The sequence below is a fragment of the Nicotiana tabacum genome, chromosome 2 (genome assembly GCF_000715075.1).
Source record: "Nicotiana tabacum cultivar K326 chromosome 2, ASM71507v2, whole genome shotgun sequence".
NCBI classification, from domain to species: Eukaryota; Viridiplantae; Streptophyta; class Magnoliopsida; order Solanales; family Solanaceae; genus Nicotiana; species Nicotiana tabacum.
In genome coordinates this window covers 22,170,105-22,242,193 of record NC_134081.1, presented here as the reverse complement: position 1 = coordinate 22,242,193, position 72,089 = coordinate 22,170,105, and the positions used below count along the sequence as shown (strand labels likewise).

General features: G+C 39.0%; 5 protein-coding genes across 5 annotated transcripts; 2 read left to right on the top strand and 3 right to left on the bottom strand.

Annotated features, from left to right (window-relative positions):
- The first annotated feature begins 13,674 nt into the window (after positions 1–13,674).
- LOC107779707 (putative glutathione S-transferase) lies at positions 13,675–15,072 on the top strand. Its single transcript, XM_016600182.2, has 2 exons — positions 13,675–14,070; positions 14,427–15,072. Exons 1-2 carry the CDS (start codon positions 13,762–13,764, stop codon positions 14,775–14,777), a joined length of 660 nt encoding a protein of 219 aa, XP_016455668.1. The 5' UTR covers positions 13,675–13,761; the 3' UTR covers positions 14,778–15,072.
- A 29,618-nt stretch (positions 15,073–44,690) lies between these two features.
- LOC107779711 (putative glutathione S-transferase) lies at positions 44,691–45,922 on the bottom strand. Its single transcript, XM_016600185.2, has 2 exons — positions 45,513–45,922; positions 44,691–45,208 (listed from the first exon to the last, which is right to left on the bottom strand). Exons 1-2 carry the CDS (start codon positions 45,819–45,821, stop codon positions 44,849–44,851), a joined length of 669 nt encoding a protein of 222 aa, XP_016455671.1. The 5' UTR covers positions 45,822–45,922; the 3' UTR covers positions 44,691–44,848.
- A 3,142-nt stretch (positions 45,923–49,064) lies between these two features.
- LOC107779708 (putative glutathione S-transferase) lies at positions 49,065–50,358 on the bottom strand. Its single transcript, XM_016600183.2, has 2 exons — positions 49,946–50,358; positions 49,065–49,486 (listed from the first exon to the last, which is right to left on the bottom strand). The coding sequence occupies exons 1-2, from the start codon at positions 50,252–50,254 to the stop codon at positions 49,130–49,132; spliced, it is 666 nt and encodes a 221-aa protein (XP_016455669.2). The 5' UTR covers positions 50,255–50,358; the 3' UTR covers positions 49,065–49,129.
- A 2,188-nt stretch (positions 50,359–52,546) lies between these two features.
- LOC107779709 (uncharacterized) lies at positions 52,547–53,286 on the bottom strand. Its single transcript, XM_016600184.1, has 2 exons — positions 52,869–53,286; positions 52,547–52,638 (listed from the first exon to the last, which is right to left on the bottom strand). Exons 1-2 carry the CDS (start codon positions 53,284–53,286, stop codon positions 52,547–52,549), a joined length of 510 nt encoding a protein of 169 aa, XP_016455670.1.
- A 1,891-nt stretch (positions 53,287–55,177) lies between these two features.
- Positions 55,178–57,021, top strand: LOC107779712 (putative glutathione S-transferase). Its single transcript, XM_016600186.2, has 2 exons — positions 55,178–55,575; positions 56,581–57,021. Exons 1-2 carry the CDS (start codon positions 55,267–55,269, stop codon positions 56,908–56,910), a joined length of 639 nt encoding a protein of 212 aa, XP_016455672.1. The 5' UTR covers positions 55,178–55,266; the 3' UTR covers positions 56,911–57,021.
- The last annotated feature ends 15,068 nt before the right edge of the window (positions 57,022–72,089 follow it).

Below are 72,089 nucleotides of genomic sequence, written 5' to 3'. Positions count from 1 at the left end.
CCCTACTTTGTTTTAAGGCATCTTGAGGGTTCGATGTTACCGGAACCTTTTCCCTAAGTAGGTAGCCGAGATTGTAGTTTTTCGAGGGTAGCCTCTAGAACCAATTGTGAAAACTTTTCTTTTTCGAAGGCCTAGTTTTTGTTACGGGTTTCGGACATCTCTAAGCCATATTAATTTGGCTGTAGCTTTTTAGTTTGGGAGCTGCCAATTGGACTTGTTTTCCCGAGCTATCCGGGCTTACCCAAGATAACAGTCTCCCAGTAGGGTAACCGTGGCTTTTAAAAATCAAGGAATTGCCTAATAGGTCTTATTCCCCCTAGGCCTAGTGACTTGGCCATGTTCGAGTTTTTCGGACGACAGTCCCCGAGTGAGGGAGTGGTCGTTCGTGTTCCGGTTATAGACTGCCCTTGGGCTCGTTATTTTCAGGAGATCGGAAGTACAAAACTCTTTAAGGGATGTAAAGAGGAAATATTTTTAAAACGTAAGATGATTGCAAGGAAAGTACTTCTCTTTATTCTTGTGCAAAGCAGCCATACATGTGTACATATTTTATGCCAGGGCTCGAGTAATCTATGTGGGCACGGTTCGTTCGACCGTTTGCCCTTACAATAAATCCTACCTATCGAGATCCTTCCTTTTCGAAGTAATTTCCTCTCTAAAGTTAATATCCGAAGGTAATGTATATCCGAGGGTAATATCCCCCCTCCCTAGTATTCGAGGTTGATTGTAGAGGGACCTCGGATATTGTTGAATTGATCTTCGATACCGATTCATGATCAGACTTGATTCTAAGTTAGCATGATCCATTGCTGCCTCATTAAAAACCTTGCCGAAAAACCCATTTGGGACAAAACCAGTCTAAGGAAAAAAGAGTGCAACGTGTGCTTTTAGACCTAAACAATTCATGCCGCTTCTTGTTGATCACCTGCAAGTGTTAGTCCAAAATAAAAAAGAAATGAAATGGGGTCGTACCTTAGCAATAATATCATTTTAGGTGGTATATATTCCAATTGATTGGTAGTTGTCTCCGTTCATCATTCCGAGCTTATAGGATCCTTTCCCGGTGACCTCGAGAATCTGGTACGGTCCTTCTGAGTTGTGACCCAATTTCCCTTCGTTTGAATTCTGGGTGTTTAGGGTGACTTTCCTTAGCACTAAGTCCCCGACATTAAAGTATTGAAGGTTGGCCCTTCGATTGTAGTACCTCTCGATTCGTTGTTTTTGGGCAGCCAATCGAACAAGGGCGGCCTCACTCCTTTCATCCAATAGTTCCAAGCTCGTATTCATGGCCTCGTCATTTGAATCCTTTGTTGCATATCGGTATCTAATACTTGGTTCCCCAACTTTGACCGGTATTAAAGCTTCAACTCCATAAACCAATGAAAACGGAGTAGCCTCGGTACTGGATTTCGCAATTATGTGGTATGCTTAAAGGACTTCGGGTAGGGTCTCCTTCAATTTTCCTTTGGCGTCAGTTAACCTCTTCTTAAGGTTTTGGATTATGGTATTGTTGGTCGATTCGGCTTGCCCGTTCAAGCTAGGGTGATAAGGTGTCGATAAGATTCTTTTGATCTTATGATCTTCGAGAAACTTGGTCACTTTGCTGCCGATAAACTATTTTCCATTGTCACACATAATTTCGGATGGCATCCCGAACCGACATATGATGTGGTCCCAAATGAAGTCGATGACTTCCTTCTCCCTAATCTTCTCGTATGCCTGTGCTTCAACCCACTTAGAAAAATAGTCAGTCATAAATAAGATAAATTGAGCCTTACTTGGTGACCATGGAAGAGGGCCAACGATGTCCATTCCCCACTTCATGAATGGCCATGGTGACAAGACTGAATGCAGCAGTTCCCCGAGTTGGTGAATTATTGGACCATAACTTTGGCATTTGTCACATTTTCGAACAAACTCCTTCGCATCTTTTTCCATGTCGATCCAGTAATATCCGGCTCTGATTACCTTTTGAACCAATTATTCGGCGCCTGAATATCATGAACTTCCCTCAAAACATACTCGGTATCTCTCGGTCCCAGACATATTGCTAGTGGGCCATCGAACATTCTTCTGAATAAGGTTCCGTCTTCAGACAAGGTGAATCGGACTGCCTTTGTGCGCATGGCCCTCGATTCTTTTGGATCTGAAGGAAGTTTCCCGGCTTTCAAATATTCTACGTATTTATTTCTCCAATCCCAGGTTAAGCTTGTGGAATTTATCTCGGCGTGACCTTCTTCGACCACTGACCTCGTGAGTAGCACAACAGCCCCTAAGTTGAGCTCGTCGTCCTCGACCGACGACCCTAAGTTTGCGAGGGCATCGACCTCGCTATTTTGATCTTGAGGCACGTGCTGCAAAGTCCATTCTCTAAACTGATGTAATGTTACTTGTAACTTATCTAGGTACCTTTGCATTTATTTTTCTCTGACTTCGAACGTTCCGTTAACCTGATTCACCACAAGGAGGGAGTCGCACTTAGCTTCGATCACCTCCGCCCCCAATATTTTGGCTAGCTCAAGACCTGCAATCATGGCCTCATATTCGGCCTCGTTGTTAGTCAACTTCACAGTTCGAATGGATTGTCTAACCAAATTTCCTGTGGGTGGCTTCAGTACGATGCCAAGTCCGGACCCCTTTGCGTTTGATGTACTGTCCGTAAAGAGGGTCTAGATTCCCGAGGACGCTCCCGAGTTTACGAACAACTCTCTTTCAACCTCGGGTATTAGGGTCGGCATGAAGTCAGCCACGAAATTTACTAAGATTTTAGACTTAATGGTTGTTCAGGGTCGATATTTGATATCGTACCCGCTGATTTCCACGACCCATTTGGCCAATCGTCCCCGAGAGTTCGGGTTTATGTATTATATTTCGTAATGGGTAAGTTGTCACAACACATATAAGGTGGCATTGAAAGTACGGTTTCAGTTTCCTATAGGCGCTTAACAAAGAGAGCGCCAACTTTTCTAGGTCGGGGTATCTAGTTTCGGCCTCACCCAAGGTCCGGCTAACATAATAAATCGGAAATTTCATACCTTGTTCTTCCCGAACTAGGACTCTACTTATAGCTATCTCCGATACTGCCAAATATAAGTATAATTGTTCATCTGCCATCAGCGTGCGAAGCAGTGGCAGGCTCGACAAGTATCACTTAAGTTCTTCCAGGGCCCGTTGGTATTCCGATGTCCACGTGAAGTTATTTTTCTTCTTCGGCAATAAGAAAAATCGATGACTCTTATCGGAGGACCTCGAGATGAATCACCCAGGGCGGTTATGCGCCCGGTTAGCCTCTGCACGGCCTTCACGTTGTCCACTACCGTAATATCCTCGATAGTTTTGATCTTGGCGGGGTTGATCTCGATTCCTCTGTTGGATACCATGAATCAGAGAAATTTACCTGACCCGACTCTGAACGCGCATTTTTCTGGATTCAATTTCATGTTGTACTTCCTCAATATACTGAAGGTTTCCTGCAAATGCTTCAAATGGTCCTCTACTCGCAGGGACTTAACTAACATGTCATCAATGTAAACTTCCATAGATTTCCCTATTTGTTCTTCGAACATCCGGTTTACTAGGCGTTGGTAAGTGGCACCGACATTTTTTAATCCAAATGGTAGTAGTATGTGCCATACTTAGTGATGAAGGAGGTCTTTTCCTGATCATCCGGGTTCATTTGTATTTGGTTGTACTCCGAATAGGCATCACGAAAACTGAGGATCTCGTGGCCGGCCGTGGCATCGATCATGTGATCGATGCTAGGCAAAGAAAAAGAGTCCTTGGGGCATGCCTTATTTAAATCTTTGTAATCCACACACATTCTTAGTTTGTTCCCTTTCTTAGGGACTACTACTACATTTTCTAGCCATTCGGGTTATTTGACTTCCCATATGGACCCTATTTTAAGGAGCTTAGTTACCTCGTCTTTGATGAAGGCATGTTTGATCTCGTACTGGGATCTCCTTTTCTACTTCACCGGATGGAATTTCGGGTCCAAGCTTAATTTATGAGTGGTGACCTCTGGTGGGATTCCTGTCATGTCGAGATGGGACCAAGAAAAACAATCCATGTTAGTTATAAGAAATTGAATGAATTTTTCCCTGAGTTTGGGAGTTAACCTCGTGCCCAGCCCAGGTATACCTTTCGATTGGGAAGATGTTCGATCAGTATGACCTGCTCCAGCTCTTCGACCGTTGATTTGGTAGTGTCGGAATCATCAGGGACTATAAAGGATCGAGGAACCCCATAATCATCGTCTTCGTCAGTCCTATGCTTATCCAGTTGGGTCGAGGCCGGCATTTGTGATTGATATTAGGCTTTCTGTTTTGCTTTCGAATCTGACTCCTTTGTCAATGAGAGTGTCGATATTGAAATCACTTCATCGACGGCAAACATTTCCTTCGCGGCGGGCAGCTCCTCGTAGATTGTTTTAATCCCTTCTGGTGTAGGGAATTTTAGCACCTGGTGAAGGGTCGAGGGCACAACCCTCATGTTGTGGATCCACGGTCTCCCGAACAGGGCTTTATATCTCATGTCCCCTTCAATCACATAAAACTTGGTCTCCTGGATGGTCCCGGCTGCGTTCAGTGGTAATGTTATTTCTCCCTTAGGAGTTTCACAAGCCATGTTGAATCCGTTTAGCACTCGAGCCGCGGGCACGATTTTGTCCTGTAGGCCGAGTTGTTCTATGACCCTTGATCAAATGATGTTGGCCGAACTACCTGGATCAATTAACACACGTTTAACTCGAGTTTTATTCATCAGTACAAATATTACCAGTGCATCATTATGGGACTGTATGATTCCTTCTGCATCATCGTCATTGAAAGATAAGGTTCCTTCTGGTATGTAGTCCCGAGTTTGTTTCTCCCTCGTGATTGACACCTTGATGCATTTTAACATCGGACCTTGGGGAACATCGACAACTCCGATAATCATAAGAATGACGTTTTGAGGTTCTTCTTGCTCATTTTGTTTATTGGAATCTCTGTTTCTGAAATAATTCTTAGCTCGATCACTCAGAAACTCCTGAAGGTGCCCGTCATTGAATAACTTGGCTACTTCTTCTCTCAATTGTCGACAATCTTCCATTCTGTGTCCATGAGTGCCATGATATTTGGACATTTGGTTAGGATTTCTCGGGGCAGGATCAGTTTGCAAAGGTCGAGGCCATTTGGTATCTTTGATGCGTTCGATAGCCGATACGATGGCGGCTTCGTCAACATTAAAGGTATATTCTAATAATCGTGGTGCCTCTTTAGGTCCGATAGGCCTATCGAAGCTATTCTTACTCATAAGCCCTCGAGAGCCCTGGCCTCGATCACTCCTCCTTTTATTTCATATAGGATTTCACCCAGATCCGCTGCTCCTACGATCTCCATTATATGACTGGTACCGATCTCCGTTCAACCTCAGTTCTCGATGAATGTCCCTTTTGATTCTATCAATGGGCCTGATAGGATAAACGAACCCGGAAGGAGCCCCAAGCTGGTCGTCTTCTACCCTGATCTTTGATTGATACCGATTCTGCACATCGGCCCAAGTAATAGCCGGGTATTCTATCAAATTATGCTTCAACTTCTGCGAAGCCACTGAACTTCGAACATTGAGTCCTTGGGTGAAATCTTGAACAACCCAATCATCGACGACCGGTGGAAGATCCATTCGTTCCATTTGGAATCGACATACGAATTCTCTGAGCATTTCGTTGTCCTTCTGCCTTACCTTGAAAAGGTCCGACTTCCTGGTTTCGACCTTGATGGCCCCAGCGTCTGCCTTTACAAAAGAATCTGCAAGCATAGCAAATAAATCAATAGAGTTAGGTGGTAAATTGTGGTACCATATCATAGCTTCCTTTGATAGGGCTTCCCCAAATTTCTTTAGCAAGATAGATTAGATCTCGTCATCCTCTAGATCATTCCCTTTGATAACACATGTGTAAGAGGTAACATGCTCATTTGGGTCGGTCGTTCCATTGTATTTAGGAATCTCGGGCATGTAGAACTTCTTGGGAATCAGTTTGGGAGCCACACTCGGGGGGAAGGGTTTTTGCACAAACTTTTTGGAATCCAGACCCTTCAATATTGGTGGTGCCCCTAGGATTTGATTGATCCTGGAGTTGTAAGTTTCCATCTTCTTGTCGTTTGCCTCGATCTTCTTTTCCCTCGACTTAACTCGTTTTGTCAGTTCTTCGAGCATTTTCATAATTGCAGGATCGGCCCCCGATTCCTTCTTGTTCGATTTCCTTGAAACCGATTCGACATTGTGGACGACTTCCTGGGACGGCCCGGGCTCGATCTTGCTCGGTGGGTGATTCTGGTTTTGGAGCTGGGCTATCGCTGCTTGTTGAGCCTGCAACATTTCGAAGATCACCCGCAGGCTGATCCCGCCCTCTTCGCCGCCACGTGTGCTTTGAGCGGCTGATCAAACGACTCTACGGATGCTGCTCTCGAGATCGACGACCAAATTTGCATTGATGGCTACATGCGAGCTGACATCGATTGAATCTACAGCCGGAACTCCGTCGAGGCCAACTGGAGGTACATCGTTCCCTGGTGCTATGTTATCATTTTTGTCGTGGTGACTGAAACCATTATCCACGTGTAGGGGTGTCGACTGGGAGTTCGACATTTTGATCCTGGAATCAAAGATACTCCAAAGAACAAGTATAAAATAGTGTGTGTTATGAAAGTTTATACCAGGTAATCACTATTATCCTTAGCCTCCACGGTGGGCGCCAAACTGTTTACCTTAAAAATCGAATAACAATTAAATTTATACACGATTTTAAGGATAGGTGATATAACTTGATACAAATTAAGTAAACATATTAGAATTGAAATTGACGATAAAAGAATAAATACAAATCACACAAGCCTTACGTCAAACTGTTTACCAAATCGAAGAGCCTTGGCCCTCTAGTTCGATCACCCTTGAACCAAGAGATGTCTCCACTGATGCATGAATAGAATAACAAGATGAATAAAAGCTAGAAAATGACAGTATATTGCTTTATGTTGCGTAATCTGTTCTATTACAAATGATCAGACCCCCTTTATATAGTAGGGGATCTTGATACAATTCTACACAAGGTAAAAAATCTCATGATTTTCTAATCAATCGGCCTATCCTTGATACGTGCCGAGATTTCCGCCGTGATCTACAACCGATCACAGATATTTCGTCCTTTTGTTATTCGGCTCGGCAAATTTCTCTCGATCTCGTCTGATCTCGAACTTTAACCTACCATATTTCAGTCCTGATTAGTCACACAAGAGGCGAACCCGATTTCGACCGTATATACATATATTATGATTATGCGAAATACATGTCTTGCATTTTATTAATTTGGACTAGATATCGATTACAAATGAACTTTTTAATTCCGAATTCTATTCTGTAAAAAGGCAATTCCAAAAAGATTTCACATATACTGAACATAGAGTTTGAGTAATTAAGAAGGGGAGGATGCCTATTTCCAAGATAAATAAATAAATAAATAAATACATAATTAAATAACCCAATTTGCCTGGTCTATTCATCATTGACTAGAACTATATATTCAAAGTAACTGAAGCTATTTGAAGTAAACCAAACTTTTGATAGCAACTAATAAGGGAATTTGATTCAACAATTGAAAGGAAATTACAAACTTGAAGGAAATTGAAAAGCTGCAACAGAAGGGTAAGAGGTGAGAAGGGATTATATCAAGAAAGTGGGGAAGAGATAGAGAAAGAGATGCAACATTACACATTAACCATACCACAACTGATACTAGACATGTCTATTATAACAATATAATATCCCCCTATAACCAACCAGCTATTGACACTTGCCTCATCCAGCTTGCCATATAAAATCCCCCAAAAGCCTATTGGGCTGTTTCAATCTTCTGCTCCTACGCAGTTGATCCCCAGGCCCAAGTTCTTCTCCTATTTGGTTTTTCAGCCCAATTACATCATTATCCAACATTGGGTCCAATGACGGGTTCATAACACTATTGGATGTAATGGCTTACGCCAAATATCCTACTGTAATTTGTTCATCTGGCTGCCCCCTACAGCGCTTGAGTAAGGAAATGTGGAACACTGAATGAATCCTAGCTTTTTCAGGTAATTGAAGCTTGTATGCCACAGAGCCAATCCGCTTCAATACCTTGTAAGGTCCAAAGTACTTCCTACTTAGCTTGTGTTGGTGAGCGCTCCTCAAAGACTGTTGCTTATATGGCTGCAATTTCACGAACACCCAGTCACCTTCCTCAAAATGATCATCAGTTCGCCCCTTATCAGCATCTTTTTTCATGCGGGATTGTGACTTGGACAGATTAAACTTCAGGATCCCCAGTACTTCATCTCGCCGTAGCATGTACTGCTCAATCAAATCATCGGAACCACTGCCCAACACATAGCGAGCGATAGTGGGAGGCTCTCTGCCATATAATGCTTGGAAGGGTGTCATCCCCGCTAAAGTTTGAAAAGCTGTATTATACCAAAACTCGGCCCATGGTAACGTGGGTACCCATTCATGCGAGCTGTCATCCACAAAATACCTTAAATATTGCTCCACACACTTATTTAATGCCTCAGATTGCCCGTCGATTTGGGGATGGTAAGCAGTACTCATGGCTAGAACAGTCCCCTGTAAATGATGAAGCTCTTGCCAAAATGAATGTAGGAAGCGAGGGTCTCGATCCGTCACAATTGTTCGAGGAGGACCATGCAACTTAATGATATGGACTACAAAAGCTTCAGCCACGGACTGGGCAGTGAAAGTTGCCGGTAAAGGAATAAAGTGCCCGTACTTAGAAAGTCTATCAATCACGGTCATAATGGTGGCTTTTTCCTTAGAGCTCAGCAAGCAAGTGATGAAATCCATAGCTATCTCCTCAAAAACCATTTCGGGAACGGTTAACGGTTGTAAAAGACCTGCAGGTAGCTTATTGATGTCCTTGGATCGTTGGCAAATTTGGCAAGAGGCAATGTAAACCTTAACATCATTACGCATTGCTGGCCAGTAAAAGTTTGAGGAAAGTACGAGCAACACCAGCATGTCTGCCTATCTTTGAATCATGAAATTCATGAAGCAAAAGTTGCTTTAAGGAAGAATCGTGTGGTATGACCAGACGACCTTTGTAAAAGAGCAACCCTTTGCGAAAAGAGTAGGCTGCATAATCCGTATGTTTATTTTCCATGCCCTGCTGGATGGCCAACAACTCAGGATGAATTTTGTTTGCCTCTATCAACTCAGCGAGCCACTCAAATGAACGCTCAGAAATAGCATAAAATGTGCCAGCCTCAGGTGGTCTAGACATGGCATCCGTAGCCTTATTCTGTTTCCCGGTCGATAATTAATGGTGAAATCATACCCAACTATTTTTCCTAGCCACTTTTGTTGTTCTAGGGTCTAAATTATCTGAGTTGTGAGGTTTTTGAGGGACGGTTGGTCAGTGATTATTGTGAAACGTCGCCCTAAGAGATATTGCCTCCATTTTGCCACAACTTGTGTGATGGCATACATCTCTCGGTGGTAAGTTGAGGCTTTTTGCATCCTAGGACATAAGTTTTGACTATAAAAGGCAATGGGGTGCCCTTCCTGTGACAGGATTGCCCCAATCCCTACGCCAGAGGCATCAGTCTCCAGAGTAAAATCATCATCGAAGTTGGGCAGGGCCAGAACTGGAGTAGAGCTAAGCCTAGACTTCAGGTCCTCAAAGGCTTGTTGAGATTGCTCATTCCAAACAAAGGCGTCTTTCCGGAGTAAATCAGACAATGGACTGGCCACAGTAGCAAAGTGACGAATAAAGCGCCTATAATAACCCGCAATACCCAAGAAACTACGGACCTCTTTAACTGACTTAGGTGTGGACCATTGTTGTACAATAGAAATTTTTGAGGGGTCGACGGCAAGTCCATCTGAAGATATAACATGGCCCAAATAATCCACATTGGTCTGCCCAAACTGACATTTGTTGCGCTTTGCAACCAATTGGTGTCGTTGGAGCAATTTGAGAACTAACTCCAAATGCTCCAAATGCAACGACCAGGATGAACTATAGATGAGAATATCATCAAAGAATACGAGTACCAATTTGCGAAGATGAGGCCGAAAAATGTCATTCATGGTTGCTTGAAAGGTCGATGGGCCACTGGATAAACCGAACGGCATAATCAAAAATTCGTAATGGTCATCAAGTGTCCGGAATGCCATTTTAGGAACATCAACAGGGCGAACACGGATCTGATGATAACCATACAAGAGATCCAACTTTGAGAAACATTTAGCCCCATATAATTCATCAAACAACTCGTCAACTGAGGGAATTGGAAATCTGTCATGCACGGTAATGGCATTAAGGGCCCTATAGTTAACACAGAAGCGCCATGATCCATCCTTCTTTCGCACCAACAAGACTAGTGATGAGAACGAACTTGTACTAGGTTGTATTACTCCGTCCCTTAACATATCAGATACGAGTTATTCCATCATTTGCTTCTAAAAATAAGGGTATCGATAGGGCTTGACATTGACTGGACGAGCCTCGGGGGCAAGATGAATGGAATGATCAGTTGTTCGCACTGGTGGAATTCCGTGTGGTTTGGTGAAGACAACAGCATGTGAATCCAGTAATGCCCCTAACTCTGAAGGTATATCCTGTGGTGCCCCAGAATCCTCATGCACTAGTAACAGGAAAAAACAAGTAGCAATGGCATCAGTGGCATGATATCGGCGTAATGTTTGTAATTGAGCCGGTTGCAGATCATCCGGGGGGTCACCCACCCACTTAACTTGTTGGCCTTCCAAATAAAACTCCATTTGGCGAGTGGAATGGTTGGTCAGTACCGGACCTAGAGTGGCTAGTCAAGCGCCGCCCAGAACAATATCCGCGCCATAAAAACCCAAGAGATATAAGTCCATTATGAGGTCTGTTCCCTGGAGAGTAAACGAAAAAGCATGAATTACTCCTTCACAACGCAAACGCTGGCCATTTCCCACAACCACCGAAAAATTAGTGGTGGGTTCAACTGTAAGATTCAGGAATTTGGCTGCTCGTGTCTGAATAAAATTATGTGTACTCCCACCATCAACCAAGACAGCAACAGGGGAACCATGGGCATGACCCTTGAAGCGAAGAATTGTTGGAGAATGACCACCAGCTAAGACGTAATAAGACATTGTCGATTGGGCCTGTAACTCCAAGCACTAAAGTTCCTCTGCCAATATTTCATCCGACGTGATTTGTGCGGATTCGGCAATGAGTGGTTCGGAATCGTCTTCAAGCAGAAGGATTTGGGGTAGGGATTTGCATTTGTGATTTGTCACGTATTTCTCATCATAATAATAACACAACCCCTTATCGCGACGTTGCTGCATCTCCGCCGGCGTTAGCCGTTTGACGGGCACTCGAGGGCCCGATGTGGAGGCATTGCGTGCTAGCACTATAACTTTGGACGGAGGAGTAGGCAGTAAGGGTTGGGTTCTAGAAAAAGCAGGTTGCATGGGCCCTCTTTCTATCTGCAAACGCTGCTCATGAGCTTGGGCCAAAGAAATGGCCTCATCAAGTGTTTTGGGCCTGTGAACCAAAACTGACGTTTTAATATCCGAATGGAGCCCAGACACAAATAACTTGAGCATCAAGGATTCAGAAACATCTTCCGTTTCATTAGCTATTGCTTCGAACCGAGCGTGGTAGTCGGCAATGGTGGAAAACTGATGGAGCTTGGCCAAGCGACCTTCAGGTTCTTCCAGCTCTTTTTTTAAAATCGAATTACCAACTTAGTCGCAAAATGAGGCCAGTCAACCAGTTGTTTGTTACGGAAGAGCCAACGATGCCATTCGAGAGCCTCCCCGTCTAAGTAAAACGAAGCAATCGTCAGCCTCTGTTCTAGAAGAATTTTGTAGAACGAAAAATACCTGTCAACCTGAAAAACCCAAGCATCTGGGTGATCGCCGGAGAACCGACTCAACTCCACAGAAGCAGGTTTGTGCCGGAGCACGACAAAGTTACCACCACTATCGTTTGTGGACAGAACCAGCTCAGTCGTCTTCGAACGAGACGTCTCTACTACGGACCCGTTCAACTGAGATCCAATGGAAGCCATCTGAGAAAGAACCTCTTGCATCAATTTATGTTGACCATCAAATGCTATGCGGAGTTCCGACATCTCCCGGGCCATGCCCATTTGCGCGTCTTCCAGTTGCTTGAGTCGAGTATCCACCATTTGGCAGATAACAATAAAAGCACCAATGAAGTAAATCAAACTTTTGATAGCAACTAATAGGGGAATTTGATTCAACAACTGAAAGGAAATTACAAACTTGAAGGAAATTGAAAAGCTGCAACAGAAGGGTAAGAGGTGAGAAGGGATTACATCAAGAAAGTGGGGAAGAGATAGAGAAAGAGATGCAACATTACACGTTAACCATACCACTATTGATACTAGACATGTCTATTATAACAATATAATATTCCCCTATAACCAACCAGCTATTGACACTTGCCTCATCCAGCTTGCCATATAAAATCCCCCAAAAGCCTATTGGGCTGTTTCAATCTTCTGCTCCTACGCAGTTGATCCCCAGGCTCAAGTTCTTCTCCCATTTGGTATTTCAGCCCAACTACATCATTATCCAACACTGGTCCAATGACAGGTTCATAACACTATTGGATGTAATGGCTTACGCCAAAGCTCCTACTGTATATGTTACCTTATGAGTACCAAATTAAATATTATCTTATATTCGGTATAGGTTGCAAAAAATTAATGACCAAACCAATGCCCGAAACTAATCTGAAAACAAGGTAGTCTGCCTCGAAAATGTTTAGTTCACTCGATTTAACAATTTTGAAATTTAAATTACTTTATTAAAATATTTACTATATATTTTATTGTCACCGGTGAACAATTTAGAGAAAACTTTACTTTTTAGGCAAAACAATTAAGTATTAATATAATATAATTTATCATTTATCGGCGGTATCCCGTCGATGGCGTGGTTGATAACTGCGTTGAAATTTCCGGTATTCTTACCAGTGTATATGCTTGTACTACTTATCTTTAAGCTAGCGTTTGGTCATAGATTTCTAAATTTATTCTGAAAAATCTGATTCAGATGAAGTTTGGTTTGAAGATGAAAATGTGTTTGGACATCTGTTTTGGGTGAAGTTTGGTTTGGAAAAATATGAAAGATGACTTATACCCACAAGTTTTAAAAAGTATCACAAATAGCCAACAGTACTATTATTAATAACATTCATTATATTATCGCAAACCATAGTCCTGAACATAAATAAATTTGATACAAAATTATCATTTTTGTAATGAGCTACATGATACACTATCAGATGACCGAGAAGACGAAGCAACATCGTTACAAAATAATAAATGGTGGGCTCTTTTATAAAATACCAAAGTTTGGGGCAGTTTTTAAAAAATATTATAGTGATATTTTGGCCCGCTGGTTTTGGGATTTGAAATTTGACCAAAATATAGGCAAAATCTATGGCCAAATATGTATTTGCCAAATAAAAGCCAAGTTTATTTTGACAAAATCTATGTCAAAATAACTCTTCGGTCAATATGAAGCAGTAAAGTAAGAAGATTGAATTAGTCAAAGCATTTGCTAATTGGCTGTCAAGACATTTCCTTGGTTTTTCCTCTATAAAAGAAGCAACTCAAGAGAGAACCATTAACCACCACATAAGAATTAAGATTCCTAAACATAGTAAAGCAAAGACACTTAGAACCAAAGTAGTGATATCATATGGCAGGAGTGAAGTTGCTTGGTCTTTGGTATAGCCCTTTTAGTCACAGAGTTGAGTGGGCTCTTAAGATTAAGGGCGTGGAATATGAATTTATAAAAGAAGATCTACAAAATAAAAGCCCTCTACTTCTACAATCAAACCCTGTTCACAAGAAAATTCCAGTGCTAATTCATAATGGAAAGCCCATTTCTGAGTCTATGGTAATTCTTGAATACATTGACGAGACTTTTGAAGGCCCTTCCATCTTGCCTAAAGACCCTTATGACCGTGCTATAGCTCGTTTCTGGGCTAAGTTCCTCGAGGATAAGGTAAAATCCGTCTTCATGCTTTGTATTTCTCTTTGCAGAATTTAGTAAAAACTTTATTGAAACTTAAAAGTTTTTGACTGTTTTATTTTTCATATGATTGGTCATGTCCTGTGTCGATTTTAGATGCTGTGTGATCATCATGGTGAATAAATGTGTTAAAAGGGCAAGGTAATATTAAAATCACATCAAAAGAAGTTAGAAAAAAAACCGAGAATTTCTTGGATTTATGCATATTTAGATGAGTTTAAATTAAAGGAAACAATATTGTTAGTCAAAATTCATATATCGGACTTCGATGTGGTTAGGGTTGAGACATTATATATTGTCATTGTTGTTAAGTTTTGAATTTATTGCAGGTGCCACCAGTGGGAAAAACTTTCTTTCTCAAAGGAGAGGAGCAAGAGAAAGGTAAAGAGGAAGCTTATGAGATGCTGAAAATTCTTGACAATGAGCTCAAGGATAAGAAGTTCTTTGTCGGTGACAAAATTGGGTTGGCTGATATTGCTGCAAATTTTGTGGGAATTTGGCTGGGAGTGTTTGAAGAAGCCTCTGGAATTGTTCTGGTTACAAGAGAAAAATTTCCAAATTTTTGTGCGTGGAGAGATGAGTACATTAACTGCAGCCAAAACAAGGAATATCTACCCCCTAGAGATGAATTGCTTGCCCATTTCAAAGCTCGCTTTCAAGCTGCAGCCGTTCCCAAATGAACACCTCCAGTGAAATTTCAAGATTTTGTGTGGCAACTTCAAAATAAAAATCTTCATATGTCTGAACTTGGGCTTTAACAATTTCAGACCCGAATATCTGAAGTCTATGAAACTCTAGACTTGCAAACTTCAAGGTACATTTTGTGTGGCTACAAAAATATTTGTCGAAAGGCTAGTTTAGCAAGATATTCACATGCTTTTCGTGTTACTGTTTTGTTTGGTTGATCAGAGATTGTAGAATAATTAATAAATATTATGACTTCTCTCATCAAATTGATTAAGGCAAAGAAAGAAATGTTGACTCATAGTGTGAAAGCATTTTATATTTCTAAGAAAGCAGAAAATATTACAAGGAAATATCTCGTGTTACAGTTTTGTTGGTTAGTCGGTGATTATACAATAATTATTCATATCTTTTTTCCTCATCGAATTGAAAAAAGAAAGGATTGGTGACTCGAGTGTGAAATCAGTTTTATATTTCTAGGAAGCACAAAAAATTAATTAGCATGTTATGACATTTGACGAAAATGTTGGTGTCATGAGCACATATATAAGTCATCGGTATTATTTTGTACCTAAAAAAAGTAATAGTATTATTGTTAATCTTCTCACCATCGTTGAGTTCTAAGAAAAGGAAAGCCTTTTATTAAGATTGTCACAGTCCAAAAAACTCGTTCTATAAAAAGTATTATTGTTAATAGTATTATTGTTAATCTTCTCACCATCGTTGAGTTCTAAGAAAAGGAAAGCCTTTTATTAAGATTGTCACAGTCCAAAAAACTCGTTCTATAAAAAGGATACAATAACAACAACTCAGTATAATCCCACTAGTGAGGTCTGGGGAGGGTAGGCTATTTTCAAATGACCCTCGGCATCCTTCCCTCCAAGAACTCCCCACCTTGCTCTTGGGGTGATTCGAACTCACAACCTCTTGATTGGAAGTGAATGGTGCTTACCATCAGAGCAACCTACCTTGTCAAGGATAGAAGCAAGAAAAAAAGTAAGAGTTCTTTACTTTCTAGTCGGAATACACAGATTACATATTGAGTTTTACACGGTTATACACATATTTTACATATGTTATACACTTATCGACTATTTTAATTTAAGTGATTGATCAACGACTATTTTAATTTAAGTGATTGATCAACGACTATTTTAAGTTAAATTCTCACCTTCTCTCCGCGCTAAGCGACGACTTTAAGCAATTATACGAGGCGGAGGATGGCCCAGTTTCAAGGGAAGAGAGAGTGCTGATAGTTATGATGTTAGCCCAATTGTCTGTTTTGCTTCGAAAAATATTTGTAAAAATAAATAAATGTTGTAAATTAGTTAATTCTTAAGGTTCTTTCTTTCTCTCTACATTTTTTATTTATTTTCTTGTTAAAATATTATTACTTGAGCTAAATTTGTCAACAATAAATAGATATTTTTTAAACTTGGCTGCAGTTAATGTAATTATCTCTCCAAGGGAAAAATTACCAATACAATAGCGGAGGCTTCTTCAATAATTCCAAGCCAAAATGGCACTACATTTGCAGCAATATCAGCAAACTCAAATTTGTCACCTACAAAGAACTTTCAGCGTCTCATAAGTTTTCCCTTTACCTTTCTTTTGCTCCTCTTTTGAGAAAGAAAAATTTCGTCACTGCTGGATGGTACCGGCAAAACACTCAAAATTAAAATGAATTTTTTCCTAGATTTAGCATAAATGAATACGCAACAAAAATAATTACGTTTCAATCTCAAATAAGTTGAATTTTCGCTTCATTTAAGTTCATCTCAGACCAATATTATATAAAAATAAAATAAAAATCAATAAAAGTTCTTCATATTTTCTATTGGTCGCTATTTTGCAGTCATGGTTGAATGCATTTCGGCCGTCAATGTTGATTCTTTTGAACTTCCTTTTTATTTTTATTTTTCTGTATAGTAGTTGGAATATTTATAATATTTCACAACACAACGAAGTGAAAAGTAACAACCTTACACATATTAGCAGGGAGAGCAATAACAAGGATGACTTATGTGCTTATGTCACTCACTTTTTCGTCAAATCTCGTGGCTTGCTTTGTCATTATATTTTTTAGCCTCCTTAATTAGAATTTAGAAATAGAAGACTGTTGTTTAACATTATGAGTCACCAACTTTATCTTTCTTTTTCAGTTCAATAGGAAAACTGATATGATTAATTATTGTTCAATCACTGACCAACCAATAATATAGTAATACGAGACACATACGTAAATAGCCAGCTAAGCTTACTCTCTCGGACAAGTAGTTTTATCAAGATTTAGCATCAGTGGGTTGTGAATTAGTTTGATTTTATAACATGCATACATTTTAAATATCTTTAAGGTGTGAATGAAAATGAAGGGATGCTGCCCGCGTGGAAGAAAGAAAAGAAATTTGTTGGATTTATATAAAAAATGTTATAAAATAAAACTGTAAAGTAAATAAACCGAAGACAAGTATAGAGATTGATATATTATTCAACTTCAAACTCATGTACATAATGAACTGAATTCTCCTCTATTTATAGAAGAAAGGAAGTTGTTGTGTAAGCTACTACTGCAAGCTGCTTGTAAGCTGCTATTATAAGCTGCTGTGTAAGTTGCTATGTAAGCTGCTACTGTACCAGATATAGATAATCTTCTACCAGAGGTAATATTTATCCATAACGGAGTACCGAAAGGATAAGCTTTTTCAAGAGGCTTATTTCCAATAGAGTACTAAATAGATAAACATATTTACGGTGGAGTCCCATATGGATAAGATTCTTCAGGAAGCTTATTTACAATAGAGTACTAAATGAACATCCATAATATAATATATTCATAACACTCCCTTTTGGATGTTCATTAAAAGATATTGTGCCTCGTTAAAACCGTACTAGTAAAAACCCAGTGGAAAAAATCCTAGTGAAGGAAAAGAGTACACATATTTAGTAATACGCAATTCTAGCTGGCTCATTAAAAACCTTATAAGAAAAACCCCATGGGAAAAACCTTAGTAAGGAAAAAAGAATACAACGCGTATTTCACTCCCCCTGATGAAAACCTTGTTCCAAATATTTGAGTCTCCGCATTCCAATCTTGTATACCATCTTCTCAAAAGTTGAAGTTGGCAAAGTGAACAAATATGCCGGATTGTCACTTGAACGGATTTATTGTACATCGATGTCACCATTTTTCTGAAGATCATGTATAGAATATTTTTAGTGAAATGTGCTTCGTTCTATCTCATTTTATAAATCATCCTTTAATTGGGTTATGCATGTTGCATTGTCTTCATATAATATTGTGGGGGGTTTTTATCACATTCCAACCCACATTTTTCTCGAATAAAATGAATCACTGATCTCAACCATACGCATTCCCTACTTGCTTCATGAATAGCTATTATCTCAGCATGATTTAAGAAGTAGCAGTAATAGATTGCTTTTTGAAGCGTCATGATATGACAGTACCTCCACATGTAAACACATACCCGATTTGAGATCTAGCTTTATGGGGATCGGATAAATAACCTACATCTGTACAACCAATATGATCTGCACCACCTTTGTTAGCATTAGCAAGATATATAAGTGCACCAATTACACTGAGATAGAGTATTTCAGAACCAAGGAGTTCCCCATCCTCTTTTAGAGGTCGAAACGGATCCTTATTCACTTCATGTGATCGAACACCCATTTGGTGTACTTAATAGGTGTATTTTATCCATATAAAAGCGTTTTAAGACCTTTTCTGTATAGACAGATTGATGGATAAAGATCACATCTGCTAAATATTCAATTTGCAGATTAAGACAAAGTTTTTCCCTTTGGAGCTCCTATGGAGTTCCTATGATATTTATGCCATTAACATAAACAACAAATATAACAAACTATGATGTTGTTTTCTTTGTAAAAGTATGGACAAATGCCATCATTTACATAACCTTCATTCATCAATTCAGTGAGGCGATTATATCACATGCGCCCAGATTGATTTAAACCGTACAAAGAACTTTGTAATCTGATTGAATACATTTCACGATGCTTTGAACTATATGCTTCAGGCATTTTAAATCCTTCAGGGATCTTCACATAGACTTAATCAAATGAGTCATATAGGTTATGGCTTGCATTTAAATGGCATGACATCTTCAGGTGTCTGGACTACAGGTCCGATCCTCATAATCTTTTACAATATTGTGAACTATATTGTATCAAATATATCGTCGACGATCGTTTTGTATCGGTTCCTAAGCGACATAACTTGTTGAGATCTCATCACTTTCCTTATTTTCAGGTACCTGAACTTCTTCTGGAGCTTCATGAAATGTTATGTCGTGGGCTCTTCTAGAGCTCATTCCCTCCTCATTATGATCATTTTGATCATTTGCTCCTATCATTTTTCAAGGATTGTTACCTTTGGAACCGATCGGTTTACTACACTTCATGCGTGCAGTAAACTTTATCCTTCAGGGACTTTAATTTTAATAGGAGCATTTGCACCTGTAATATCATATTTAATTTTGGATCAGCAAATGCTTCTGGCATTTGACTTGAGTTATCTTCTAAGTGAGGATCATATTAATGATAATTCGATTCATATAACATATTTTTCAGCTGTTTGTTCCATCCCCAAATGTTAGAAAAACTAACACATATCCCCAATCTTCTTTGAAAAACCTATATTTATGCATTGTGGTTGAGAAATTAATTATATACCACACATCAAAAGTTATTAAATAGTAAAAATATTTGGTTCCTGATCCTAAACCAATTGTGAGGGGAGGACTTATCATATATTATTGGTCTGATGCATACAAGTGTTGTTGTATGCAATTTAAAAAAATCTTAGACCAATATATGAGGCTTTGCTCTCATAAGCAATAGTTTAGCCATTAATAGGAGGTATTCAATGCTAAACTAGCTTGGATATAAACCAGCATCATCAAGATGAACTATCTTGATTTCATAATCTGAAAATTATGCTCTTAATTGAGAAAGGCAATTTCAAATGCCAAACTGCAAGTTGACAATAAACACACATATAACCATCTCATATATGCATCTATAAGTGGTTCACACGATAGTTGAATGGGCTCATATTCATCTTTTATATATTTCAGAATTCAGGGATTTTAGTCTCAACTTTAGCTAGTATAATCAATTTATTATGAGAATAAGCAACACAAGAGAATTCTTGAAGAATCTTCTAGTTCTTTAGTATATGCTTATCTAAATTCTCAAATAGCTCATTTAAAAATGGCAAATGAAAATTTCAAATTTATCATGGCATGTGCTATATCTAAGTAAACTTCTGGTTTACTATGACATAAACTTTTCTATCAGTAAATTTTTGATTGTAAATTTCTGATTTACTGTGGCTACTTTTATATCAGTAAATTTCTGGTTTACAGTAGCTATTTTTACCTCAGTAAAACTTCTGATTTACTGTGACTTCTTTTGCATTAGTAAGCTTCTGATTTACTGTGATACATGATATAGTACGAATTAAAGAATAAGGCGGGTCACTTCTCACATACATATTATTTTACCCCCTATGATTATGGAAACATAAAGATTTTCAATCTTTCAGTCATTTGTAGTCTCAATATGATAGTCATTTATTAGTAAACTTCAAGTTTACTATAACATATATTTTGACCATAATCATATAATATGAATGACATATTTGTATATAAGCTCTTCGAGAGTCTTCATTTATTATCCACAATCTAATATTTATCCGACACTACTTGTGTCATGTATCTTCTAGACAAACAGTTAGATCTTCAGGAGCTTTTGATAAATTTTGTACTACCAAATATTGTTCAGACACTTCTGGTGTCATGAGAGAACATCATAATCAAATGAACAATATAAAGACAATTCTAAATTTATAAATGACGAAAATTAAGAATTTTAATTTTTTTTTACCACTACATAATATTTTCCTGCTTCAGGAGGAAATTTTAATTATTTACTACTTTAGGAGAAATTTAAAATATGAAATATTCAGAATATATTTTCTCAATCGTATTACCTCTTCTGGAGGTGAATCGTAATATATTTACATCAAGAGCGCATTCATATTTAATATTGTCACATTCACTTCAGAAAATGAATTAATATTATCAAAAGTTCTCTTCCTTCAGGAGATAGAACATAATTATCTGAACGTGCATAATCACATCAAACTGTGATGCTTCGAACCTCTTTTAAGATATTTGCTACTTCAGAAACAAATCGAGGTATGAATATAATATAGAGAATTTTTTCTAACTTATCTTCATTGTAACCATAGCAAGCCTAAATTATCACTTTTTGTGGTCATAGCCTCTTCTGGTGGCCGTACTCTGCTAGAGTTCAAGTGAACCATGAAGTTAAGTCATAACGAGACTTCAGAAATATTACCACTGTTGGTAATTATATATTTCTCATAAACTCTGCTGGAGCTTAGATGGATCTGACATTGTTATTCACTTTGTAATCTTTTATGGAGATGACAACATGATGAAAAGAAGTATATAAAAAAATAGTTGTTATATGCTAATACGTATACAGAGCACGTAACATAGCAAGTTGATTGAATATCCATTGTCTTCTTAGCCTTCAAATTTGTATTTCAAATCACAATATACCTGCAAGTCCTGCATCACTAGTTGCTTAGAATTAGCACGTGATGGACATAGATAATAAGCATAATTTTTCAAGATCATGAAGGAAATCAAATTAACATTATAAATTAATAAGCCTTATCTTTGAGAAATGACATCAGAAGGATTTCATCTCTTCATAGAGTTGGAAATTAACAAAACCAACGTGTTGTTCACCACTCCAAGGCTGTATTTTCCTCAAAATGCTCTGAATGAACTCGGTTTGACCATGCACAAGGGCAGTATGTTGCCTCACAGTCAGGTAGTAATGGTGAAATTAGAGACTCGTGTTGATAACGTGTTATAAAATAAAACTGTAAAGTAAATAAACCGAAGACAAGTATAGAGAGAGATTGATATATTATTCAACTTCAAACTCATGTATATAATGAACTGCATTCTCCTCTATTTATAGAAGAAAGGAGGTTGTTGTGTAAGCTGCTACTGGAACCTGCTGTGTAAGCTGCTTGTAAGCTGCTACTGCAAGCTGTTGTGTAAGCTGCTACTCTAAGCTGTTGTGTAAGCTACTACTGTACCAGATATAGATAATCTTCTACCAGAGATAATATTTATCCATAACGGAGTAGCGAAAGGATAAGCTTCTTCAGTAGGCTTATTTCCAATAGAGTACAAAATAGATAAACATATTTACGATGGAGTTCTATATGGATAAGCTTCTTCAGGAAGCTTATTTACAATGGAGTACTAAATGAACATCCATAATATAATATATTTATAACAGAAATTATATTTTTACACTAATTTAAAGGGTTTGAAAGAAGGCAAGCCCTCATGTCATTATTGTCGGCTTGTATTAAGATTGATTAATTTTGTGGACGATAAATTTGTATCTTTAATCTCATGAAATTTTCGTAAAGACACCTGGTTATTTCCGAAAAGGCAACAACTTTGGTCCTCTTACCCATTTAAATAAATAGAGGCCTTGCCTCAAATTTCATTATCGAATTTTTAAACTTCTCCCATTATTTTTCAAACACATAACAGAAGCTGAGTGTAATTTGTTCTAGTCTTTGAGTTCGAAACTTGTTGGGAAATTTGAAGTACCGTTATCACAATAAAGGTAAATGCATTCTATTTCGGGAGGGAATAATCCAACACCTTGACTACTGTTTACTCTAAAAAATAGATAACAATTAAATTTGTAAGTGGTTTAAGGATACATGATTAATTCGATATGAACGATAAATTGCGTTAAATTAAACAAATAAAGATATAGTAAATTCAAACCACGCGAGAAGGATGATTCCAGCTTTGATGAAATATTCACCCTCAATCCGGATTCACAATGGCTAGAACATACAAACGAGAATAAGAGCTATGAATAATGGTAAAAATAATAGTATATTACTTAGGGATGCGTGTTAAAATGTCCCCAATGAATAATCACACTCCCCTTTATATAGTAGGGGATTTTACCCTAAGTACAATTCTATAAAAGGTAAAAATCTCCCGTTTACCTGATTATTAGATTCCCGTCGGTACGTGACGAGATCTGCACCGTGATACCCAGTTGATCGCGAATATCATGACCTTCCGTTAATCGTGTTTGATCGCCAATAATGCTCTCCGAAGTCTCTTGAGATTTGGATCGATCCGGGGTCATGGCCTCGTTATACTCGAGGGCGGGCATCGTGCCCCAGATGCCTGACTTAGTGAGTCCCTTACCTCGATTCTGGTTCCTTGTCATCACGTTCCTTACTCAATTTATTTTATTGGGAATCAAGCCAACTTATGGGTCCGGTTTCACCCATATACAGATAGTCCCCTCATTTCTCGGAGAGTAAGTTTTATGAAAACGACGAGGAATGACATGAGTTCTTCGATCTTTTCTTCAACACGCTGCGACACAAAACGTCGAAGAAATCGAAATGTCCCATCAGTCGCGTCATAATGACCTCAAATGTGTGTCAGTCATCGGTTGGCTGCCCCTAGATGCGAAACGTCGTGGAAACCCTATAAATATCTCCTAATTCGTTCATTTTCCACTTTACGTCCAAACTTCTACCCTCAATCCTTTAAGATATTACAATATTCTTTTATCCCTCAATATTCTTACCTTCGTTACTCAAGATTTCTCAGTACGTTGCAAAATTTTTACTCATCCTCCACTCAAGACAACACATCTGAGCTTTCAACTTTCACCCTTTCTCTATCTTTTTCAAGTTTTTGCAGCTAACAATGGCCAAAACCTCCAAATCTATTCCCCAAAAGGTCGCCTCTATCTCCCAACCGACTGCTGAAATTAACGAAACTGCTCTCGATGTAGTCGACCTCGGGAGGTCCGTCGCTAACGTTGCTACCGATGAACTGGCTCCTGAACCTCCCTTGAAGATGTTCATTCCCGGAGGTTGTTTGGTTGTGGACGACATCAAGGTTGAGAAGCCTTCTTCGGTGCATGGTCGGCGTGAAGAGGCATCGAGATACATTTGCTCAATCACCGAAGATGACCTCCCCACAGTCCGAAAGGACTGCAACTGGGTCGACAAGGACATAGTGGACCCGGTTATTATAAACTTCTATAAGAGATACGAGGTATTCCTCGGTCAGATCTACCTATCGCTGTGGAGGATCATAATCCTCCTTCGGTTTTTTATGAACAAGATTGACTCTTGTTGGCTCACCGTGGATCATCTACTCTACCTGTATAGTCCCCGAATCTTTCAAGGGGGACTGATAAAGCTCGTGCGCTGGGCTAGTAAAGCCCCATTCTCAAGCATCTATGAAGATCAGGATCGAGGCTGGCAGGGACGCTTTGAGGAACTCAGACTTGATTCCGACCAAATTTAGGCCATTCCTCGAGAAGTGGAATGCATCACGTAAGTACAACTTTCCTTTGAATGTTGATTTCATGTTCATCTCCCTTTTCCTTATTGGTATTCAAGGCAGTGCAGTTGTTTCTCGAGTCCCAAATGATATCCCTCGGTTAAAGGAGTAGATCAAAGTCATTGTTTCACAGATTCCCTACTCTGAGCGCTCGTGGTGCAAACTCTCAAAGGGCCGTTGGGAGGCCCGTTCCCATGGTAAGATCTCTTTCCCGAATAAGTCGCGTTAGGATTCTTCTCCTAGCATCACATTCTTATTTCTTTTATTTCCTTTTTGTAGGTTTGCCTAACACCGTCGAGCTTAGGCCTCCGGTTGGGGACGAGGACTTGGCCGCTGATTCTTCTGCTTCGGAGCAGCCCGGAGCTACAACACGAGAGAAGAAAAGGAAGAGGGCACCGAGTTGCCCGAGCTCGGAGAAAAAGAAACCAGGGAGAAGGTTGGCTCGTAAGTCAAAGGAAAGCTCCACCTCCCGAGTGCCTCACTCTGACTCACTTCACCGGCTCAGGGACTAGCCCGGGGAGGACAAATATTTTGTTGCCCACGAGTCGTCTTTCCCTGAGGAGCAGGTGGCAACCGAGGGGGAAGCGATAGAGGAAAATCGTCCTCAAGAGCACGAGGCTGGCGCAGGGGCGAGGGTCGAGACTCCTCAAGACGCTGGCTCTGCCTCACCCGGTGTCATAGAAATTTTAGGACCACCCTCGTTCACGGAGTCTATTTTTGACGAAGCCCGAGCGACGAAGGGGAGATCCAACAAAGGGGTCCATGGAGTGGACGACCCCCTTCGATGCTTCTTTGATGGTGTGGACTCAATGATAAGTTGGAATTTTGACTACTTATTAGCGCCTTTTAGCTTTCGTTTTAGTCCAAAAATGTCTAATTGTATTCCCGAAAACTGATGAAATATGTTTACCTGCAGGATTATTGGAAAATGAGCCATTACGATGTAATCCAACTCAAGGAGGAGTGATCTGAACAAGGACAAAAATCATACACAGAAGCTCAAGTGCGGACCGCAGATTACTATCTGCGGCCGCAGAATGTGAAGAAAAATCAACAGAACCCTAGTGCAAAGTGCAGAGCGCACAATTATTGTGAGGCCGCAGAAGCTACGTAAGAGCCAAAGTTCAGAGAGTTTCATTTCAGGCTCAAGAAGAAATGCGGACCGCACAATAATTGTGCGGCTACAGAAATAGCTATGCGACCGCAGTCAGGAAATGTGCGGTCCGCAGAAAAGCCTAGTGTGGCCGCACCCAGAATTGCGCAGACCGCAGAACATTAGAGATGCGGCCGCAATCCAGAATTGTACGGCCGCAGAGTCAACACCTGTCAATAGCTGAAGAGAAGTGCGGACCGCACATATAATTGTGCGGCTGCAGAACCTCTGAAAGGGCAATTTTGTCCAAAAATTTTAACTTTGTATAAATAGACTACTTTCATGAAATTAGGTCAAGTTTTGAATATTGAAAGTACTGTAACCATTTTTCTTTACCCAATTAGACAATTTAAGCTTATTTTGGCGATTTAACATTGAATTTTTATCTTTTAGTCTTGCAATATGAGTTTTATCATCTTTTGTTCTCTATTTTCCTCTATACCCATTATGAGTAGCTAGATTTCTAACTAGGGTTGTGACCCAACCCTAGTGTGTGAACATAATGGTGTTTGATTTATGGCTTGTTTATAGTTGGGTGTTTATTATTTATCCTTGTTCTTGCTTTTGATTGTAGAATTAATGGTTGCAAATATTAGTTTATGCCTATTTGACTTGGTCTCTTCTCGAGAAAGAGAGACTTAGTCTAGGAAAACATGGCTAACAAGAATTTAGGATAAAATCAAGAGATTGATAGTCCCAGTTAAAGGGTTGAACCTAGAGATAGTAAAACCCGACTCGAACATTTTATCAATTATTTTGTTCAATACCCATTTGGACTTGAGAAAGCCAAATTGGGCAAAATCACTCTCTAACCGAGAGGTATTGAATGATTATTTGAGTGTTGATTGCTATACTACACCCCGACCAACGAAACAAGCTTTAAAGTTTACAACCAGTTAAGAAAACACCTATGTGAAGGTCATAACCCTAGGACTTTTTATATATTTGAAAACCATCCAAAAATAATATTCTCTAGTTTTATATCTTTAGAATTGTAATCCTTAACGTAATTTTAGAAGTAAAAACAATACCATATTTGTGGAAGTGCAACCAAGATACTTCACGTGCTTTATCCATATATATACCATTAATCCCATCTCAGCTCCCTGTGGATTCGATCCCGACTCCTTGTTGGGTATTATTATTGCAATCAACCATTTCACAACCCCGAATAGAGGTGTGACTTGGACAAGATTAATTTTTGGCGCCATCACCGAGGAGCATAAAAATGGATTCAGCTATATATTTGGTATTGTGTGTGAATTGTCTTCTTTTCCTTCTGAGTTACTAATCTTTTTGGTGAAACAATTGTAGGAGAAACAATGGCTCTCAACAACAATGATCTTCTCGAAAACATGCCTTTGGGGGATGTGTACGTGGAAGATGACCAAGTTGAAGAGGTTCCTACTGAACCTCAGGCAAATAGACGAGGCCGACCGCCTCAAGACAATGTTCCCGTTCCACCCCCACCTCCACCAAGAGAGACTCCACACCGGGTGTTGTCGAATGAAGGGTATGCAAGTGCCATAGTCCCTCCCCACATTAGGGTGGGCAACTTTTAAATCACAAATGGTATGCTCACAATGCTAGAGCAACGAGGATTCTTCATCGGGGCTCCGAATCAAAATGCGTACAAACACTTGAAAGAGTTTGTGGACACTTGCTAGGAGAGTAAACAGATAAACGTCTCCGGGGATGCTTTAAGGTTGAGGCTATTTCCTTTCTCTCTACGGGGGAAAACCTTGGATTGGTTAGAAAGGTTGCCAAACCATTCCATCCATACATGGGATGAATTGGCGGAGAAATTTATTTCCAAGTTCTTTTCTCCCGAGCATATGGCTACTCTTAGAAACGAGATTCTAGCATTCAAACAAGAAACCAATGAGCCATTACATGAAATATGGGAGAGGTACCGAACTATGGTAAAAGAGTTCCCAAACAATGACATGACAGAGGCTATGATTCAACAAACTTTCTACAGGGGGATCAATACTACCAATCAATGCGTGGTCAACCAACTTGCCGGTGGAAATTTGATGACAACGCCATATGCGGAAGCTTGTGAGATCTTAGATGAAATGGCGGATACTTCATCTGCATGGCAAAGTAGAGCAAATGTTCCTCAAGGTGATCCAAACGTGATTCACCTACATAAAGAATTGCATGATCATGGGCAAGCAATTGCCGAGTTGACCACCACAATGAATCAATTAGCCAAGGCTCAACTTCAACAAATGCAAGGTCCTAAGCAAGTCAATGCAATGGAGGGAGTTAATATGATGGTAAACAAGAGAAGGCAAAAGGGTCCTCAAGTGCAAAACCGTGCGGAACATTATGTGCAAGAAGATAGTGGGTTTGATCAAGATGAATCTTACAATGAACAAGATGAGGAAGTACAAATATGTGAACAACTTCCAAGGGCAAAGATACAACTCTCAAGGCCCGAATCAACAACAATGGTTACCTCATGGTAATCAAGGGAATTGGAATTCTAGCAACCAAGATAATTGGAATAGTGGTAACAACCAAAGGAATTGGAACAATCAAAATAATCAAGGAAATTGGAATGGTCAAAATAACCAAGGCAATTGGAGTGGCAATAGTCAAGGATATTGGGGAGGCAACAACCAAGGAGGATGGAACAATAACTAAGAAAATTGGGGGTTGGGCTTTCAAAGGCCCCCGATGTATCAACAACCAAGCAACCCGCCTCCTTATCCTTCCAATAGTCCAAGCTCTTCCAACAATGAGATGGGATGAATTGAGAACATGTTCAAATAAATGATGGAGAAGAATGCCGACTCTGATGCTAAACTAGCTTCTCACAACACTTCAATTCGTAATTTGGAAGTTCAATTGGGGCAAATCTCGCAAGCTTTAAACACTCATCCTAAGGGGGCACTACCAAGTGACACAGTGGTGAACCCAAAGGGTGGGAACAACACGGGACATTTCATGTACGTGACTACAAGGAGTGGAAAAAGGTAGGGATGTACCCACCTCAAGTCAAAGGAAAATCATGGATGATGAGATCCCGAACAATGTGGTGCAAGCAAATGATGAAGTAAGAATTAATATTGATGACAATGTGAAGGAAACTCAAGAGGAAGTGAACCCGTCTAGGGATCATGTGATTGACATACCGGAAACGATAGTGCAAAAAGCTATGGCACCATTGCCTAAGCCACCTCCTCCCTATCCTCAAAGGCTTGCCAAGAAAAATGGCGAGAATAAATTCAAGAAGTTCATTGATATGATGAAAGGTCTCTCTATAAATGTGCCATTACTTGAGGCTTTGGAGCAAATGCCCGGTTATGCAAAGTTCATGAAGGACTTGGTGACAAAGAAGCGGTCGATGAATTGTGAAACTATAAAGATGACTCATCAAGTGAGTGCAATTATGCACTCAATGGCTCCTAAATTAGAAGATCCCGACGCTTTCACAATCCCTTGTACCATTGGAAGTGTCGACTTTGCTAAAGCTCTTTGTGATCTTGGGGAAAGTATTAATTTGATGCCCTATTAGGTTTTCAAGACTTTGGGAATTGGGCAACCAAGACCCACATCTATGAGATTACAAATGGCGGATCGTACCATGAAGAGACCGTTGGGTATAATTGATGATGTGTTGGTTCGTGTTGATAAATTCATTCTCCCAGCAGATTTTGTGATTCTTGATTGTGAAGTAGACTATAAGGTGCCGATTATTATCGGTAAACCTTTTCTTTCTACGGGAAAGGCTCTTATTGATGTAGAAGCCGGTGAATTCACTTTCCGGGTGGGTGATGAAAAGGTAGTTTTCCATGTGTGCAAATCTATGAGGCAACCGAATAGTAATGAAGTGTGTTCGTTTGTGCACTTGGTGACCGATGTGATTATTGATGATACTAGTACCGCGATAAATGTAGATGATACTTTGGAGGTCGTTTTGCTTAACCTTGATGATGACGATACAAGTGGCTATGTGGAATGCGTGAACTCATTGCAAGGAATAGGGTCGTATCCTTATTAACACCGCAAATTGTCCTTGGATCTTGAAAATCGGAAGACTCTTCCAACAAAGCCCTCAATCGAGGAGCCTCCCACTTTGGAGTTAAAGCCATTGCCTCCGCATCTCAGGTATAAATTCCTTGGCCCTTGTTCTACTTTACCGGTTATGCTTTCCTCTTGTTTGACTAACGTGCAGGTAGATTCTACATTGGCAGTGCTACAAAAGAGGAAGAAAGCTATCAGATGGACATTGGCGGATATTCGGGGAATAAGCCTCGCATTATGCATCCAAACCCTCCATTGAATATCAAAGGAGCCTAAATGAAGCAATGCAAGAGGTGGTCAAAAAGGAGATCTTCAAGTGGTTAGATGCAGGGGTTGTTTACCCCATTTCCGATAGTTCATGGACCTCTCCAGTGCAATGTGTCCCAAAGAAAGAGGGGCATGATGGTGGTTACCAATGACAAGAACGGTGTGATTCCTACAAGAATGGTGACCGGGTGGAGAGTGTGTATGGACTATCACAAGCTCAACAAAGTCACAAGGAAGGATCATTTCCTACTTCCCTTCCTAGATCAAATGCTTGATAGGTTGGTCGGCCGTGCTTTCTATTGTTTCCTTGATGGGTATTCTGGCTAAAATCAAATTCTTATTGCTCCGGAGGATCAAGAGAAGACTACTTTCACATGTCCTTATGGTACTTTCGCATTCTCGCGGATGCCATTTGCGTTATGCAATGCACTGACTACTTTTCAAAAGTGTATGATGGCTATCTTCACAGACATTGTGAAGGGTTTCCTTGAAGTCTTCATGGATGACTTTTCGGTGGTCGAGAATTCTTTTGATGTTTGCTTGAAAAATTTGGATAAGGTCTTGGCAAGATGTGAAGAGATGAACTTGGTGTTGAATTGGGACAAATGTCATATCATGGTTGAGGAAGGCATTGTCCTTGGCCACAAAATTTCAAAGAATGTCATTGAGGTCGACAAGGTGAAAATAGAGGTGATTTCTAAACTTCCACCTCCAACATCCGTGAAGGGAGTGAGGAGTTTCTTGGGTCATGCGGGGTTCTACCGGCGTTTCATCAAGGATTTTTCCAAAGTGGTGAACCCCTTGTGTAATCTTTTAGAGGAAGATGCCAAATTCCATTTCAATGAGGATTGCATGAAGGCATTTGAATTTCTCAAGTTCAAATTGACAACTACTCATATTATCACCGCCCCGAATTGGAGCTTGCCTTTTGAGCTCATGTGTGACGCTAGTGATGTGGCTGTCTGAGTAGTTTTGGGGCAACGTGTTAACAAGATCTTTCATCCGGTCTACTATACTAGTAACACCATGAATGATGCCCAAGTCAATTACACTATGACCGAAAAAGAGCTCCTTGCTATTGTTTTTGCTATGAAGAAGTTTCGCCCGTACTTGATGGGTACAAAGGTGATTGTCCACACGAATCATGCGGCACTTTGGTACCTTATGAACAAGAAAGATTCAAAGGCTCGGTTAATGAGATGTGTGCTTTTATTGCAAGAGTTCAATATAGACATCCAAGACCGCAAAGGCAATGAAAACCAAGTGGCGGATCACTTGTCTCGCCTGGAGGAGGAGGGGAGGCCACATGACGGCCTTGAAATCAATGACTCCTTACCTGACAAGCAACTTCTAGCCATTTTAATGACCGAGATGCCATGGTTCGCTGATTTAGCAAATTATCTTGTGAGTGGTATTGTACCGGATGAGTTCTCTTCAAACCAAAGGAAGAAGCTCAAACGGGATTGCCTAGACTATTATTGGGATGAACCGTACCTCTTCCGGATTTGTACCGATGGCATGATTAGAAGATGTGTGCCGGAGGCGGAACAAGGTGAAATTCTTGGGGTTTGTCATTCTTCATCCTACCTTGGTAACCATGGGGGAGCAAGAACGGTGGCCAAAGTGTTGAGTTGTGGATTTTATTGGCCTACTCTCTACAAGGACGCAAGTCATCTAGTCAAGCATTATGATGAATGTCAAAGGGCCGGTGGGATTTCAAAGAAAAATGATATGCCTCACACCACCATCTTGGAAATTGATATTTTTGATGTGTGGGGTATTGATTTTATGGGACCGTTTGTAAGCTCTTATGGGAATACCTACATTTTGGTAGCTGTGGATTATGTGTCAAAATGGGTTGAGGCCGTTGCTCTACCCATCAACGAAGCTAGAAGTGTGGTAGCATTTTTGAAAAAGAATATCTTCACAAGGTTTGGTACTCCGCGGGCCATTATAAGCGATGGGGGGTCACATTTTTGCAAAAAAGCTTTTGATACCTTGCTTATAAAGTATGGTGTCACTCACAAAGTCAGGACCCCCTATCACCCTCAAGGAAGCGGACAAGTGGAAGTCTTCAACCGGGAGATCATGAGTATTTTGTCAAAAACAGTGAATGCCAGCCGGACGGATTGGTCAAAGAAACTTGATGATGATTTATGGGCTTATAGGACGGCTTACAAAACACCGATTGGGATGTCTCCATACCGGTTAGTGTTTGGGAAAGCTTGTCACCTTCCGGTGGAACTTGAGCACAAGGCCATGTGGGCTTTGAAGAAGCTAAATCTTGAGTGGGATGCCGCCTCCAACTTAAGGGTGGCACAATTGAATGAGCTAGATGAATTTCGGTACCATGCATATACAAGTTCATCCTTATATAAGGAGAAGATGAAGTACCTCAATGATAAGTACATTCGGAACAAGGAGTTTAAAGAAGGTGATCTTGTGTTATTATTCAATCCTCGTTGAAGTCTAAATGGAGTTGTCCGTTTGAAGTTGTGAGTGTGACACCCTTTGGTGCATTGGACTTGAAGAATAAAAATGATGAAGTGCTTAGAGTCAATGGTCATCGGGTGAAGCACTATTTGGGAAAAGTTGGTGATGTCCACGTAGTGGCAGTGATTCATTTCAAGTGATTGATGGTAATTTGCGTCGTGCCGCGACGTTAAATCAGGCGCTTCTTGGGAGGGAACCCATGTTTCTTTTTCTTTTCCTTTTTCTTCTTCTTTAGATAGGTCTTGTTTTGTGCTAACTGGTTTTGAAGTGTGTTGTAGGAATGAGTGTGCTTTACAGGAACTGTGCTCAGAAAAGGTGTCTAAGTATGAAAAAAGTGCAGACCGTACATTTATTGTGCGGACCGCATAATTTTGAAGGCCACAACAGAAAGGGATATGCGGCCGCACAATTCTTGTTGAGGCCGCACAAGTGGATATTAGAAATTGCAAACTCTTTGAAGTTGTGCATATAAGAGAAATGGCCAAAGTGCGGCCGCATAAGGAAATGTGCGGTCCGCACAAAAATTTGCGGCCGCACTAAAAAATGTGCGGACCGCAGATCATCAAAAGGGTAATGCATAACAGGTAAAGGAATGCGGACCACACACAAAATTGTGCGGCCACACTCAGCTCTTGAGTCCTTGCCCTAACAAGTCAAGTATAATTAGTAGCCTTCTCACTATTGTTGAGACTTTACAAACTTTGAACAATTAACACAAAGGAAAACACATTTCAATCAACTGATTCACGCATATAACACTCATTTAATCATCTTTTATTCTTCCTTAGCATCACTACATCACTTATGTTCAATTCATCTTTAAATTTTTCAATTTTCTTAATTTTGTTCATAATTAGTTTAGTTATTTTTAGGCCTAATGTCAAATACATCATCATGTGAGCTTACATTTATGTGGGTAACTTCATATTTTCTATTTGGGGGATGGGTAAACTGTGTATCATGTCTAAATTGCTACTACCATGTCTAAATTGTGAGTAAATTAGAAAACCTAAAAATCTTCCCGATAAGTTTTTGAATTTTGCGGACGCACAAGGAATTGTGTGGTCCGCAGATCAGTAGGCTAGGGAATTTGGTGTAGAATGATTGTGTGGACTGTACTTGAAATTGTGTGGTCCGTAGAAATTCAACCGTGGCAGCAGAAAAGTGTGTGCAGCTGCAGATCAAGAAATTCTCTGACTTTAGAGAGTTATCATTTTGGAGCTTGTAATTGTGTGGCCGCACTCAAGATTTTGCAGACCACATTTCAATTGTGCGGTCGTACTTAAAATTGTGCGGACCACAGAACCATCACTGCGGCCGCACTTCCAAAATTGTGTGGTCCGCACAAGCCCATCTGCGGCCGTACCCAAAAATGTGCGGACCACACTTCCCCCAACTTGCATACTGTTTGTCTACCACTGTCTGATACTTTGGATTTGAACTATAACTGATTCCTATTGCTATGTATTGCAGACAATGGTTAGATCACGGGGACGAGGTGATATATCAAAGGCAAGAGGTGAACCCTCCCCAGGTCGAGGCAGGTGTACCCTACCACTTTTCGTGCAAAAAGTTATATCTAAAAAGGAAACTGTAGGGCGAGGTAGGGATGCATAGCCCTCTAAGTCAAGTTCATACATCTCGTCTAGGGAAGCATCAGAGGGCCACTCTGTGGAAGAACGACCTGATGACCAATCTCAACCACATCAATTTCCAGGGAGATACCAGCTCCGAAATGAGCCTTCCACCTTAGCAAGCACTTATGAGGGTTTAGAACCCTCATATACTCATGCCCCCACCGCACCAGTCACAATTGATGATGATGATGATATTCCGAATGACGGTCGAGGGGGTGATACCATAGTTGCAGGCCCGGAGAGGTAAAAGAAGAAGCAAGTTTGGGAAGATAGGTTTGTGAGCCTGACTTCTTTCAACAAGTTCCAAAAGTGGTGGCCGTAGAGATCTCTCACTCTTGAGTGGCAGTTTGTGTTGAAAGATCTGGATAGATACAACCCAAATGTGTTAAGACAATTTCGGGAAAGAAAAGGGTAGAAATGGTTCACGAAAATCGTATTGGATGCCAGGAGCACTTAGTCCAGTATTTCTACGCCAATGTGGCGCACATTAAGAAGGGGACTAAGGTTAGGAACTTGAAAGTACAATTTGATCAGAGCACCCCGAACACTTATTTGATGCTCGAGGATATGGAGTCGGTGCAGTATTTAGAGAAGTTTGTAATGGGTGATGAAGCTCACCCTTGGATAGCTGAGATACAGCAGCTCCAGTACCACCACCACCATAGATCACAACAGGGGTTCCCATTCTGCGGCATACCCTCAACTTTGAAGTAGAAAAGGTGGCAAACATTTGTGTGCAGTCGCTTAGACCCAAGCCGGAATGAAAACAATCTCCCAATACCTCGGGCAGTCCTAGTTGCTTCCATCATGGTCGGGTACCCAATCAATGTGGGTGCCATCATGTCGGCCAACATTCTAAGTAAGCACGATCTATTGTTGCCTCATTAAAACTTTCCCGGAAAAACCATTTGGGACAAAACTGGTCTAAGGGAAAAAGAGTACAATGCATGCTTTCAGGCCTAATAGCTGTATCATTCTTTGGTCGTTGCCTGCAAGTGTTAGTTCAATTCGTAATATTAGGTCAAGAAAAGAACGAATGGGGTCGTACCTTAGCAGTAGTACCGTTTTAAGTGGGTCACATTCCAGTTGTTCGGTAGTCGCTCACCGTTCCCTGCTTCGAGTTTGTATGATCCTTTGTCGGTCATCTCGATAATTTTATATAGACCTTCCCAATTCGGTCCCAGTTTGCTTTCGTTCGGGTTCCAGGTGTTTACTGTCACTTTTCTTAACACCAAGTCCCCGATATTGAAGTGTCAGAGGTTGGCTCTCCGGTTGTAATATCTTTCGATCCATTGTTTTTGGGAAGCTAACCGGACGAGGGCGGCCTCACACCTCTCGTCCAGTAGTTCAAGGATCGTGTTCATGGCCTCATCGTTTGACTCTTCGGTCGCGTATTAGAACCTGAGACTCGGTTCCCCTACTTCGACCGGTATTAGCGCTTCGGCACCGTAGATCAACGAGAACGGGGTAGCCCCGGTACTATATTTTGAGGTCGTTCGATACGCACACAGGACTTCGGGCAAAACTTCTTTCCATTTCCCTTTGGTGTCGACCAACCTCTTCTTAAGATTTTGGAGTATGGTTTTGTTCGTAGATTCTACCTGCCTGTTCCCACTAGGGTGGTAGGGTATCGATAGGATCTTTTTGATCTTATGGTCTCAAAATATTTACTCACTTTACTGCCGATGAACTGCTCCCCATTGTCGCACACGATCTCGACTGGCATTCCGAACTGGCATATTATGTGGTCCCAAATAAAGTCAATAACTTCTTCCTCCCTGACTTTCTCAAATGCCTGGGCTTCCACCCATTTAGAAAAACAGTCTGTCATATATAATATAAATTGAGCCTTACCGGGTGCCCAAGGCAGGGGGCCAACGATATCCATTCCCCATTTCATGAATGGCCAGGGTGACAAGATCGAATGTAGCAGCTCCCCGGGCTGATGAATCATCGGTGCATGTCTCTAACATCCGTCACATTTTCGCACAAACTCCTTCGTGTCCTTTTCCATGCCAATCCACTAGTATCCTACTCTGATTATCCTACGAACCAACGATTCGGCACCCGGATGATTCCCGTAGGTACCTTTGTGAACTTCCCTCAAAACATACTCGGTATCTCCCGGTCCCAAATTTATGGTGAGTGGGCCATCAAACGTTCTGCTGAATAGGGTATTGTCTTCGGACAAGCGAAACCTGGCAGCCTTCGTATGCAGAGCTCTTGATTCTTTAGGGCTCGGGGGTAATTTTCAGGTCTTACAAGTATGGCCTCATACTCGGCCTCATATTCGGCCTCATTGTTAGTCAATTTTACAGTTCTAATAGATTCCCTAACTACATAACCCGTTGGTGGCTTCAACATGATGCCAAGTCCGGACCCCTTTGCATTCGGGGCACCATCTGTAAAGAGGTTCCAGATTCCGGAGGAGGTCCATTAATTCAACAACAACTCCTTCTCGACCTCGGGTATCAAGGCTGGTGTGAAGTTGGCCACGAAGTCTGCCAAAATTTGAGATTTGATGGCGGTTCGGGGTCGATACTCGATATCGTACCCGCTGATTTCCATTTCCCATTTGGCAAACTGTCCCGAGAGTTTTGGCTTATGCATTATCCTCCTCAACGGGTAAGTAGTCATGACACAAATGGGATGGCATTGAAAATACGGTTTTAACTTCCTAAGGGCACTTAGCAAAGCGAGCGCCAATTTTTCTAGGTGAGGATACCTAGTTTCGGCCTCGCCCAGAGTTTTGCTTACATAGTAGATAGGAAATTGCGTACCTTCTTCTTCCTTAACTAGGACTGCACTTACCGCTATCTCGGATACCGCTAAGTACATGTAAAACTATTCATCTGCCTTCGGAGTATGAAGCAAAATCGGGCTTGAAAGGTACCGCTCGAGTTCTTCCAAGGCTTGTTGACACTCCGGGGTCCATGAGAAATTATTTTTCTTCTTCAATAAGGAGAAGAACCGATGGCTCTTGTCGAAGGACCTTGAAATGAATCGGCCCAAAGTGGATATGCGCTCGATTTACCTTTGAACGGCCTTGACATTGCCAATCACTGTAACATCATCTATGGCCTTGATTTTATCGGGGTTGATCTCGATTCCCCAGTTAGACACCATAAATTCGAGATATTTCCTGGATCCGACTCCGAACGCGCATTTCTCCGGGTTCAGCTTCATATTATATTTCTTCAATATGTTGAAGGTTTCCTGTAAATGTTTCAAATGGTCCTCTACTCGTAGGGACTTAACTAACATATCGTTCAATGTAAACCTTCATTGATTTTCCTATTTGTTCTTCGAACATCCGATTTACTAGGCGTTGGTAAGTGGCACCGGCATTTTTTAGTCTGAATGGCATTACGTTATAGCAGTAGGTGTCGTACTTAGTGATGAAGGACGTCTTTTCCTAGTCGCCCGGGTCCATCCAAATTTTGTTGTACCTAGAATAGGCATCGAGAAAATAGAGGATCTCGTGGCCGGCCGTCGCATTAATCATGCGATCGATGTTGGGCAGAGGGAAAGAGTCCTTGGGGCATGAATTAATCAAGTCTTTGTAATCTACACACATTCTTCATTTATTCCTCTTTTTAGGGAATACCACTACGTTTGCTAACCAATATGGGTACTTAACCTCCCGAATGGACCCTATTTTAAGGAGTCCAGATACCTCGTCTTTGATGAATGCATGCTTGACTTTGGCTAAGGCCTCTTTTTTTGTTTGACCAGGTAGAACTTCGGATCCAGGCTCAGTTTGTGAGTAGTTATTTCGGCGGGATCCCTGTCATGTCGAGGTAGGACCAAGCGAAACAATCTATGTTAGACATAGGGAATTTAATGATTTTCTTCCTGAGCTCGAGATTTAACCCCATGCCCAGGTATATCTTACGATCGGGCAGGTGCTCGATCAATATGACTTTCTCCCGTTCTTTGACCATTGATTTGGTGGCGTTGGAATCGTTGGGGACTATGAAAGATCTAGGAAATCCGTAGTCGTCGTCCTCACCCATCCCATGCTTCTCTGGTTTGGTCGGGGCCGGTGTCGGTGATTGCTATTTGGTTCCTTCCTTGGTGACCAAACTCGGATCCTTTGGTATAGAAAGTGCGGATACCGGAACCACTTTGTTGACCATAAACATCTCATTTGCGGCCCGTTATTCTTCGTAAATTATTTAATCCCTCATGGCATTGGGAATTTTAACACCCAGTGCAGTGTTGAGGGCACTGCCCTCATTTTGTGAATTCACAGCCTCCCGAACAGAGCGTCGTATCTCATATCTCCTTCGATCCCGTAGAACTTTGCTTCTTGAATGGTTCCGTCGTTGTTCACTGGTAGTGTTATCTCCCCATTAGTGGTCTCACATGCTATATTGAATCCGTATAGAACTCGGACTGCAGGCACAATTTTTGTATTGCAGACCCAGCTGTTCTACGACTCTCGATCTGATGATATTGGCCGAGCTACCTCGATCAATTAACACATGCTTAACTCGAGATTTATTTATTAGTACAAATATTACCAGTGCATCATTGTGTGGCTGCACGATGCCCTTAGCTTCCTCATCATTGAAAGATAAGGTTCTTTCTGGCATGTAATCTTAAGTCCATTTTTCTCTAGTGATGGACACTTTGGTGTGATTTAACATCGGCCCCTGGGGGACGTCGACCCCACCGATGATCATGTTAATGACATGCTGAGGTTCCTCCTGCTTGATTTGCTTATTAGAGTCCCTATTCCTGAAATGGTTTTTGGCTCGGTCGCTTAGGAACTCTCGGAGATATCCGTTGTTTGATAACCGGGCTACTTCCTCCCTCAATTGTCGGCAATCTTCCGTTATGTGGCCGTGAGTGCCGTGATATTTACACATTAGGTTGGGGTCCCTTTGGGCTGGATCAGATTGTGGAGGTTGAGGCCATTTGGTGTCTTTGATGCGTCTGATGGCAGATACGATGGCAGTGGCATCGACATTGAAGTTGTACTTCGATAACTTTGGCTCTTCCCTAGGTCCTATAGGCCTGTCGAAATCGCTTTTGCTTATGAGTACCCGACTATTTTGTCCTCGATCACTTCTCCTTTCACTTCTCACAGGGTTTCGTCCAGACACACTACCTCTTTGGTCTCCATTGTATGGTTGATACTGATCCATATTTGATCTCCGTTCACGATCAATGTCTCTCTTGGATTTGTCGATAGCTCTGATAGGATAAACGGACCCAAAAAGGGCCCCAAAGTGATATCTTCGACCCTAATTTTCGACTGATACCGTTTATGTACGTCGGCCCATGTCACATTCGGATATTCTATCAGATTTTGCTTCAACTGCTGTGAAGCCAGTGTGCTTCGAGTATTGAGTCCTTGGGTGAAGGCCTGTACGGCCCAATTGTCCGCGACCGGAGGCAGGTAGAGCTGTGCACAATTTGGTAAATACCGAATTACCGTACCGAAACCGAAAATTTTGGTATTTGGTATTCGATATTTTGGTATTCGGTATGGTATTTGGTTTAAGTTTTAAAAAATATTGGTATTAGGCATGGTATTTGGTATTTTAAAATAAAATATCGAAATATCGATACTGTACCGAAGTATATATTATATTACATAATACACATATTATTAATTATAACATAAATATAAAAATCTAAAATTTTAACTTTCCTTTATTCTCTAAGTTCATCAATTAACTCTAAGCAAGTAACAAGACATTTCTAATGATCAAATCTATTCTTTTATGTATAATTTTCTCTCTCTAGGTTGATATTTGCTAGTTTTGGACAAAACTTTTGTCAACAAATGTTTTTAGTTTTGTACTTTTGAGTACTTTAATTTAGAATACTACAGTCTATGTCTCTATGCACTAGTTAGTATTCAAACTGAATAAACCGAAATCGAAAGGAGAAAAATCGAACCATACCGAATTTAATTAGGTACGGTATTAGTATTGCATTTTAAGAAACCGAATATCGAAAATACCAAACGAAAATGTTTAATTACCGTACCGACCAACGAACATCCCTAAAGGCACACGAATTCCCTGAGCATCTCATTATCTCTCTGTTTCACTTTGAAAAGGTCTGACTTCCTGGTCTCGACCTTGATGGCCCCGGCGTTTGCTTTCACGAAGGAGTCTGCAAGCATAGCAAATGAGTCAATAAAATTGGGGGATAAGTTGTGATACCATATCATAACTCCCTTCGACAAAGTTTCCCCGAATATTTTCAGCATGACGGACCGGATCTCATCATCCTCCAAGTCGTTCCCTTTGATAGTGCATGCGCAGGAGGTCACATGCTCATCTGGGTCAGTTGTTCCGTTGTACTTAGGAATTTCGGGCATATGGAACTTCTATGGAATTGGCTTCGGAGTCGCGCTCAGAGGGAAAGGTTTCTAAAAAACCTTTTTGGAATCCAGACCCTTCAATATCGGTGGTGCTCATGGGATTTGGTCAACCCTAAAATTGTTGGTTTCCACCTTTTTGTCATTGGACTCGATTTTCTTTTCTTCCGATTCTACCCATTTTGTCAGTTCCTCGAGCATTTTTATGATCTCGGGTGTCACGACCCAAAATTTATAAAGGTCGTGATGGCGTCGGACTCCACTGTCAGGCAAGTCAATAATAAATACTTAATTGGGTTCTCATTTTGTTACTTTTGAGATCATGTTTTTCCTTCAATTTAAATCGTAAAAGATGAAGTTTATAAAAATAAATATTAATATCTTTAAAGTTTCCAATACATCACAACCCATAATCCTCCCAAAATCCGGTGTCACAAGTGCATGAGCATTAACTAGGAAAGTAAAATAAAAAACAACAGCTGTCCGGAATACAAATTAGACAGGAAAAGAAAATACAATACTCAAAGGGAGACTATGTTGGTTGCGAATCATCGTAAATAATGCAGCTCACCCAAGTCCCTGCCATAATAGCGCCTCTGCGCCCGCAAGGCCGCTAAACATATGTGTACCTGCACAAAAATATGCAGCAAGTGTAGCATGAGTACGTAAATCAACGCGACTCTCATAGTAGCATGAGTACCTACTATGGGCTATAATTAATATACTAATGATATGATTAAGCATGGATCACGTAGAACGGCTGTAAGCCCGATATTATGAAATAAGTAAAAAATTCTTTTGTTAACAAGAAATTTACCAAATTCATTTTCATCATTTTAACAGTTTATATCGCAGGCCAGTGAGGCAATATCAATTATTATAATCTTCGAAGAAATTAATACAATCATGCGCAAGTCATGCCGAGGTCGTACGGCACGATCCAACAATAAAAATAAATTGTGCACTGCCGAGGATCAAACGGCGCGAACCATAGATGCATCTATAAATTTTCCCGCTCGCGAATCCTACATGTGACTCGGTCCCTGCTCGCGAATCATACATGCAACGCGGTCAAATATAAATTTAAGGTAATACCCCACTCGCGAATCATACCTGCGACGCGGCCAAATATAAGTTTAACATTTAAATCATATTTCTTTCTTGATTTTTTTCAAAATAAGGGAAATTCAATTTGAAGCTTTTTAAGGAAATTACCCCGCTCGCGAATCATACATACGACGCAATTATACATAGATTGCTTAAGCTATTATAATATTCCTCAATTCTTTTCGAAATTACGAAGTTCAAATGAAACCTTTTAAATCTTAAATTCTTCAAATTTCCATTCTTTCTAGACAATCATTACTCAACCTCAATCTTGTTTCTTCTCAAGGCAAATAATAACATAAATCAACAACAATGTTAACAAGGCATGATGTAAACCTAGACTACCCGGACATAGGCATAACTAGTAATTACGTACGGACTCTCATCACCTCGTGCGTATGTAGCCCCCCACAATTGGAAGCATATATTAATTTATTTCACCTATGGGGTTAATTCCCTCTTATAAGGTTAGAAAGGAGACTTACCTTGCTCCGAAGTTCCATAACTGGCTTCCGAGCCCTTCAAACAACTTGAATCGATGCCCAACGCTCTAAAACTAGCCAATGATTATGCAGACCCATTAATATATACTCAAATACTCAATATATTTCAATTTATAATAATTTCTAACCCCGATCAAAAAGCCGATAAAATCACCCTCGGGCCCACGTGCCCAGATTCCAAAAATATTTGAAGATAAACTTTACCCATAACCTCACGTACTCAAATATATAGTTTATTCTCAATTCCATGCCCAAATTTCGTGGTCAAAAATCAAAAATACCAAATTCTAGGTCTTCTACCAAAACCACCACCATTTATACTAATTTCCATGTTTAAATCCTTATACAAACCATGTATTTAACTTATAATAAGTGGGAATCACTTACCTTGGCATTGATGACGAAGAATGAGCTCCAAACTCGCTCCAAGACCGGCTCTCATGGAGAAAATGGGGTAAAGCCAAGCCCTCATTTTTAAAGAACACACTGCCCATCCCCGACATTCGCACCTGCGGTGCCTTGTCCACATCTGCGGTCCCGCATCTTCTGAAATCCCATCGCAGGTGCGGCTCCAGCTCGGCCCAACATTCTCGCACCTGCACTCCATGCGGCGCATCTGCGCGTCCGCTCCTGCGTTACTCTCTTCGCACCTGCACTTTCGCAGGTGCGCAAATCTTTCCGCTCCTGCGGTTCTTAGCAGCCTGCCCCTTCCGCTTCTGCGAGCCATTTTCCCGCACCTGCGGACTCGCACTTGCGGCCCTCCTCACGCAGGTGCGGTTACACTAGATGCTCAGCCGCTTCAGCCCTTCTTCAAATTCCAAATTCGATCCGCTAACCACCCAGAATTCACCCGGGGCCCTCGGGATCTTAACCAATTATACCAACACATCCCAAAATATATTACGAACTTAGTCGAGCCTTCAAATCATATCAAACAATGTCGAATTCATGAATTGCATCCCATTCCAAGCTTAATGAACTTTATAATTTCAAACTTCCTCATTCGATGCCGAAATCTATCAAATCATGCCCGATTGCCCTAAAATTTTGCACACAATTCGCGTTTGACATTACGGACTACTCCAACTTTCGAAATCGGATTCTGATCCCGATATCAAAAAGTCCACTTCCGGTCAAACTTCTCAAAAACCTTCAAATTTCTAACTTTACCCAAATGACTCCAAAATGACATCTGGACCTCCAAATCCACTTCCGGACGCACTCCCAATACCAGAATCACCATACGGAGCTATTCCCAGGCTCGGAATCCCAAACGGATATTGATAATATATAAATGCACTTTAACTCAAATTTAAGAAATCCTTCTAAAAATGCCAACTTCCATAATAGGTGCCGAAACATTCCTGGGTCATCCAAATTTCGACCCAGACATACGCCCAGGTCCGAAATTGTCATACGAACCTGTTGGAACCTTCAAATCCCGATTCCGAGATCGTTTACTCAAAAATCCAACCTTAGTCAATTCTTCCAACTTAAAGCTTCCGAAATGAGAATTTTCTTTCCAAATCAACTTTAAACTCCCTGAAGCTCAATTCCAACTACGCGTACAAGTCATAATACCTGAAGTGAAGTTGCTCATGGCTTCAAACTGCTGAACGACGTGCTAGAGCTAAAAATGACCGGTCGTGTCTTTACATCAGGGTTGGTCTCGGGTTCAGCTTCGCTCGGCCTCTCCGTAATTGGTTCGTTTATGCGAGTGATATTCCGAGACGGCTCGGGCTCAATTTTGCTGAGGCCGCGACTTTGGTTCTGCAGCTGGGCTATCGCTGCCTGTTGGGCCTGCAGCATTTCGAAGATCACTCGCAAGTTGATCTCATCTCCTTACCGCCGTGTCTATTTTGGGATGTCAATCGGACTCCCCCGTGGATGCTGTTCTCAGGATCGGTAGACAGATTCGCATTGATGGCCACATGTGAGTTAGCGTTGATCGGGTCCGTGATCGGAACTCCGCTAGGATCGACATGGGGCACCTCGCTACTGGGTACCGTATTGTTGTTCTCGCCTCGGTGACCGGACTCAGCATCCACGTTTAGAGGTGCAGATTGGGAGTTCGACATTTTGAACTTTGACCTGAAATTGAAGACTCTTCAAAGAATAAGTGTAAAATAGGGTGTGTTATGGAAATTTGTATCAAATTATCACTATTATCTTTAGTCTCACCATGGGCGCCAAACTGTTTACCCTAAAAAATAAATAATAATTAAATTTGTAAGTGGTTTTAAGGATACGTGGATTAATTCGATACGAACGATAAATTGCGTTAGATTAAACAAATAAAGATATAGTAAATTCAAACCATGCGAGGAGGATGATTCCAACCTTGATGAAATATCCACCCTCGATCCGGATTCACAATGGCTAGCACCGACGAACGAGAATAAGAGCTATGAATAACAGTGAAAATAATAGTATATTACCTAGGGATATGTGTTACAAGTATCCAATGAATAATTAGATTCCCCTTTATATAATATGGGAGTTTTACCCTAAGTACAATTTTATAAAAGGTAAAAATCTCCCGTTTAACTGATTACTGAATTCCCATCGGTATGTGCCTAGATCTGCGCCTTGATACCCGGTTGATCGCAGATATCACAGCCTTCCGTTAATCGTGTTCGATCGTCCAATAATGCTCTCCGAAGTCTCTTGAGATTTGGACCGATCCGGGGTCATGGCCTCGTGCCCCCGATGCCTCACTTGGTGAGTCCCTTACCTTGATTATGGTTCCTTGTCATCGCGTTCCTTACTCGATTTATTTTATCAGAAATCGGGCCGGCTTATGGGTCCGGTTTCAGCCGTATACAACTACTATGAGGGGATTAAATTCCTCAGGGACACGTGAGTTCAGTAGATGAATTAATTCAAGTTCATATTATACTCTGTTTTATTTCCATTTCGAACACAGTAAATAACATACATTGGTCGAGCCAATACGAATGATTCAGTTAAACCGCACTAAATCCACTTCTATTTTATTGCCACACAAAATCTTGGAACTTAAAAGATGAATAAGAAAGTATTCATTTGGGAGCAGAAGCAGCAGCTCCAGCCTGAAAGCGAGCTCTGAAATGGGCAAGCAACTCATCTCTTGGAGGCAGATATTCCTTGTTTTGGCTGCAGTAAATGTATTCATCTCTCCACGCACAAAAATTTGGAAATTTTTCACTTGTCACCAAAACAACTCCAGATGCTTCTTCAAGTACTCCCAGCCAAAGTGCCGCAGCATTTGCGGCAATATCAGCGAATCCAAATTTGTCACCGACAAAGAACTTCTTATTCTTGAGCTCATTATCAAGAACTTTCAGCATCTCACAAACTTGCTCTTTAGCTTTTTCTTGCTCCTCTCCTTTTAGAAAGAAAGATCTCCCCACTGATGTCCCCTGCAAATTTAGAACACTCAAAACTTATATTTCAATAACAATTTATGCAAAATAGGAATTTACCACTACAACAACAACAACCTTCAACCCAAGCAAGTTGGCATCTGTCTGATGATGTTGCCTTATTTGAGCTCATCTAAGTCATATTATACAAAAAAAAAAAAAAAAAGGTACTAGAAGTTCCTTGTATTTTCTATCGACATACAAATCTCTAACATGGAAAGACTCGTAAAATATGGTAAACGTACTATTACTAAAATATATTCCCAATTAATTGGAATATATAGCACTGAAAAGAATATACCTTTTCTTCAAAAAACTTAGCCCAGAAACGAGCTATAGCACGGTCATAAGGGTCATTAGGCAAGATGGAAGGGCCTTCGAAAGTCTCGTCAATGTATTCAAGAATGAGCATAGACTCAGAAATGGGCTTTCCATTGTGAAATAGCACTGGAATTTTCTTGTGAACAGGGTTTGATCGAAGAAGTAGAGGGCTTTTATTTTGTAGATCTTCTTCTATAAATTCATATTCCACGCCCTTAATCTTAAGAGCCCACTCAACTCTGTGACTAAATGGGCTATACCAAAGACCAAGCAACTTCACTTCTGCCATCTCACAAGTCACAACTTTGGTTCTCTGTGTTTGCTTTACAATGTTGGTTGACGAATTTTATGTGGTGGTTCTGATCTCTCGAACTCTGGTCTTCTTTTATAGAGGTAAAAATTAGGAAGTGTCTGTTTAACCAAGCAAATGCAACTTTTCTTCTTTGACAAGTCAATTTTCTGGTTTGATGCTTCCATATTGACTGGAAGACTAGTACTCACTCACTCCATAAGAATTGACCATTTTACATTTGATACACCTATTAAGGAAATATCAACTCCTATAGAAAAAATATGTATTAATTAAATTAATCTTAATTAATTATTATCTTGATACATTGAAATATGTAAATAAGGGCACACTTTGGAAAAACAAAATTAATTCTTTCTTAATTATGTAAATAGATACTTATTTTGGACCAAAATAAAAAGATAAAATAGAAACTTATTGCGGACAGGAGAGAGTAATAATCACAAGTCTTAAAATTTAATTAGAAGGTTCTATTCATTTAATAAAATATTTATATCAGTAGATACATTAAATGTATTTGCACGAAAACTTTCACTTAATAATGATTAGTTAGTAATTTGTATTCTCACTGCGAGTAAGTTTTACCGTTAGATTGGTGCTCCACGTTGAGAGTCACTTTGGATTAAACTTCGGATGCCAATTCTTGATTCTCAAATATATATTCTGTGTTGTAGGTATGTTTTTAGTGGTGAGTACACCAACATAGAACTTAAACACAATCTGAGAATTCTTCATCGGCTTTAAACTCTATAGCTTATAGAAAAATTGGCATCCTATAACAACACATAACAGGAATTGGCAATTTTTTAGTTTTATATTAGGTTTGGCAAAGATAGCCCCAAACAATTGGCATTATATAGCCAAATCTTAACAAAACTACTCTCTTTTATATTCTCTCTCAAAAAAAACTACACGCTTATTTTGGCTTCCCATCCCTTTTCTCTCATTGTATTTCTTCTTCTATCTTTTCTCTTTTCTCTCATAATTTAGCAAAAATTCTTACAAATTATGTTAAAAAAATCAGTGGGATGAAAAAGTAAGGTTGATCTCACATCAGAGAAAATCAGAAGCAAAAACTAAGAGAGAAAAAATATATTTCAACTTTATTTTTATTCTCTCTTCTTTTCTTGGTTGAATTGAATAAGTGGGTATGATTGAAATTAGTTGAAAATACCTAAACGAGGCTATATACAAAATTTGAGCAAGATTAGCAAAAACTAAGAGAAAAAATATATTTCAACTTCGTTTTTCTTCTCTCTTCCTTTTTTTGTTTGGATTGAATGAGTGGGTGTGATTGAAATTGCTTGAAAATGCCTAAACAATGCTATATACAAAATTTGAGCAAGATTAGAAGTGATTTAGACTGGTTTCAGGTAAAAATATCAGACCTAAAAACCCAACTGCGACATGTATATATCACGTTGTATATCATGTACATCAGTGTATATCACACACATATTTTTAAGGACGTCTATGTATATCACTTTGTATATCGTTTATACAACACAATTGTTTATGGACGCCCGTGTATATCACATTGTATATCGTATATATAACACAAATTTTTATGGATATACACAGACACACATGAGATATCACTGATGTACATAGAGATATACACATGTTACAATAGGGGATACACATGTCAAGTCGTCTTGAACTTGAGTTTTCAATCTGAAATGTGTTATACAAAGAAGGAAAATAAAATTTTAATAAATTTGTTTGATATACACATTATTATTATGTTATACACTGTGATATACAAATAATATAATTATTAATTATGATCGAAAAATAAATTTTTTTTATATAGCATGTTTAAGCAAGTTTTAAAATATAAAAATAATAAATATAATTGCGGGAGTAAATAATATTTTGGTATACAAAGAAAATTAATTTTTGATATACACAAAGAAGAAAAGTAAACTTATGATATCTATTTTGGTATACACATGTCTGATGTGCTATACACTGTGATATATAAATAATAAAATATTTTAATTGTGATATACATTGATATAAAGGCAGCAATAACTATATATATAATTTTATATTATCGATATACAAAGAATAATATTATTTATATGCAAAGAATGAAAATAAAATTTTAATATACATGTTGATATAGACAAAGAAGAAAAAAAAAGTTGTGATATGCATATTATTATTATGATATATATTTACTAACTATTTGATGCTAATATTTATAACTAGGGCTATTTTCTGCTAATTATATGGGTATGTTATTATACCATGCCAAAACCCCTAGCTTATATATGCCAAAGAGTGTTTTATAAATATTCTCTAATTAAACAAAAGAAATTATAAATTCAAAAGAATTAAAAATTAAGTACAAGATAATTACTAATTTAGTTTTTCATTGTTAAATACAGATCTGGAGATATTTACAATTGGAGAAGATACTCGAAAAACCGCATTCACTGAAATAGAGCATGCTTAATTATGATCTCAGTTTAATGAATCCAAAAGTCAAAGCTAAAGAAATATAATCAGACTACTCTATAACGGTATTTCTATACAACATTCATTATATTCACTATAAAAGCTAAGTTTTTTTTGAAATCGATATTTATATTATATTATATTTTTTCTATAATAGCACTTCACTGTAACAAAAAAAAATTATCGGAACAAAAACAAAGTTGTAGAAAAGTTTGACCATACATGGTTCAAGTGTTGGATGAAGAACTATTGGCATGGTAATCGTAAACTAAGTAGGCGTTTGGACATAAGAACCGTAAAATTCCAAAAAATGGTGAAAATATTTTTCAAGTAAAAATGATATTTGAAATTTAGAGTTATGTTTGGACATAAATTTCAGATTGGGTTGTTTTTGAAGTTTTGTGAGTGAAAATTTTGAAAACAGTTTTTTGAAATTTTTTAAATTTTCAAAAATTTCCAAAATGAACCTTCAAGTGAAAATTGAAAATTTTATGAACAAACGCTGATTTTGAAAAAAGTGAAATTTTTTTGGAAAAAAAGGAAAAAAAAAATGTATGTCCAAAAGTGCTCTAAGATTCATTATATTCTTGTAATTCCCCTCTCTAGGCAAAGCAACCCTACCTAGTTTTTTCCCCTTCAAGATCATGTATATAAGTATTTGTCAGAGAAAAGTAAATAAAATTAAACTCTCGCTATGAAGGTCCGAGCCACGTTGAATTTATTGTATACAACATTACCATATATTTATACAAAAAAATATTTTGTAGACAAGCTTTATTCCACATACAAGAATCTTAAAAGTTTACAATCAATTCGATAGATATTCATTTAGCAGCAGCCGCAGCTTGAACTTTAGCTTTGAAAAACACAAGCATCATATCCCTATCAGGAAGGTTTTCCTTAACTTCACTACAGCTGAGGTACTCATCTCTCCAAGCACACAAATGGGGAAACTTTTGACTTGTAACTAACACAACCCCTGTTGCTTCTTCAACAATTTCCAACCAAAATGGTATGTAATTTGCAGCTAAATCAACAAATCCAATTTTGTCTCCCCCAAAAAACTTCTTGTCCTTAAGTTCATTGTCAACAATTTTCAGCAGCTCATAAGCTTCTTGTTGTATGCTCTTCTCTTGCTCCTTTCCTTTGCTCCACAGAGCTTTTCCCACTGCTTCCAAACACTGAAAGCACAAAGAAAAACTAAAAAATTCTTAGGATTTATTGCTTGTAATGATAAAGTTCTAACATCATTGTTTGTCCGTTAAAACAATTGGACTTTATCTGTTTTAATTTATAAGGACTATCTTTTGGCACATTAAAGTAACTGAACCATCGTAATTTGCTCAGGGTAAACAAATGACCGAAAGGTCATAACTTTTGGCTCAGAAAATAAAAAAAATCAATCATATAAATATTTTGACTATCCATATTTTATAAAACAAAATACAATCAACAAACATTAAACAAAACAAAAGGAAGAAAATTATCCGACATCGGAACTTTGACTTTTCAATCATTAGTATTGTCTCAGCATTCAGTTACTTTAATATGACAAAGAATAATTTTGTAAAATTCAATGATTATATGTGAAATTAACTAAATAAAAAAATAGAGGCACAGAATTATGGAAATAAACTCGCCTTTCCGTCAAGGAACCTAGCCCAAAAACGTGCAGTGGCTCGTTCATAAGGGTCTTGAGGCAAAATAGAAGGGCCTTCAAAAGTCTCGTCAATGTATTCAAGAATGAGCATAGACTCAGAAATGGGCTTTCCATTGTGAATTAGCACTGGGATTTTTTGGTGAACAGGATTGGATTGAAGAAGCAGAGGACTTTTGTTCTGTAGATCTTCTTCTATAAATTCATACTTCACTCCCTTAACATTTAGAGCCCATTCAACTCTGCGACTATAAGAGCTGCCACTAACACCAAGCAAACTAACTTCTCCCATTTTTTAGAACTTTGTTTCTCGCTTAGCTTGGCTTCAAAACTCACTTTGTTGAAGAATATGTATCTATTTGTTTTGAGGTGGTTTTAGTCCTCTTTTCTATAGTGAGAGATTTAGAATAAGTTTCTTGTCAACAAAGCAAAGCAAGTCCACCAAAATAACCTAGTTGCCTTGTTTGACGTTTGCGTTTGCACTGACGACTTTTCTTGTACCGCAAAAGATATACTCCTACTCTCTCAATGTACTCGTTTGATTGGACACAAAATTATTTATTAAAAAAAGAAGAAATATTTTCAAAGTTTGTCGAATCTCTAAAATAAGGCAAAGACATTAGTGTAACTATAAATAGTTTCATTAAGTGTTAAATAAAAAATTTAGAGTTAAATTATTTCTAAATAAAAAAAATAATATTTTGAGATAAACAAAAAAAGAGAATATGACACACAAATTAGGAAGAAAGGTGCATTACAATATGTAGAATTCAGAAGTAGTTTTTATTTTTATTTTTAAGCAATCCACTAGGCAGTGCCTAGGACTAGTTTTTATTTATAGTAAAAGCAATAAAACAAAGTAGCATATTGTCTTACGATATGTAAGACTATAAGATATGACTACTACATAGATCCTATTATCAAATTTGGGCTTGAGATTCCCAAAAGTGATATTACAAAGTGATCTAGTAAAATTATGAACTAGAATGTATAAAACTTGTATAAAAACTAGCCTATTACAGACATAGCCACTTCCTGCATGTGCGCACATTTGATTGCCAAAATCATTGATGATCTTTTCCTGTGAAAATGCAGCTTGCATTTAATAATTCTGAGTTTCATACAATGGCCTATTTGTGTCTCCAGCACTGCCCAACATCAGCTTCTCCTGATGAAGTTGCACTTTTGCTTTCTTATTTCGAGCATGATCCTTGTGTGGATGGAGTGTTTCTCGCTTAGCACCTCTTCCTTGTAAGTCCTGCTTAATGTCAGTTGTTAATATCTGCTGCTTGCACCTATAGCCCTGCTCCATATGAAATCCAGTCCTAATCTGATAATTGGGTACATAGCCTCTTTTTTGTTGTGTCACAGTTACTGTCCTTTTGTTGTTGACGTGAAATTCATCATACTGCATCTTGATTCTTAGTGCATTACCATTTACAGTATCAAATATATCCTCCCAGTCACAGTTGCATGAAAACCAATACTTCATTCTGCTCCTAAATTGGAAAGCAACTACTGCCCAGATATGTGTTCTTGCTCTATGTTTTCCATCATTTTCGCATGCTCTCCTTCTGTGTGTTGCTTCATTCTTTGCTTCAAAATCCTTCTGAGTTGTCCTATAGTTATGTCGCAGTGAGATAGGTACCCAGTTGGAATCAATGGTTTCCAAAAAATATTGCCAAGATTGCCATGTCAAATGCCCTGTCCAGCACTGCAGCAGCATGTGGATTTGATGTCGATTTTCTTGTGCTTTCCTTATAATTTCCTTTGAACTCTGTGTATGGTTACTCCTTTGGAAAATCAAATAAGAGTACTGCATTGAGATTATGTATCTCAACGTTGGCTTTTTACACAAAATTCTGAGCCATATCCAGCAGTTTGAGTATTCTTTCTTGTGACTCTGCTGGGCATCAGTATCATTGCTTCCCATATTTGCTTCTGTGTTTGTGCTCGTCCATGATTCCCCTCCAATGGAATGAGTACTAAGAAATACTAATACCACCAATTGAAAGTTCGTCAATAGACAAGGCATAGCTACAGTAATGTTCCCCACTGAAACATAAATTTTCTCGTCAGTTCATGTTATTTTAACCATGTTTTTCCAGTTTTCGTGTGCGATCCATGCTTGTTCTGTAGATATCCCATCATATTCCTAGCAGGAAAATTGCAGTTGTAGATTTTCTTCCATTCCTTGTGTATCAAACTTGTTCACAAACCTCATTGCTCCTTGCGTCCAGTAGAAGTGTACATAATTGATCATGCACAGTTTGTCCTGAATCTCTTGTGAATTCCAACAGTAGGTTAATGTGTCCTTTGTGTGGCACCATTGTAGGGATGTAGAATAACTGAAGTGCACTAGGATATGATACCCCAATGCCTTCATAGTTCCCATATTTTGATGCCAAAACAGTGTACCTCCTTTGAATGGCCCTTTGATAATCATGGGCATTGTACTGTTGCATCTCAAGCACTTCCTTCTTGGCTGCACCTTCCATTGATAGGTACTGATCATTGATGTATTAGGGAAATAAGAACACCCTCGAGTACTGGAGATCTTCCATGCTTCCATGCTTGTGGTCATCTATGATATCCTTTCCTGGGAATGAGCACAATGTGCTAATACCACCCATAGAATTTCAATCACAAGACGAGGCATGGTAACAGTATCGTTCCCTGCAAAAAAACAAAAGATGTTAGTTAAAAAATAGTAAACTATGAACTCCTCCCTTAGGATTCGATCATAGTATTCAATGTGACCTTCTTTTCTCCTTTTGAGCACCAGATTCATCAGTTCAAACTGCAACACTTTACTCCACCTTGTTATCTCCCCTCCTTCTAATTTCTCGCCACTCTTATTGTTAGATTTGGATATTGGAGTTTATCAATATTCACAATCCTCCTACTTTGTGTATCTAGCTCCCAGAATCCATGAGCGTCAATGGGTCCAATATCTAAAGCATAATTAGCTAGATGATCTGCCAATCTATTACCTTTCCTTAATGTATGAGATATACTTACATTGCACCGTGCCATAAGCTCTTTAATTTCATCCACAAACTCAGCCACAGACCAAGGAACAACCCATTCTCCATTCACAGAGTTTTTAATCAACATCGAGTCTGTGTGCAGCTCTATAAGCACATAATCATGCTGGACACAATACCTCATTGCTTCAAGTATGGCCCTTGCCTCTGCTTCAGTATTAGTTCCTTCTTGAATTTCCTTTCCACACGCATACAGTACATCCCCCTCTTCATTTCTCATTACAAATCCAATGGAACTCCTCCCATGATTGCCTTTCGATCCCCCATCTGTGTTCATTTTAACCCAACCCGGACTAGGATATTCCTATATCACCTTAATAACGTTTAGCTTAGTCATATAATTCTCTAGTAGATCAATCTGTTCTGGCCATTTGTAAGGAACATGAATAAGCCCAGGTTTTCTGTATTTTATCAATGCTTGGATGGTGGAATAAATCTGGTATATTACTCGATTAATAGTGACTGACTCCCCATATTTATAACTGTTATGCCTCTTCCATAGTTCCCAAATAATTATGGATGGTAAAGCCGGCATAATAGGTTGCAATCTAGGTATAACTTTGGCAGTCCAACACTTCACCACTGCTTGATGAAATGTAATTCCCTCCACACCAATGCCTGCATGATTTAAGAAGTACGACCACACTGTCTTGGCAGCATACGAGGTGAAGAACACATGTTGTCTGGTTTCCTCCATTGGATTAGTACAACACCAACATTTTGATGCCATTAAATATCCTAGCCTCCTAAAAAAATCATCTAGAGGTAGCTTATTTCTCCATACTTTCCACATAAAAAAAGATATTTTAAATGGCAATCCCTTTGCCCAAATCATCTTGAATGCATTGCGAGGATCCTTTCTACTTCTAAGATATTCCCACGCTGATTTCACACTAAATTCTCCACTGGTTTCAAGCGTCCAAACTGGCTTGTCTAGTATGTCCTGCACTCTAGGAGGTTTGATATTATGTAAAATATGTGTTGCAAATTCCTCCGGCAATATTTCTCTGATCTTTTCTTCATCCCACTGCCCATCACTGACTACATCATATATATATTTTGAATGGATTCATCACAAACAAAGTTTGGAGGAGTAGCAAAATATAGGGCACCCAAACTTGTCCAATTTTCAAACCAAAACAATGACGATCCCATTTTTGGATGCCACAATATTTGATGTTCAATAAGATCTCTACACTCAAGCGTCTTTCTCCACACATGAGACCCATTCCTCCAAGGAACCACAATTGGATTAAGTTTTTTGCAAAATTTTTGGCTCATGAAGGAACTCCATAAACTAGGCTTAGTTCTAAAGTTCCACCATAATTTGCAAAACAACGCTTTTGAAACATCATGTAAGGATCGAAATCCTACTCCACCTTCCTCATAAGGTAAGTATAGTGTTGTCCATGAAGCCCAATGTCTGCTCGAACTGCCAACATTATTGCTCCAAAAAAACTGAGCAAAAATTTTATGCAATCTATTTATCACATAAGCATTTCATTACGCGTAAAATAAAATTTTTAGAGTTAAATTATTTCTAAATAAAGAATATGATATGTTGAGATAAACAAAAAAAGATAATATGACACACAAATTAGGACTAAGGGTGCATTACAATATGTTGAAGTGAAAAGTAGTTTGCTTTGACGTATATGCATTTGTTTTTGGTATAATCATCCCTTATATGGTATTCATTAGCTTGACTAATAGGACCTATTAAAGCAAAGAAATGCTCCCTATAGAAATTTTCTTAGTTTTCGAGTGTTTGTAAGCGAAACCTCTCATTAGAAATTTCTTTTCTTGTAAAATCTCTAAAGTAGCATAACGTACGCTTTAGAGAATCTCTGGGTGATGAGTCAAAATAGAGTTAGCTATATGTCTTTCGAGTCTTGGACAAACATGAATTAATTTAATAATCATTAGTCTTTTCAAGGCTTAGATAACATTTAATTTGGCGCCAGGCATACAAAACAAAATAAAAGAAGAAATAGAAAAGAAAATAGTAAAAATAGGAACCTTCAACCACTCCCTCATATTTTGAGACATGCTTATTATAAAAGTATTCGGTCAATATGGAAACATATAATTAGAAAATTGTATTCTCAAAGAGGAAACATTAAATCATTTACTTGGTTTCTCAGACACTTCATTGATTTTTCCTTCTATAAAAGAAGACCACAATTAAAGAGAGAACCACCACTGGAAATTGCTTAACATAGTAAATTAGCAACAAATTGAGAACCAAAGTTGTGAGATGGCAGAAGTGAAGTTGCTAGGTTTTTGGTATAGCCCATTTAGTCACAGAGTTGAGTGGGCTCTAAAGATAAAGGGCGTGAAATATGAATATATAGAAGAAGATCGAGATAACAAGAGCTCTCTACTTCTTCAATCCAATCCTGTTTACAAAAAAGTCCCTGTTCTCATTCACAATGGAAAACCCATTGTTGAGTCTATGATCATTCTTGAATACATTGATGAGACTTTTGAAGGCCCTTCCATTTTGCCTAAAGACCCTTATGATCGAGCTTTAGCTCGTTTCTGGGCTAAGTTCCTTGACGATAAGGTAAATACCTATCTGCATAATTTAGTAAACTTTTATTTGAGACTAAAATTATTATTATTATTATTATTTTTTTGGTAAGAGGAGAAACACGCATCAGCTGTAACCTCTGCCCTTCGGGTGAGCACTCTGTGGTGAGCATTTTGTGCGCATTGGGTAAACCTCCCCTTGTATAATAGCCTGCAAACCACACAGGGGATATAAACTGCACTAGGCAAGCCCTGTGCGACATGCTCAACTTAGAAGGCATTGAGAGAGGAGTCGATCCCAGGTCATCCGTATGGATGACCGCCCTCCAAACCAACTGGGCAACCCCGAAGAGTTAAAAGTTATTTTTGAATATTGTTTTATTCCATATATGATGGTTTAGTCATGTCATGTGTCAATGTTCAGATCAACATATCCGTAAGTGTGAAACTATTATAGTGGAGGTGTTAAAAGGGGACAAGATAGACTTAAAATCGAATGGGAAGAAGTTGCTTCAAAGTACCTACAATATCTTTTAATCCATGCAGGTGTTATGGAAAAAAGTACGGCAAAATGAAACACAAGATCTCTATAAGCGGTATCAATTAGTTGAGAATATGTTTTAGTGATGTTAGAACGTTTACTTGGGCCTTATATTTTTTAGAAATTTTTTAATCGTGCCATTTTTATATGTGAGTAAAAAATATAAAGAGCTTGGAATACTTTTCATAATTTTGTATAGCAGTAGTGCGGATTTAGAAGGTATTTGGATTGACTTATTTTAAGTGTTTATTGGCTTTAAAATACTTTTCTAGTTGTTGTGGTATTTGACAATGATAAAAAGTGCTTAAAAGCACTTACTTTTAGGCATGAAAAAGTACAAAAATAAACCAAAAATCAAAAGTTGGGTATTACCAACTTATGACTTTTGGCTTATAAGATACTTTTTACCAGCCAATCCAAAATAGAGCCGACTCTAACTTACTTGTGATTGAGGCGTAGTGTTGTCGTTGTTGTTGTTAAGTTAAGAGCGTTTTGCAGGTGACTGCAGTACCGAATATTTTCCTTCGCAAAGGGGAGGAGCAAGAGAAAGCTAAAGAGAAAGTTTGTGAAATGTTTAAAGTTCTTGACAATGAGCTCGAGGATAAGAAGTTCTTTGTGGGTGACAAATTTGGGTTTGCTGATATTGCTGCAAATTTGGTGGCATTTTGGCTAGGAGTTTTTGAAGAAGCCTCTGGAGTTGTTTTAGTGACAAGGGAAAAATTTCCAATTTTTTGTAAGTGGAGAGGTGAGTACATTAACTGCAGCCAAATCAAGGAATCTCTGCCTCCTAGAGATGAGTTGCTTGCTTTTTACCGAGCTCGTTCTTAAGCTGCAGCAGTTTCTGCGTCCGCTCCCAAATGAACACATTCTCATTCATCTTATGAAGTTTGGAGATTATGTGTCAGAATAAAATTGAGAATCTAGGACGAGTTCTAAAGATTATGTATACGTATGGAAAAAAAAGAAATTAAAATATATGTTTATATAAGATTAGGCTTCTTCAAAATTAATGACTCTAGATTCTGCTTTCTCTTGATCCTAATAAAACTACTTGTTAGAAAAAGCTAGCTTAGTCCCAGCTAGTCACATACAGGAAGTGTCTCGAGTTACTGTTTTAATTTGTTTGTTGGTCAGTTATTATACAATGATTAATCATATATAATTATTGATGAAATAGTGGGTGACATAAGCACATAAGTCACTCATGTGTACAGGTAAGCATCGATCTAAAATGATACTATCACAAATATGTAGTACAAGTAAGCTTGCATACAAAATGGAGTTTATATACTTTTCTTGCTTGACTATATATATGGACAGCATTAAATTTCGATAAATCTCAGAAAGCCAAGACCAATATTTATTCAAAATCCCAAATAAGGTTTGCGAGATTGCAATGGATTTCAGAAGTTTTAAGACTCCCATAGAGGCATAGACAAAGTCCAGGAAACTTGTAGTTTCTAAATAAATAAATAAAAAAAAAAAATGGAAACTTGTAGTTAAGTGGGTGATTTTCACGGATTTCTTTTTTGGGTGCATTACTTAAGTTTTGACCCGGCTTATTGAAACTTTGCACGAATAGCCCAATTTTCAAGTTACGAAGGATGCATTTGCAACTTTATATTCTTGTACTACAAGATGCACTACTGCGATATGTGAAATTAGAAGGACTGTGGTGAAGGGCAGATAAGATTCGGTCGAAACTCTATGTATATATATATATACAAGTGAGAGGGGATATAAACTGATAAGGGGATAACCTTATGTTGTAAAATCCTACTTGATAGGGGGATAACCTTATATTGTAAAATCCTACTCGATACTCTCTCTATTCTTTGGATTTTCTATTTCAGTTTTTACTTTTTTGTCCTTAATAATTTTATCTAATTTTTTATTAACTTCTAAAAGTAATGCTATTATTGTGTTATTTTGTTTTATTATTATCTGGTCCTATTTTCCTTGAGGAACGTAGTCCGTAAATCCTTTTGGATTATGCTGAAACTTCATTGTTATTCTTTACACTTTATCATATACTGGATCTAAATCGTTCATGAATGGGAGATTTCTTTTAGCGTCTCTATTGTATCTTTTAACTTACTAATATCAGTAGTTAGTACTTCTATCTGCTGTGTTATTTTTGATACCAATTGCGTTGTTTGGATTTCTAATTCTTTAGGCTTTTCTGTAATAGTTCTAATTAGTTTTTCTATGTCGTTCTTAGTCGGTATTTTTTCTAGATTAAATTTATTGTTTAAAATTTGGATTTTTCTATCTATTTCTAGTTCTTGTGACTTTAAAAAGTCGAAATTATGTTCTAATTTTTCTAAAATCTTTCTTTGTTTGTTTTGTAAAGATTCTATTAGATCTAGTGTTCTTATTATATTCTTATTATTTTCTTGCGATTTTTCACTGAAATTAATTATTAAATCTACCAAAGTATTATATTGTTTGTCTTCTGTATGTAATATATGTTCTCCACTGCTAAAGTTACACTTTATGATTGAATTTTCTTTTAATATTCTATATTTCTTTTCTGGATATATTCTTAAGTCTAGATATTCTAAATTTTTTTAATTTATCTATTATGCTTGATTTTATCCATCTCAATGGTATCCACACTTTGGTCTTTTTTAGGAATTGTATTCTATGTTCTATGTATTCTATCTCAGTTCTTATTCCTAGTAATTCCCAATTTATGAAAGATATTGTTTCTTCACTTATAATATGTTGTACTACTCTATTTACTATTAACTCTGATAATTCTTATTTAGCTAATTCTAAGATTTTTATTAGTAGTTTTTCAATTTTCTTTAATTTTCTTTTTCTTTCTACTTCTCTATTTAAATACAATTAATTTATAGATATTTGTCAACGGGTATTGTTTCATAAATATGTATTTTAATATGGTTTGAAACTACTTGTTATATGCTTTTTAGAGAATCGAACTTTTATGTAGCCTAGTAGTCTAGATTCTAATCTTGATATTGTATCTATTAGTTGGTTTAACCTGTGGGCATTCTCTTTTGTTCTATTTAATCTGATATATTATGGGTATAATCTATTTAATTTATTTTTTTTACCTCTGGATAAGAGTATGTTTTTAACATCTGTTATCCTAATGGGATATATTTTATATGACTTTTGATGAATCTTATATAATTTCTTCTTTGTGTTATCTCGATATTGAAATTCTGTATTTCCCAAATAAGGTAATTTTTAAAATTTTCGTCGTATAAATCAGTGTCTAATTCTTTTTTATGAGGTTTGTTTAAGGTGTTCAAATATTCTTCAAGTGTTGTTCGAAAATCTTTTGTATTTTTAATTTTTTCTAAAGTAAGATGTATTATAAGGTTGTGGAAACTTATATATTTAGTAAGACAATGTTGTCTCACAAATGTATGGTCCAAAGATCTCTAGCTCTGATACCAAAGTGAGAAGGGGGATATATAAAGTGATGAAGTTATAAAAAGTGATTAAGTGAGAGGGGGATATAAACTGATAGGGATAATCTTATGTTGTAAAATCCTACTTGATAGGGGTAACCTTATTGTCACGACCCAAATTTCACTATAGGTCGTGATGGCGCCTAACGCCGCCGTCAGACAAATCAACGTTAATTTATCAACTAAATTATCCATTTTATATTTTGAAATCATAATTTTCCTTAATTAAATCGTATGAAATAGAATTTACACAACTACAATAACGAACAACCTGTAGGAACCCCCAAAACCCGGTTCACAAGTGCATGAGCATTTTCTAAGGAGTACAATAATAATACAACATATGTCCTAAATGTAATAAGACAAAATACAATAAATAGTATAATGGAGTCTCGGTGGACTGCGATACGTAGCCTGAAATGCAGCTCACGTGAAGTCTCCTCAACAGGTGCGCCTACGCGCTAAGGTAATCATCAATGAACCTGTCAGACTCTGCATATTTAGTGCAGAAGTGCAGCATGAGTACGTAAATCAATGCGTACCCAGTAAGTATCTAGTCTAACTTCGGAGAAGTAGTGATGAGAGGTTGACATCGACACTTACTAAAGGTCCAATAAAACAATGTAATAAAACATGAGCAGATATGAATCATACGATAATGATGAGGTAAATCTGTAAATTTTGTAATCTTCCAATTACTTCTTTTAAAGCAAAAATTTTTAAATCTTATTTTCTACATTAACAGCTCAGAAAATGTCAAGCGTCATTATCAAATAAATAAGGAATACAATATATATGCCGGCATCAGTGGAGAGATTAGCTCGTGAATATTCAAACTACTAGCGACATAACACACGATTCTACCGAGGTCGTTCTGCCCGATCCAGAATAATGTGTACACTGCAGAGGATCGTACGACACGAACTATAGATGTATCTATATACTGCCGAGGCGTTCGGCCTTCTCCACAAGAAAAAGGAAGGAAATTACCGAATTACGAGACACGTGTTTACAATACAGTACATGAACACATAACGAATATAATCTTTACGCTTCTCAAATAACTCGCCCACAACTCAAAGTGTTAGGGCTCGGCCTATTATACATACATTTATTTCTAAATCAAATTCAGTTATAATTTTAATTAATTAAGCCAGCGGAACGAGTTCAAATAATTTAAATATTACAGGATAAGATCCTAAGTCTACCCGTACATAAACATGCTTTAGCTACGTACGGACTCTCGTCACCTCGTGCGTACGTAGCACCCACAACTAGTTGCACATAAAAATAATTATCACCTAGGAAGTAATTTCCCCCTCACAAGGTTAGACAGGAGACTTACCTCGTTCCGAAGTTCCATAACTGGCTCCATGGCCTCTCTAACACCTCAAACCAAAGCACGTCGATCCAAAACTATTCAAACAACGTGCAAACCAATCAAAATATATTCTAATATCCATAATTAATCAATTTAAACGATTTTTAACTCCGCTCGAAAAGTTAATAAAGTCAACCCTCGGGCCCACTTACCCGGATTCCAAAACTTTTCGAAGATAAACCTTACCCATAACACCAGAAACTCAAATACATAATTTATTCCAAATTTCATGTCTAATTTCGTGGTCAAAATCCAAAAATATTAATTTTCTAGGTTTTATACCAAACTCCGAATTTCTACAAATTTTCATGCTTAAATCCACATATAAACCATGTATTTAACTCACAAAGTTGATGAAGAATTCACTTATCCCATGATAGTTGATGAAGATGACACTCCAAAACTGCTCCAAAATCGGCTTCCATGGACAAAATGAAGTGGGATTGAACCAAACCCTCATTTTAAAGAAACACATTGCCTAGCCCGACCTTCGCACCTACAGTCCAATAGCCGTTTCTGCGGCTCCGCACCTGCAGAAAATCCATCGTAGGTGCGGCTCCAACTCAACCCAGCAGCCTCCGCTTTTGCGGCCCGAATAGTGCTTATGCGCTTCTGCAGACAACAAGTGCTTCTGCGCTCACGCACCTGCGTGCCAAAGTTCGCTTCTGCGGCCCCAGGCCTTCTTGGCCAACTCCGCTTCTGCGATCTCCCCTCCGCATCTGCGACTTTGCAGGTGCGGACATTTCCTCGCACCTGCGCTCCTGCCCAACTCGCCCAGAACCCCTTCTACGACCCTCTTGGCCGCTTCTGTGGCTCCGCACCTGCGGCCAAAACCTCGCAGGTATGGTTACACCAGATGCCAGCTGCTTCAGCATTTCTCCCAAGTCCAAACTCGATCCATTTTCAATCTGATTCGCTCCCGAGGCCCCTGGGACCCCGTCCAAACATACCAACACATCCCAAAGTACAATACAAACTTAGTCGAAGCCTTAAACCACGTCAAATAACATCAAAATTACGAATCGATGGCTAAAACCTTTCTTTCAACTTTCCAACCTCAAACTTTGACGAACGCGTCCGATTCTTATCAAAACATTCCGGATTGATGCCAAACTTTGCGCACAAGTCATAAATCACAATATGATCCTATTCCAATGCTCAGAATCCTAAACGGACATCGATAACATTAAAATCCACTTCAAGTCAAACTTAAGAATTTTTTAAACTTTTAAAATACCAACCTTCCATAATAAGCGCCGAAATGCTCCCGGGTGATCTGATACTCAACCTGAATATACGCCCAAGTCCGAAATCATCATACAAACCTATTGGAACCTTTAAATCCCGATTCTGTGGCCGTTTATTCAAAAGTCAAATCTTAGCCAATTCTTCCGACTTAAAGCTTCCGAAATTCAATTCCGACGACACATACAAGTCATAATACCTGAAGCAAAGCTACTCAAGGCCTCAAACCGCTGAACGACGCACTAGAGCTCAAAATGACCGGTCAGGTTATTACATTCTCCCCCACTTAAACATACGTTCATCCTCGAACGTACTAAGGACTGCTCCAGAGTTGTCCAAAATCACTGTTTAACACCTCGTGCACCTAACCGTGCCACCACAATCCAGTTGAACACATTAGCTCGAGTCAGACTGAAGATCCTCCTCTTATTTAGTCAATAAGCCTTAGAACCAAATTCCGACCTCCGAATATCTCTACAAGACTTGATTCTAGCATACGAACACCGTACCAATCACCACACACGGTACCAAAACATGATCATGCACCTATGCCAAAATCACACCATGCACCACATAAGTCGGTTGCCAATAATAACATCCTCCAACCACCATAGCTGGAATTTCACAAACCCGATGCCCGCAATACACTCCATAGCACATGTAAGCCTTGTTCCAATTCTTGCAGTACTGCCACAACAAAGGATACATGTAGAAACTCATAACCACTCGCCAAATCAATAAACCATGGACTCTCTCCTCCGGACAAGAACCATCATATCATTTTGAACTGAATAACGATATTTTCCCTTTAACATACCCTTCATAACTCCGATCGCACTGATCCCAAGTTCAATAACCTCGTCTTACCCAGTTCTGGATGCTCAGACAATAAGCCATCTCAAACACTGCCAAAGATCTCATATGACGCCAATAATGCGCCAGTAAGCTACAAACTCGAACGCGATACATAAGGGGAAAACGAACTATGGAAAATGAATTACCCAGCCCATGTAAAGAATAAAACGGCCGAATAAATGCTGTGAACCTACCTCAGGGATGAAAATAAGGCACACAAAATAAGTGTAAGGATCTATGCTCAACATCTCGTTGTTGCAGCGTGCAAGCCGATCCGACATGGCTCTGTTGTGGCGTGCAACCTGATCCACATAACATGCCCATTGCGGCGTGCCACCCGATCCAGACAATATACCCGTGGCGGCGTGCCACCCGATCCGCACATAACATCAAGAAGAAAACACATACGTCAAGCCGTAACACTTATACTTATGAAATGCCCGAATATCGACCACAAGCACACCAAGTGCATAATACAAATCCTGGGGAGACGGATAGCGCCATACGCTACGAAATCCAAGCACAACTAAGGTGCAATGATGACCTGCATCTCGAGAACCATCCTGCTCACATAATACCACAAGCTACATGAGACCTCAACATGTGTGCGAATAATCAAGCCGTCTCACAACTCACATGGCACAATAGAGGTTTACATGGAATAACTGACGACATGAATAACATCCAATGCTCGACGCCTCCTCCATAAGAAATGCTATGATAAACGAACACATCTGACCTGACGTAGAGCACACGCTCACATTAGACCCACCAACGGACCTCACACCGATTATGATCATACCATACTAGGCCAATAACCTTCCAAAGATCCACAATGGCCCTATTCATGACACATAAGAACATTCGTCCACAACCCATGGAATAGGACAACTCTCAGGCATAAACTCTCGCATTTGAGATATTACAATAACCTTCATATTTGGTCTTAATATTTAACAATCAAGTAACTAACATGCCATACTTATACAAATCACCCCGTGGGGTACGCTCCCACGACCTTTCGCTCAGGTAGCAAAGTCCGCACATCCATACCACCAACCGTACTAATTCTGCAAGGCGAATCACAATCCACAAATCAATATGCTAAGCCTCTTACACAAAACACTGTTCTCAGGTGACACTAAAGAAAATGCCAGCTTACTCTGAACATCTGAATTCTCCCATGCTCATCCGAGCTCGTGACATTCTTGTCAACACCGAACCACAACCTTGATCCTCAACTCCCAATTCTCATGCCGCTCACTGCACCCATCATGCCGCTATACGAGAGTACAAGAATTCATCATAACCCCTGAACTACTAGTAAAATGAACACTTCATTGGCTATAAATCTTTCACTTAGCTCATTTCAGAAGAGCCAATGCAACATGCAACTGAATTCCCAAACCACAAAAACTACAAACCTCAAGTCGTGATCTAGACCACCATGACTCTTCTGGAATCCATTTACACAACAAGACCATTCGAACCCAATACTTCCCAAATCAATCAAGTTATGGTGACTTCCATGCCCGCACGCATAACTACAACCCACACGTATGAATTCATATGCCGAAGGAACTGATCATTGCCACAATCTTGCTGATTCAACCATGTAAGGCCCCGTAAAATTTCATAAAGGAATTTAAGGTTTCGTGGTGCAGAAGTAGGCTTATGTGTTTGAGCAGGCTCGAACCTTTTGGGTTGAACAATGCGCTAGTAAGTAAAGGAAAATTTCGGGCAGAAAAATACATTTCTGCAGCCCACTATGCGGCCACAGAATCGCTCTGCGGACCGCATAATGGCCGTAAAGTGAAGCGGTTGAGGCAAGTTTGGAGACCAGTTCTGCATTGCATTATGCGATCGTAGAATAGGTCTGTAGGCTGCATAATGATCGCAAACTGAGTCTATTTCGCCCAGTTCCGGAGGGCAATTATGCGGCCTATTCTGCGGACCATAGGTTTTGGTGAGCCCTACTCTATTCCGGGCTTTATGTCATCTTACGTTGTATTTTGTACTATGAGGTATATCCGGGGCCTTGTCGCCGGCACTTCCATTCTTCACTTCTGTTGTACTTAGAGGCTCCGTAGACAGGATGTGAGTGGTATTCGATGTTGGGAATTAAACTACAAATGTTGGTATTTGGCAAACATGTTTTTCATTATATCTATAAACTTGTAATAATTTGGAAATTATAAATGAAGCTGCTAATGGAAATGGAATGGGAGATGTTAATGAAATCTTTTTAGTGTTTGATTAATGAAGTACATCTCCTATTTATTCATGGATGATTTTGGGTAGAAGAAAATCTAATAGGCTTGCTCGGCCGGGTTCACTCGGTTGAGCGCCAGTCGCGCTCCCCGATTTCGGGGCGTGACAAACCATTACTAACCGACCCAACTTCTTCCAATTTACTCTGGACTTGCCTCAAAAATAATAATAGCTCCATTCAAACATACGAACCCAATCCGTACTTATACCGAGTGACCCGAATTGCCAGACCACATCTTCTCAATACTCATGAACCATCTCATACCCTCTTTATGCGCTCAATAGCATCTCCGACTGGTACACCCGTTCTGCAAGCCCTTTCTCGTATTCGAAGCTAATTATTCCTTTCCTCCAATACTGAACCGTATACCCGATGATAACATTTAACATTTTGAGTCCCGTTCACAATCCGTTGTGAAGATTTGATCCTTAACCACACAACGGACCCGAAATCCTTAGGCACTATACTTTAATTCTTGAACCTACTAGAATCGTTATTGAGAGTCACCCACTCAGACTTGATCCCAAATATAACCAAACTCCAACTCTCTACGACCAAATGAACACCCTCTCAAAGAAGCAATCGACTGAATTATTTTCCTTGTACATTACATCTAAAAGAAGCAGAAACTCTAAGTCTTCCCAAATCCAGCACCTCAATCGATAAGGCGAAGTATAACACACATTCATCGAGTTCCTTGTTCGAATTACTCCTAAAATTTCCTTTTTCCTAGTCATAATTAATCCACCAACGCATCGATAACCAGAAAACGCACAAGCAGGCAACCACGCGATCCAATCGTAAACGGTGGGGCTCCCCCACTTAGCTTTAAGCTGCCATTACATAAACCTATAACCCACGAGGATTCCTCCTCCTCAGTTACCATGATCTCGCACCTTTAACCCGCCAAATTGCTCGAAATCATTTGTTAAACGTTTCCTGAAACATTTCGAATTATTGGCCACGATCGCATACCCGACCTTCTGTTGGGTAGTAAGTTGGACTCTTCGTAGAAACTTCATCAAAATTACACAACCGCTAATTCTGCTCATAGGAGATCACTCACCTATGGAATTCCTTACCGGCATCTTTCAACGACGCTGCACAGGATACAACTACCACTTAATTAATAAATTTTCCTGAGCCCATGCTCACCCACTAGCTGTATAAATCTGTTCCTTTCCCATTGACATCAACTGAAAGTTCAACGATACCTTCCAAACTCAAGTCATATTGCATCTAAAACGATAATCAAATCTTCACACCCCTCTTCATTTCAAGCAAACTCCTTTATCCCATATTCAATCTTTATTCATACAGTAACCATCATTCCAAATAAAATCCGTAGACCAAATCACCTTCCATCACGATTCCCAAACCGTTCTACACATTCTCAAGGCACGCAACTAGTCTACCACAGAATTCATATGCTAATCTTCCACTCTTACTTCGGTTAAATCATCTCTTTTATGCAACTCCTCGACCTCTGTTGTTCGTACTTGACCTACTAGAAGTTCAACTACCGCAGGATACCTCCCGCTATGTCCTTCCTCATACTTCGCTACTGTAACGACTCGATCGGTCGTTTTGAGCATTTTCACTTTGCTCGGTAGTTTACGGGCATGAATAGCTCCGTATGATTTATTGTGACTTATGTGAATCGCCCGTTTTGGATTTTCAAGTTATTCAAAATCGATTTGGAAAAGTCGATTAAGTTTGACTTTTGTGAATTTGATCCCAAAATGGAATTTTGATGCTTCCGTTAGGTCCGAATAGTGATTTTGGACTCGAGCGTATGCTCGGATTTACATTTGGATGTCCGTAGAAGGATTTGGCACTAATTGGCTAAAGTTGGAAATTTGAAGGCTTGGAAAGTTCATAAGTTTGACTAGAAGTTGACTTTGTGGATATCGGATTCGGATTGTAGTTCCGGGAATTAGAATAGCTTCATTATGTCATTTTGGACTTGTGTGCAAAATTTGAGTTTACTCCGAGTTGATTTGATATGTTTCGGCGCGAGTTTTGGAAGTTGAAAGTTCAAGTTCATTGAAGTTCGATTTGAGGTGTGATTCGTCGTTTTGATGTTGTTATGTGTTATTTGAGGCCTCGAGTAGGTCCATGTTATTGTAACACCCCGAAAAATTTTGAAGTACTTAAGAACTAGTAAGAGAGTTGATGTGTGCTAATTATATTATTTTGTGTACAGATGAGGACTATTAATATAATGGATATCAATTGGATATGGTAATAAGTGTACGAGGCATATTATATGTGATGTGGGTATAAGGAGAGCCCTAAGTCCAAGTCAAGTTGGAAATTACATGATAGGGTAAAAGTTTCAAATGAGTACGCACAAAACCAAATTTTGGACGAGTATATCTACATATATATATATATATATATGGAGTTGTGTGATGGATGACCTATTAAATCAAATATCTTCGAGTCTAGTTTCTAATGCTTCAAACTGTTTGTCATTTGGACACTCCTACAAGAAGTTATGACCAAATTACCAAAGGCTGGCAGAATGTGATTCTGGTGCCAATTCCGCGACCGCAGAAGTGGTCTGCGGACCGCAGAATGGTCGCAACATTGGCCAGTGCAGCCCAGTTCTCGGCATCTGTTTTGCGGTCCATTGTGCGACCCACATACCCATTCCGCGGTCAATTCTGCAACCACAAACCTGAGTTCGGAGGGTTAATTTTTCTATTTTCGTAACCCGACCCCATTTTGATAATTAGGCTTTGGGGCTTATTTTGGAGAAATTATCTGATGATTTTAGAGAGAAGTGATTGTGTTCTAGAGAGAGGAAGTAGATGAAGTGTTTTGTTCACCAAGATCTTGTTCAAACCTTGAAATCCAACAAGGAAATCTCACAAGATCTTCACTCAAGAGGTAAGATTCAAACCTCTAGTCTTCAATTTTGAGTTTGGGTAAAAGATGAGTGATTGGGAGTATGATTCTTGGGTGTAAGAGTATTATGTATATATTCTTGTACCAATAAGGTTTGTGGGAAGATTGTTGATCTCAAATAAGTAAGGATTAGGTTGTGGAGTGAAGGAAATCTTATAGAAGAACCTTGTAGCCAAATTTGCACACCTAGTGTTTGATAAAATGCTCAAATGAGCTGAAACCATGAATATCTTCCTAATTTGTGTTCAATTTTGTTATGTCTCAAAATAGATTGGGATTGCTAGAATTTCTGAAACATTGTAGTAATTTAAGGAAAGCTCAAAGCGAGGTATGTTGGCTAAACTACTCTCTTATAATTGAATTCCATGATGTTCCTGTAAGTTTCAAGTATGATTGTCTCAAGTTCCTTATTCTATGTTCTGAGTTGTTCCCAATAAATTCGATTGTCCCAAATAAGCAAAGTGTCGAGAATTATGTATTCAATACGTGTTCCGAATGTTCCTATCACATTATGTTCTTCTTTGGGAATGTGTTCAAGAATGATATATGTATTAAAATACTATGTCTTTGATTCGTGTTTCAAATGAAGGTTATGATGCCAAATTGTGTGAGAAAATCTCGATATGCTTAGACTCTTAATTGCTCATATGTGTACCTAATGTCTTGATTGGAAATGCCTTATTATTGATGATCTATAAAGATGGTTGGAAGTGAAATAAGTGAATTGGGGATATAAAGTGTGGCCACCGTGCCAAGAATAAAAGTTATACTTGTGGCCAATGGTGCCAATGAAATGAAATGATGTGAGAAAGGTTATGAAATGAGTCTTGATTCAACTATTCCAAATTGACTACGAAAATAGAATTGTCTAAAAGCTTATGTACTCAAGTCATGTCCAAATGTGGTTGTTCTAACTAATGCTATGCTTGGTAGATATTTCCAATATGTTTTGAGCTCTTACATAATCATGAGTTGAAATGGTGTATTGCCCTTTTGGGGAAAAGTATTTCAAGAATAAATGGTGTGTTACTCGTTTATGATTTTAACTTGTGATTCGATTGCCAATCATTTTACTCCATTTCTTGGAAAGAAATCTATTGTGTTTAAAGTCTTCATTACCAATGAACCTAAAATTGTGATTTCCAGAATATTCTATATATTGATATTTATGATGATGATCCATGAAAGGAAAGATATGAAAGTGTGGAATATGAAATACGGCCATTGTGCCATGAAAGAAGAATCATATGTATGGCCAATAGAACCAATGAAATTATGATGTTGTAAGTGGTTGAAAGTACAAATGAAGTGATATATGGTGTGAAAGGTTGTGAGATGAACATATTAGTACTTTTGTTTCCAATGTGTTATAAGCTCCTACGTTCTTATGAGTAAAGGCTATGGTGTTCCTATGTTTTAAATGCTCTTAATGTTCTATGATCACCCATGGCAAGTACAAGTAAGTGATAGTATGAACATAAAATGTGGTTGTTGCCTAAATGAGAATTATGAGGTGTTGTATGTCCCAATGGTTTCAACTATAGTTGTATGCTTCTGAAATAATGTATGCAAATGACTTCGATTGTTAAGTCCCCAAGAGTTATGAACCTATATAATGACCTCAAGATGTAAAGTGAGTGAATAACGAGATGAAAGGGAGATGTCCTATGCTAAATGATGATGAACCTTAAGAAAATAAATTAGGCTTATGTGCCATTGAAATCGACTTATTGATTTACCATGCATGTTCTAATGTAATGAGTTGTGTTCTCCATGATGAGCATAAACATGAAGTTTTCCAATGGTATGAGAAATTACGACCTTAAATGTAATGACAAACTATGTATCTTTGAGTTTATATATGGTATTGTGATTGGGATTACACCTCCAATCGCATACATTGGGGTGAGGCCGCAAGGCCGCTTTGTGTAGGAATTGTGGTATTGTGATACACCTCCATCCACATTTATTGGGGTGAGGCGGTAGGACCGCTTTGGGTAGGGATTGTGGTATTGTGATACACCTCCACCCGCATATATTGGGGTAAGGCAATAGGACTACTTTGTGTAGGGATTGTGGTATTGTGATACACCTCCACCCACATATATTGGGGTGAGGCGGCAGGGCCGCTTTGTGTAGAGATTGTGGTATCGTGATACACCTCCACCCGCATATGTTGGGGTGAGGCAGAAGGACCTCTTTGTGTGAAGGTAGTTATAGAGGATCCCGGACTTAATATCTATAAATGATTAATGGAAGCTCTTAGTAAATTGGCTCGACGTTGATGGCTATCTAAGCCCTTTTATTTTTACCATGATTCATCATATTCATGTTGTATTTCCAAGCCCCTTAATAGGTGTATTGTATAGGTGATACTGTGAACGGTCTATGAGCCGCATAGGTGTATAATATGATATGTGAACACTAAGGACGATCTATGAAATGTATATGTGAAAAATAAGAGAGGAAGGTGCCACTTTCATTGGCCTTATTTGTACATGTTGTTACAATTACACAATATTATGTATTCCACGTATAGTCATATGGCTCAGTTGATCCTAAACGAAGTTTAGAATGATGCAAGTATAATAAGACTTGAAATGTAATTCTATGAGATGTTTCGTAGTTTCTTGATGTACTTTATTTGCCTCTTATTTGAGTTATCGTACTTTCATATGTTGTTTTGACTGCTTTACATACGAGTACTATTCCATATGTACTCACGTCCCATTTGCCGGGGGCGTTGCATCTTTTAATAGATGCAGATATACTTCTACAGGATGATATGGATCTTTGATAGGGATCTTGTTCACTACTCAGCTTATCGTGAGCCTGCTACAGTTTGAGTGGGTGTTTGGGTCTAGTTCATTTTATATATATATAGGTATCTATTGTCATACAAGCTCCACGTACACTGTGGGTTAGGTACTTAAAGTTTTGAGTTTTGTCATGTATCTATGTTCACAGTATTTACAGTTATTTAAAAAGCTATGTATCCATCATGAGGAGAATTTTAGGCCATTGAGCCAAATGTATTAAATTTAAAAGTCAAGATCCTATTATGTTATGGTAAATCATACATGAGTAATGATGAGAGATTAATGTAAATTAGGCTTGTTCGACTGGGTTTACTCGGTTGAGCATCGGTCATGCTCCCCGATTTCCGAGTGTGACAGTTATGTAATGGAACTTGTTGGTATATTCGGACGGGGTCCCGGGATGGCCCAGGTGAGTTTCAGACGAGGTTCAGATCATTTTTGTTTCATGTTGCATTGTTGTAGGTATGCTGGTTCTAGTGCTTCCGCATCTGCGGAAGAATAGGCGCAGATACGAGTCTGCAGATGCAGACAGTTTGTCGCAGAAGCGTAAGCATGCTTGGCTGGAGAATATCGAAGAAGCGGAACTTGGGGCGCATCTGCGGCCCCGAAGAAGCTATTGTCTTGGGCGCAGAAGCGAGATTGAGCGGAGAAGCATGTTATGCTTCGCACCTATGGTTGCGCAGAAGCAGATGGTTATCCGTAGGTGCAAGGGGTCAACTGGCTAGTGGAGTCCACAAAAGCGGAGCTTGTGTCGCAGTAGCGATGATGCAAAAGCGGCTCGTGTGTCCGCAAAAGCAAAAATGGCTGGGCAGAAGCCTTTAAATCGAGGGTTTGGTCGTTTTGTTCATATTTTGAGATGTGGGACTCGGATTGAGGCTATTTTGGAAGCAAATGTTTTCACAAGGATTGGGGTAAGTGTTCTATACTCGGTTTTGATTATATTTCGAGATTTTATCTCCATTTTTGGTAATTGGATTATGAGTTTTAAAGAGAAAATTGGGGGGTTTTGTCTAAAACTTCGTAAATCAAATTTTTGAGTTTTGAACATCGATTCAGAGTCGGATTTGAGTGAAACTAGT

Coding starts and splice junctions, on each gene's coding strand:
- LOC107779712 (XM_016600186.2), top strand. CDS start 55,267: ATGGCAGAAGTGAAGTTGCTAGGTTTTTGGTATAGCCCATTTAGTCAC. Junction 55,576..56,580: donor CTAAGTTCCTTGACGATAAG/GTAAATACCTAT, acceptor AGCGTTTTGCAG/GTGACTGCAGTACCGAATAT.
- LOC107779707 (XM_016600182.2), top strand. CDS start 13,762: ATGGCAGGAGTGAAGTTGCTTGGTCTTTGGTATAGCCCTTTTAGTCAC. Junction 14,071..14,426: donor CTAAGTTCCTCGAGGATAAG/GTAAAATCCGTC, acceptor AATTTATTGCAG/GTGCCACCAGTGGGAAAAAC.
- LOC107779708 (XM_016600183.2), bottom strand. CDS start 50,254: ATGGGAGAAGTTAGTTTGCTTGGTGTTAGTGGCAGCTCTTATAGTCGC. Junction 49,487..49,945: donor CTAGGTTCCTTGACGGAAAG/GCGAGTTTATTT, acceptor TTGTGCTTTCAG/TGTTTGGAAGCAGTGGGAAA.
- LOC107779711 (XM_016600185.2), bottom strand. CDS start 45,821: ATGGCAGAAGTGAAGTTGCTTGGTCTTTGGTATAGCCCATTTAGTCAC. Junction 45,209..45,512: donor CTAAGTTTTTTGAAGAAAAG/GTATATTCTTTT, acceptor CTAAATTTGCAG/GGGACATCAGTGGGGAGATC.
- LOC107779709 (XM_016600184.1), bottom strand. CDS start 53,286: ATGAACACAGATGGGGGATCGAAAGGCAATCATGGGAGGAGTTCCATT. Junction 52,639..52,868: donor CTGGGAGCTAGATACACAAA/GTAGGAGGATTG, acceptor GTTTTTTTGCAG/GGAACGATACTGTTACCATG.